Raw genomic sequence first — 72,089 nt, 5'->3', positions numbered from 1 at the left:
ATCCGCCTGCAATGATGTGGGAGACCTGGGTTCGATCCCTGGGTTGGGAAGATCCCCTGGAGAAGGGAATGGCTACCCACTCCAGTATTCTGGCCTAGAGAATTCCATGGGCTGTATAATCCATGGGATTGTAAGGAGCTGGACATGACCAAACAACTTTCACTTCACTACGTGCAGGGATGGGTTAGGCACTGTCCGGGATTACAAAGATGCGCTAGATATGGAGCCTGGCATCAACAGGCTTCTGGTCAAAAGTGGGAAATGACCTGTACACACGCAGTTTGGTGGCAGCATAGAAAAGAAGGGCCATAAAGGAGGTTCAGAGAATGACTAAGGGGTCCTCGCGTCAGATTACTTCCAGTCAGCAGATCAGGGGAAATTCCACGGAGGAGGTGGCTCTGTCTGCCCTGGACCTTAAAGGAAGCCCAAGTTTCACGCACACACTGGTGATGTGCTGGGAGAACCTTCTGTGTGCAGAAACTAGGAAGTTTAGCTCAGCTGGAGTCTCTGGCACGTGAAAGGGATGTAGATTGTGTCATATCTGTGAATCTGTCCTCCTGCTGTTCTTTCTTCTTTCAAGCTGTGCTTTCCCTTCCCTCTCTCACCGACTTTCTCGTTTTGCTCTTGTCCTCCTCTATAAGAGAAGGATTTGGGTGGAAGGGTAAATAGGAGTGAACAGGGGCTCTGTGAGGCAACCGAAAGGGATGCTCAGCCTGGATTTCCCAGCCTCTAACAGCCTGTTCCAGAGATTACATGACAGGGTGGGAACTGACGGGGAAGAACACTGAAACATGTCCATTACCATATGTAAAATAGATGGACCAGTGAGAATTCAAAGCATTAAGCAGGGCACCCAAGCTGATGCTCTGGGACAAACTAGAGGGATAGGGTGGGGAGGAGTTGGGGGTGGGATTCAGGATGGGGGGATACATGTATACCTGTGGCTGATTCATATTGATGTATGGCAAAAACCACCACAATATTGTAAAGTAATTATCGTCTAATTAAAATAAATTAATTGATTTTAAATAAAAGAAACAAAATAACCCCAGAGCAAAGACTGTTTACTTTATTCCTTAAACCCCTTTCTTCTGCTTCTCTCCTCATCTTCCAAGAACCAAAAGCAGAAAACATGGGAAACAGAAGGGAGACAGGTTTTAGAGAACGTTAGCATGGCCTTTGTCCTGCAGTCTGCCACTACCAGTTTCTGTGAAAACCTGTTTCATTTCATACCCTCACCATAGGCATCCCCAGCCTTGTACTTGACTCAGGTCCTTCTCACAGGCTGCAGGGCAACGGTACTCTCCAATGTGTGTACGATTCCTCAGACTGGAGGCTCTTCTGCACAGGAATGCACTGCTTAGGGAAAGATGGATAAACTGTTCTGGACCTTTATGTGTTGGTTTCCTGTTTCTTCATTCACCATGGAAGCCCACTTAAAGTGAGAAATTTAAGCTCAGAGCATCCCCACTGGTTTCTTCAGGTGCTTTCATACTGCTCAGCGGTGGACACTCACTAAACGTCCATTGAACAGATGAATGTTTGCAAAAAGGTACCAGGGTTGGAGAGCTATCATAATTATCACACTGTGGGCACCCTAATTGCCATTTAAAATTTTATTTCTGGCCCCAAGTAAGCCTTGAATCCACTGACAGGTAGTGGGGAAGAGAGGACAATACTTTGTTCATATTTGAATCTCTGGCAACTGGAAGACTATATATGGTCCATAATGATGCTCAGTGAATTCTTGTTTGACTAAATGAATAACTAAATTACTGAATGAACAATGTTGGCTTCTAGGACTTCCCTGACAGTCCAGAGGTTAAGACTCAGTGCTTCCACTGTGGGCGCCACAGATTTGATTGCTGGTCAGGGAAGTTCCCCAGGCTGAGTGGTGTGGCCAAAAAGGAAAAGAGATGGAAAAAAAAATGTCTAAACAATACTGGCATGTAAGCATGACTTAGGGAAATGATTGGAGATAATGAAGACCCATCACTGAAGAAATATTGGGAAGGGCTTTGTATACAACAATAAGAAAGTTAGGCTTTATTACTTATTCTTTTTGTTAAGGTAATGACTGAAGCTTTTTGAGCAATCAGGGAGTAATTTAGCGATCAAAGTTGTTTTAGAAGGATCATACAAATGGTCACATAGAAGACCTGTGCAAAGTCTGATGTGTAACTAAGCTTTTGTTGCTTTCAAAAAGTGAGTCCCACTCTTGGGACTCTATGCCTTGAAATGAGCTAGAATAGCCTCTTCGAGAGAGACAGGGAGAGAGTGAGATCCTGTTTCAACAGAGGTCCACTCATCCCAGACATCCCGGCTGAGGTCCAAGGTAAGTGAAGCCATCAGAGACCAGCCAGCATCACAACCAGCCCCACCAGCTGATGGACTCAGATGCATGAGAAAGTCCAGCCAACATCGTGTGGAGCAGAGGCAAGAAGTTCTGAGTGATTCCTCCCCGAATTGCCAACCTATACAGTTGTGGAACATAATCATTGCTGTCAGCCATTAAATGTGAGATGTTGTGGCAGGCAGAATTTTAAAGACGGTCCCCCCAAGATTTTCATTCTCTTCTTATTCAATCACATATAGTATATAGGTACTGTTGTGAAGGGATTTTGCAAATATAAAGAAAGACCCAAGCCAGGGACTTCCCTGGTGGTCCAATGGTTAGGAATCTGCCTGCCTACATAAGGGACACGAGTTTGATCCCTGGTCTGGGAGGATCCCCCATGCCGAGGAGCAGCTAAGCCCATGTGCCACAGTGAATGAAGCCTGCATACCTAGAGCCTGTGCTTCACAAGAGAAGCCACTATAATGAGAAGCCCACTCACAGAAACGAAGAGTAGGCCCTGCACACTACAACTAGAGAAAGCCTGCACACCGTAATGAAGATCCAGCGCAGCCAAAAGCAATAAATAAATAAAATGTAAATTAAAAAAAGAGAGATTGTATCTTAAAAATTAAAAAAGCCCCAAGTCAGTTGACCCTGTGGTAGGAACCTGATGCAATCATTTGAAGTGCTGAAGTGAGCACTTTAAATGCAGTGAGTTTTCTCTGGGTTTTCTTAAAGATAGAGGCCACATAAAAGAGAATGTCTGTGGCTCCAGCTGACAGCCGGCACGGGAGCTGGGCTCTCTGTTGTACAACCAAAACTGAATTCTGCCAACAGCCTGAAAAAGTAGGAAGTAGGTTCTTTCCCAGAGGCTCCAGGTAAGAGCCTAACTCAGCAGAGACCTTACTTACAGCCTTGTAAGACCCTGAGCAGAGAACCCAGTCCAGCGTGCCCACAACACTAGCCTACAGCATCACATGCTAATAAGCTTCTGCGTGGATGCTCAGTCATGTCTGACTCTTTGCAATTCTATGGATTGTAACCTGCCATGCTCCTCTGTCCATGGGTTTTTCAGATGAGAATACTGGAACAGGTTGCCTTTTCCTCCTCTAGGACATCTTCCCAACCCAGGGGTTGAACGCACATCTCCTGTGTCTCTTGCATTGACAGGCAAATTCTTTTACCACTGAGCCACCTGGGAGGCCATAATAAGCATCTTGTTTGTGCTAATTTGTTATGCAGCAATAGAAGGTTAATACAAGTTTATTTTAGATGATGAATACATATACTAACATTTTCATGACACATAAGAAGCATATACCATAGAGCAGGGAATTTTAGTTCTGGCTGAACATCAGAACCTTGTGGAGCACACTCCAAATATATGCATGCCTGGGTCCACCCCAGAGATGCTGGAACTTAATTGATTTAATTGTTCTGGGATGTGGCCCAGGTATTGGTATTTTTTAAAAGCTCCCCAGGTAATTCTAATATGCAGCCAGAATTGAAAACCACTAATATAAAACAAATTATGTATGGGCAAAGAGATGGATGAGAGAGATGTCCATCCCATCACCCCTCCATTGTGAGACAGTTGCCTTGAGCATGTTGGTGACTCTATCAGGTAGGGTGTTTCAACTGGAAAAAACAACATCCCATCAACAATGGGGCAACAAGAACATTAGTCTCTCCTTTACTGGGAAATCCAGATATGAGGGGTTTCATAGCTGGTGAGTTCAGTGGCTCTGAATAACTGTCTTTGCTCTGCCATCTTCAGCACGTGGCCTTTTCTCTCAGTTACTTCATGGTACCAAGGTGGTAGCTCCTGATTTGTACACCACATGTCACTTGCCACCATCCAAAGGAAGCGAATTCTCCTCATGTATTCCCTTCTAGCAGGGAAAGAAAACTTCCCCAAAGACTTCCCAGACTTTTGCTCAATTCTGTTGGCAAGAAGTGGGTTACATTTCCAGGTACTCACTGTCCAAGAGACTGGAAAAGAAGTACCCAGCGTGTTCAGCCTCTGTAGTGGGGAGTGGACTCTCCTAGCAAAATCTCAGTAGGGGAAGGTGTGTAGAAGGTTACTGGGTAGATGACCAATCACCTTGATTCTTTCATGTGCCTCCTTATGCTCATCTAAAGATACATATTCATGTATGTCTATATGTGCCTCCTTATGCTCATCTAAAGATACATATTCATGTATTTGTATATACAGGTACATTCATAAATAGAATTACATCACAGATGGTCTTTACTGTGGTCATTCTCCCGCTCACATTCTACTATTGTTATTATAATAGTTTTAACTATTTTATTTCAGCCTAACATCAAATGTTGACACCTGATGTTTATCCTTTAGTAATTCCCTCAATGCCTAATATAAATCATCAAAGAATGCGTATACTTATGTGTGGGAAGGGGGTTGTCATTCTTTATACACCAAAAGAGGATCGTATTATGGCAACTCTGTAAGGTATATACAGAGATATTTTTCTTATTAATCTCTAAATATTGCCTGTTACTTCCCAAATTTTCTCAGTTTTCCCTCCATTCTCTCCTTCAACTTCTATCAAAGAGTCCAATTAAAACTGAGTACAGTGACCTTCCTGGCTGTCCAGTGGCTGAGGTTCCATGCTTCCAACACAAGGAGTGACCATTAGACCCCTGATCAGGGAACTAAGACCCCACACGCTCTGTGGCGTGGTCAAATATATAAGAAAAATAATTGTTGACTACTTTAAAAAAAACGTGAGTATAGATCTTTTAGCCTGCCTCATGCTTTGTTGTCTGGGGTGTCAGGGCAACATAGTTATGAAGTAAAGTCTTTTCTTACTGATCCTCTTTCAACTAGTTGCTTGTGCTTAGAAAAGTTGTCTGGGTCTCCTGATACTCCCTTTTAGCTGTTAAGGTCCTTCAGTCTCTTTCTACTTTCCCAATGAAAGCCAGTAATTAATCTTGTCCCTTCTAAGCTGCTGGAAGATGCATTTTCTCCCAGGAGATGCTGTTTTGAATTTCCAAAGATGCCATATTTCCTCATGACTTTTGCTACCCAAATGGCAGAAGTTCCCTGTTGCAGGCGAGAGAGAAATCCATTCTTTCCAGACTCCCTTCCTTCTTTTCCCATGTCTATTCCAACATGATAGGGAGTTTCTTCACAAAGCTCTAAAATACAACCATTTTGCTGCGGAGTTCTGTCCTGTTTTGTTATGTCATTGTTTGTTTTTAGGAGTGATGGCCTCTTCTGTTATCTTTTAATCAGATGTGAATAAAATCAAACAGTTGTCAAACAAATTTATTTATATATATATATATATATATATATATAATAAACCTGAATCCATTCTGTATTTCTTCTAAACAACTCCCTAAATATAATGATGTCTGAGTAAAAGAGAGAAAAAAAAAAAAGCAAAACATCTGATCCCTGGAAAAGGCATAAAACCATTTAAAAAAGATTGCAACAGAATTGACTCCTAGACACCTTCAATTTCTTGCACTGGACAATAACTTTGTCAGACTAGCACCTGATCAGATTCTAATAAATGTGAATAAGGCTTAGAGCAGCCGGAATCTCAAAAAGTTTTAACCAATGTATTTTTAGTGTGCCCAGGCCACCCATTTTAGGTACTGGAGATTTAGAAATTAAAATGATTCATTTGAGGTGATTTCATATGTAAAGATGAAAAAAGTATTCTTCCTCTACAGACAGTTCTTCATTCCCTGGCAGTAGGTGACCAACCTAAAACTAAAAGACCCAAGTCCAGTTATGTGATTTATTTAAATTTTTTCAACAATGGGGGTAATTTTCTCTTCAGCGGTTTCTTTCCCCCTTGTGCATTTTAGGCTTATTTTCAGAGAACAAGAACTTCATACTGAATTGGCTTGGTTACTGACACACTCGATATAAATTAGACCATCAGAAATACCAATGAAAAAACACGATACATACAGCTTAAATGCTGATAAAGAGGTTGACTTCTATTTTAGCTGGCTACATTGGTTAAAATTACCCCCAAAACTTTTTTTAATCCCTTTAAGGTGGTCGATGCTTTAATAGAGAGGAGAGGCAAAGTCAGTTTCTTCAAAGGGAGAACTTGTTAAGTTGAGAAAATTCACTTTTAAAAAGGGAGGGGTTCGGTGGGAGGGGTGAGGGGAGAATCACAGGGAATTTTGGTAAGGGGTATAGCTTTCCTGACAGCCCTAATTGGCATACTGTCTCAGAGGAGAGGGTTTTGCTCTACTAATTATTTTGTATTTTCACAAGTTGTCATCACGGTAACAATCTCATTGTCCTCAGAGCTACCTGTTCGCTGTTCATGTGCTTCCTAGCTTTCTGTTGTTCTGGGACCCAGGGAGGGGAAGACAATAGGCTTTTCCAGGTTCGGGTGTCCATGCCCTTGGAGAAGATGGAGGCTGAGGTAGCTTCTCCTTTCTGAGGTGCTGCTCTGGACTCTCAGCATCTGTTACTGCCCTGGCTCAGCCGCGGCCTGGGCCTCTCTACCTGGGCCCCCAGTGTTCCCTTGGAAGCCTCTGTTCTGCCTTTTGGGATTTTCACAGTTTTCATATTCCATCACGTCATTCTTAGGATCTCCAGCTAAAATTGAAATACACTGTTTAGACACCCTAGAAGTCAAAGCATACCGAGGTCAATCATCATGGTGACATCTCCCTCTCAGCTAAATCAAACCTTCATGGAGTTCGTTTTCAGCCATGGACAGAAGTTCTTTTCATGGACTTTTTTCATGGACAGTTCTTTTCAGCAGTGGACCGAAGTCACCTTTTCTTGAGACCAGATAACTAATCAAAATCAGGGGCTGTCTCCCAGATTTTTTTTTTTTTCTTTTTAAAGCGAAATTGTGTGTGTGCAAACGTGCCCAGTCACATATTCATGTCTCAGTCTTTGCAACCCTATGGACTGCAGCCCACCAGGCTCCTCTGTCCATGGAATATTCCCAGGCAAGAATACTGGAGTGGGTTGCCATTTCCTTTTCTAGGGGATCTTCCCCTCCCAGGGATCTAAACTGCATCTCCTAAATTGGCTGGCAGGTGGATTCTTTGCCACTGAACCATAGGAAAGCCTAAAGTAAATTTAGCAAAATATATGTTTGAATGAAGTACACTTCAAAATATGTTAGTTTTAATGATTACAACCAGTTTTTAGTATTTTGTGTATTTCTTTCCAGACTCCCTTCTATAAGTATATTTAAAATAATTTGAATTCCATTGCTTTCTTCAGTTAAATATTTTACTATTTTCATTAAATAAATGTATGATAAATAGTTATATAAATTAATCCAATATCAAGAGTTCAACAGTTTCTACCTTTCTTGAGATGTGTTGCACAGGTAATTGGAAATAATAGATTAGTAAGTCCTGGTATTCAGATGGGCTTATTCAGGGGACAGCCTTCACTTGGGCAGTCTGACCAGGCTGTCATCAAGTCAGGTTGAATTTTAAGGTTCGGTTTAAACTTCATGAGTTGCCGCAGGTTTGTAACTGACCAGCAAATATCCAGGTTGTCCAGACCAGTGAATGGTTCTGTCTCTCAACCTGAAATGTCCTTGAATTTTGGAACCTATTTCAAACTCCAAACATCTGCTAGCGCCTGAGGTTTTCAAGTTTGCAAAAGTACCCCAAAGGTTCTGTTTCTTTTTTTACACTTTCTAAAACTCTCTCAATCCTTTGGTATGCTCCATTCAGAATATTAAAGAATCCTCTAATTCCCTAGATGGGGAACCTGATTTGAAAATGTGAAGTGGTATATACCTTTCTGCTATGCCTACTATCATTAACATTTGCAAATGTCTGGCCAGACCCTGCCACCTGAATTAGAATAAAACCCCCAAGACAGTCCTCAAATTTGATGCTTTGACAGACATTTTCTAGGGGCTTATTGCAGACCTCACAGAAGGCTAGGTAGTTCATATCATCAGAAAACATTCTCCTTTAAGATGAAGTCTGACTTCTCTAGCTCCCCCAACCATAGGGAAAAGTGAAAAAATTATAACTGTGTTTAACTCCCAATCTACAACCCCAGCTCAATGTAAAAGAAATTCCAAAATAAGAAATAAAGTGAATTCTCTCCAAAGACTCTCTGACAATCCACAGATGTAGGTCTGGCATGATGCCCAGAAACTTAGATGGGTACAATTTGGTCACATCAGGTTAATTTCTTTTAATGTCTCTAAATACATCCTCTCTGGTTGCTTTCAGCCTACAGTACTGCATCAACTCAATTTAGGGATTTTTTTTTCAAAGTAATTGATTTGACATGTTTATTATGACGGCCAAGCATGTGACTGATTGACTAAATGTTTCATTTTTCACTCCATGTTTGGCACATACCCCCGGACACTGTAATTATTCTACCCTTTTTGTCTCTCCTAATTATATGTGAAATGCAGAGAGAGGCCACCCTTTCTGACAGAAAACTGATATTTTCTTTCAGCCCTTTCATGGAGTGTGCTGCTTTGCACACAGGGCCTGAGTGTGAAAATATGTGAGTTAGCCCTGATTTGTAAATTGGCTGTCATCTATGTTTCCATAGTTGTCACAGCCCCGCTGATCTCAATTTCTGTACCTTGAAAATGGGAAGGACAAATCTTATCCTTTTCCAACATAAAGCATTACTGTTGTTGTTTTAGTTGCTAAATCATGTCAGACTCATTTGCGACCCCATGGACTGTAGCCTGTCAGGCTTCTCTGTCCGTGGGATTTCCCAGAAAAGAATACTAGAGTGGGTTGCCATTTCCTTCTCCAGGAGATCTTTCCAACTCAAGGATCAAACCCATGTCTCCTGCTTTGCAGGTGGATTCTTTACCACTGAGCTACCCTATTGGGCAGCACATATACAGTGTCTCCATCAGTAGAGAAAGTTCTGCTGGACTGGGCTGTCTGACACTGACAAATCTTCCCTCTCACAGCTTCTCTAACTGGCCTTAAGTCAGTCTTTATAGTAACATCAGGTGAATCCATCTCACACAAATGAATAGCAATCCAAAGTAACAGTGCATATGTAACAAATGATCTTATCACACTTTTCTTCACCCACACCCAGCACTAGAAGCTAAAACAAGCCAAAGTACATACTGTAGAGAGATTTATCAATCAAAAATCAATACCTAATTTTAAAAAGAATTATATCATGGGACAGAGTCTAGAAATATTCTATTTTCTTTAATATGTGAGTCCCTGTAGATCCATGGTCTGGATATCCAGGATTTGAGTGCCCTCCCCCATCCTCTCATCCCCTGATTCCTCTGTGAATTAAAGATTGGTTTTCTTATCTGCCCAGTTTCTCCTTGTTTATGGTTTCACATCTATTTGATAAAGAATGCAATGTTAGCAGATATTTTAATGTTTTGCATGTTATATATGCAAAAAAGGTAAGCATCAAATATAAACACAAGCTGATTGACTTAAGATGCATTGTTTTCATGCCTTATTTTATTGCCAATCTCATATATCTCACATCTAACATGGAATAGGCCTCTCACAGTCATAAAAGGCCTACAAACCAAGCTACTGAAAGACTAATATTTAAGCACAGCATTCATAAAATAGCTAATGGTATTATAGAGTTGACAGATACCATAGAACTGTCAGAGAAATGGATGTTGAACCATCTCCTTTCAAAAATAAGAAAACAAATCAAGAGAGGGAACCTTCCTACACTGTTGGTGGGAATGTAAATTGGGACAGCCACTGTGGAGAACAGTATGGAGGTTCCCTAAAAAACTAAAAGTAGAGCTACTATAATATTTTGCAATCCCACTTCTGGGTATATATCCAGAGGGAAAAAAAATGGCCCAAAAAGATAAATGCACTTCACTGCTCATTGTGGCACACTTTACAATGGCCAAGATATGGAAGCAACCTAAATGCCCATTGATAAAGGAATGGACAAAGAAGATGTGGTATATGTATACAATGAAATAGTACTCAGTCATTAAAAAGAATGAGATAATGCCATTTGCAGCAAGATGGATGGATCTAGAGATTGTCATACTGAGTGAAGCAAGTCAGACAGAGAAAGAGAAATATTGCATGATATCTCTTATATGTAGAATCTAAAAAAAATGATACAAATGAATTTATTTACAAAGTAGAAACAGACTCACAGACTTATAGAATGAATTTATGGTTGCCAATGGGGAAGGGTGGAGGAAGGGATAGGTAGGGAGTTTGGGATGGACATGTATTCATTGTTAATATTTAAAATAGATAACCAACAAGGCTTACTGTGTAGCACAGGGAACTCTGCTCAGTATTACATAACAATCTAAATGGGAAGATAATTTGAATAAGAATAGATCCAGGTATATGTGTAACTGAATCACTTTGCTATACACTTGAAACTAACATAACATTGTTAATCAACTATACTCTAACAAAAAACAAAAAGTTAAAGAAAAGAGAGGTATAGTGCTGCAGTGACTTGATGAATAGTGGAGTCAGGATTTGAATCCAGCTCCCAGACCTGGACCCTGAGCTATTTTGGACACCTTGTTCTTTGCCCTCCCATGACAAGGAGAATGAAGGAGAAGAGCTGGGTGGGCAGGAAAAGAGACAGCTTCTCTCAGCAGGGAGGCGAGTCCTCCTGGTACCTGGCCAGCACCTAGGTGATCCTTGCATGTGAGACGACATTTCTTCTTAGCTTGAACCAGCATTTCATTTGTCGTATTTCCCAGAGTAACTTAAATGCCAACCAATGGGATTTCTGGCAACACCACCACTCTGGTATGTCTTGGTTAATTCATTTTATATGTTTCTTTACAAAGCCTTCCTTATGAAAAGCTCTAAGTTCTCTAACCCCATTTCTTTCAAATGGCATCTAAGCATTTACCTTGAGGATTCATAGATATGATTTAAGGGGTCTGTAAATCTCCTGGAGAAAAAAAATGAAATTCAGCTCTCAGTCCATACCATTCTTTAAGTTATCAAAGATGTCCACGATTGAAAAAGGCTAAAATCTGCCATAAAGGGAAAAGAGAAAGATGCACGTTTTAGAAAAAAAGGTCGCTGTACCCAGGAAAACTGGTATGATGGCCAGGCAGTACAATAAACACCAACTTAATAGAGATACACAATGGATATGAAAGAGAATACAATGCTCAAAAAGCCAAGGAGAAACAAGGCTGAAGATACATTTCCCTTATTGTCTCTTCCTTCATTCGTTTTTTTAAATCCAATGACAGCAGCTACTAACTCATGCATGCTAAGAGAATCAAATGGAATCATGATTTCACCTCCCATTTTAATACTTGAGGAACATATATCTTACTACAGTCTTATTCAATTGAAATGATGGAACTGAGAAACATTTTATACCAAACAGCAAGAAATATTCATAGGAACCTGATTTACCAGTTATAATTTTAGACTAAAATGATATTACAAATTTCATGTGAGAATACAAATCACGAATTTTAAAAATGCCTGTTGAATTCTTTGACATACATCACAGCTATATCCTCTTTGACCAACCTCCTAGAGCAATGTAAATAAACAGAAATAAACAAGTGGGACCTAATTAAACTTAAAAGCTTTTGCATAGCATAAGAAACTATAAACAAGATGAAAAATCAACCCTCAGAATGAGAGAAAACAATTGCAAATGAAACAACTGACAAAGGATTAATCTCCAAAATATACAAGCAACTCATGCAGCTCAATACCAGAAAAACAAACAACGCAATCAAAAAGTAGGCAGAAGACCTAAACAGACATTTCTCCGAAGACATATGGGATGGCCAGAAAACACATGAAAAGATGCTCAACATTGCTCATTATTAGAGAAATGCAAATCAAAACTACAATGAGATATCACCTCACACTAGTCAGAATGGCCATCATCAAAAAATCTACAAACATAAACGTTGGAGAGGGTGTCGAGAAAAAGGAACCCTCTTGCACTGTTGGTGGGAATGTAAACTGATATAGCCACTACGGAGAACAGGATGGAGACAGACTCCTTAAAAAACTAGGAATAAAACTGTCATATGACCCAGCAATCCCACTACTGTTCTTATACCCTGAGAAAGCCATAACTGAAAAACACATGTACCCCAATGTTCATTGCAGCAATATTTACAATAGCTAGGACATGGGAGAAACTGAGATGAATGAATAAAAAAGATTGAAGTTTGGTACATATATACTATGGAATATTACTTAGCCATAAAAAGGAATGCACTTGAGTCAGTTCTAGTGAGGTGGATGAACCTAGAGCCTGTTATACAAAGTGAAGTTAAGAGAAAAACAAGTAACATATTGACACATACATATGGAAGCTAGAAAAATGGTACTGATGAACCGATCTACAGGGCAGGACACAGAGAACAGATGCAGACACAGAACACAGATGCAGACACAGAGAACAGATTTTGGACACTGCAGGGGAAGGAGAGGGTGGGAAAAACTAAGAGAGTAGCACTGGAACATTTACATTATCATATGTAAAACAGATAGCTTATGGGAAGTTGCTGGGTAATAAAACAGGGAGCTCAACGAGGTACTCTGTGGCAAGTTCTGGAGGGGGGTGGGGGGAGGTTTGAGAGGGAGAGGATATATGTATACTTATGCTGATTCACATTGTTGTATGGCAGAAGCCAACACAATATTGTAAAGCAATTGTCCTCTGATTAAAAATAAATTTTCTAAAGAAGTTTAAAAAAAACCTGTTGAACTAGCAATACGTGGACAAGTTGAGCCACTGGGATGTTGGCCTGAAGAATCTGACTGTTAAATAATACAGTTCACCTGATTTTCTGTAGTGTACATTTTTCAGGGGCTCTGATGATCAGTATTGGCCTCCAAGAAGAGCAATGTGTTATAACCATGACTTGGTGGCAAGTATTCTAGGTAAGAATATTTTGGTATATTTTAAAAGAAGCTCTCACTGGTGTTGACTGACTTAAGGATATTTAAAAATATGACACCTTATAAACCTCTTCCACATCTAGAGGCAGAATATAATGATTTGTATATTTTATTTTGACTTTACATGCGGTGTTAAAAACCCAAAGTACATATTATTTACACATCCACAATACAAGTTTACAAGATATCTATACATGTTAAAGTACTCTATAAAACAGTATAGAGCCACTTCACTTTAGGGTTACTTTTTATGCCGTACCATTAAAAAAGATACAATCTGTGTTTACCTTTGCACAAATGAATAAAGCATTTAAAAATTAAATTAACAGGATAGAGACTAGATTTTATGTTAGAAATCTCAACATAAATACTGATAGAACTCACATTACAAACTACAAGGCAGCACAATGTTACAAAATGTTATCCGGGTTCACATACAGTTACTGTTCCATTTTCCGCACGCCGGGATTAATATTGGCAGGGTGAATTCAAACAGGTTTGTCGGCGGTGGACTGAGTAGTGTTTATCGTTGGTTGGTTTAATTTATTATCAATCTGTAATATTTTAGTTTCAATGCTGACGTGTTGCAAAAACAGAAGTTTTAGCTTTTGAGCTTCCAGAGACCTCAGGGAATCATGTTCTTTATAAAACAATATTCTCAAAGAAAAAGAATAACTGCATCCGTATTCTACATTCTGTATAAAAATTCTCTGGTCTTTTGCAACCCATCCTCCCCCAAGTAATAGATATTATCACAGGAAATCTGTTGAACTTATTTGTCTGACTAAGTCTGGAGCATTCCTCTGCCTTGATACTTTCTAGATGAGGTTCAATAAACCGTGGTGTGCAGCATATTAACTGAAACAGTCGTCAGGGTTGCACATCATCAACTGTAAGTGGCTTCTGCAAAACTACGAATAAATGACTCTATATGGTTTCTGCAGGTGTCACATTACCCGGGAAACCTCATTTGACTTCACATTATCACTGATTCATCCTTAGTGAAAGCAGGAGTGGAATGTTTATCATGGCAAAGGATGTAATGCGGCTATCTGGATGGATTGTTTTACAGTTAATTGTTCTAGGCTGTTGTTACGATTTTTTTGAAAAGTCTTTTCAGGTGCTGGTTGAAAAACATGTACAACTGGCACTCGGTAAATGATGTGCTATACTGAAAACACTTGACATTATTTGAGTACTTCTATCATTTTCATGAATAAGGCACAAAATGCACAGATTCAGGTAAACTCACATGTAATATTTACAGTATACTGTCGTTACCTGCATGACTTAGGAGAAAATTCTCACATCACACAACATAGACAACATGATTGCACCACTGTTAGGTTTTCATAGACTGTTTCTGTTAAGCCAATTAAGACCCTCTCACATTCCCTTCTTTTGTCTTCTGTTTTGTGTGTGTTGTGTGGTTCTTTTTTTTTTTTTTCCCCCATCTTGGGGTTAGAGGGGAGTTAAAACAAGAGGAATTTTACCACAGGGGAGAAACCAAACACAATAAAAATAAAACCTTGTTAGCGTGTCCAAGGTTAACAGAGTCATTGGGGCCTGGATTCACAGTGGACTGGTGAATTTTACTACTGAAACTGGTGGATAAATCAAGGATACCGCTTAACATCTCTATCTCCTTAAGCTGGCAAGACTGTAATAGAAGTTTCAGTGAATAGCAGCACAAAATTACTTAGTACTCTTACATTCTGGCATTGGGTAACATGGAAGTCGAATTAATCATTTTGACTGTCAAAATCAGCCTTGGTTTTCTTTCTCAAAGCTGAACCCAATGGACTGCTGTGGGAAGAAATTATTGTCTCTTGTTCAGTCATGCACGATGTAAACAACTCCATAGCACAAAAAGATGCAATGGGCACCTAAACAAATGCTAGTGTGGACAGAACACACACACACTCACACACACTCACACACACACACATACATGCACACGCAACACAGTTCCTTGGTGGCATGGAAAAAAATGCCACACATGAAAAAGATGCTACAGTTTGGGTCAAAGACTGAATTTTTAGCAAATTGTTTGGTAATCTACAAGTTCATTTCTTTGAGACATTACCATTGTTTTTTTTTTTTTTTTTGACATTTGTGCAAGAGGCAAGGTGAATGCATACATATTAAAATGTTCACATTTAATGGGAAGACCACACAAAATGGCAGTCTAAGTTGAACCCATTTTCAAGTATTTGCTCACAGACAGATTCTTCTGAGCACTGTATCAGCTCTTTATACTGGTTACAGGTAGCCCCTCAGAGCCACATCTCTTTAGCTTCAAACAAAAGAAATGGAATGACCAGCACCTTCCTTTGTTTTCAGGCAAGTACACAGAAGCCTTGCTGCAGTAGCTACATGTGGCAAGTTCTGATGTTGCCAAAGTTAGGAAGAGTTTCTTTGGCCACTTGGTTCTCTTGAAATACAAGCGAGTCTCTTAAGGTACCCTTACCATATCATCCTCTCAACAACACAGACAGGATAAAGCCACATGAGGAAGGGCAGACTTGAGGCCTAGTAAGTGTATTTGTTCAGTGGTCTGACAGAGGTGGTTTGAGGAACAAATGAAGGCTTTGGTGGCACGTCAGGTTTTAAGGACGGTGTCCTCTTTAGTCCCGTCCGGGGAAGGGTGCCATTACTGGTGTAGCTGCTCTGTCTGGAGAGGGAAGGCTGTAGGTGAACACTCACTGGTGCTCCCTGAATATAGTCCACCTTTGCCCCTGCAGGGGTGGGCATGTACCCCCCACGGTTCATACTAGGCTGTCTAGATAACAAAACACCATTTGGTGAACTTAAGTTTTTAGGCATAGCCGATATAGAGTGCCTCTGGGAGGAATTTTTATGATAACCCCTCTGTCTTTCCAAAGAAGTCATCGGAACTCCAGGAGTGGTGGGAACATCCACTCGCTTGGTTGGGCTATTTCTGGGAAGAGTTGAGGGAGGAGAGTAGAGAGATGCTTCGCGGTTAGGGACCTTGGGCGGGACCTCAGACATAGGTCCCACGGGATCCAGCATTAGGGTCTGGTGGGCCATCTGGATGTCTCCCATGATGGCTTTGGGGTTACTATTTGGGTCATTTAGATGCTTCAGGAGATCATTGAGGGTATTTCTGGAATCCACAGAACGCCGGTGATCTCTTTTACTGGATGACTTTGTAAGAGGGTGGTCAATGTTTTGAAGCTTCTTTTCAGCTTTGTGAGCATTGGAGTTTGAGAAAGAAGTGTTATAGTCATGGGTAGCATTAGGAAGAACAATGGCACTGGGGATATGCCCGTGACTTAGTGGGGAATGTGGTGGAGGACTAGAAGGAAAGAACTGAGGGGTTTCTTTCCTCGAAGCTCCATGGCCATGGGCCTTTTCTGAGTGGCTCTTCATGGCCTGCAGGGTCTTCTGGTGAAGCACGGGTGTAGACTCAGGTGTGGGGAGAGCAGCCAGCTCTGGAGGTTGGCCTCGATGGTCCATGACCATGGATTTTGTATCTCCATTGGGTGGCAGCTCTTTCCGACTGGTCAGCAGGTTACTATATAATTTGGGAGAATCGATATTCTGTTGATATTCCTTGACTGGGCTGTCAAAGAGACCATTCAGCTTGGCAAAACTTCCACTGGAGTCTGTGCATGACTGGGCAGATTCTGCATCTTTATGGATCTTTCTGTTTTTCCGAACAAACATGTCACGGTAACAGTAGACTGCCACACCTGCAATGAATGCACCCAAGACAAAAGCTGCAAAGACACAGGTGATGAGGACATTCATGTGGACCATCTGGTTGGACTCTCCAGACTGGACTTCCCATCGTACACCTGCAACAGACACACAGGAAAACAGTCTAAGTGAGGAGCTTCTTTAAAACAGTATTAGCCAGCAAATGGCTGGCCTTGAATCAACACTACCTTCACATGGTCCATATGCTTATCTTGGAGAGTGAGGTGGACTCCCAAATCACATATTTTTTTCTTTAATCATAATAGGGTCCCCAGAGACACTTACAATTGCTACAAATAAAGGATAACTCTTCCATTGATCTGTATTATGTATTAGTCTTTTTCCCTTCCAATCCCTCTTAAATAGTTGTTATATAACATACAAAATTTTAAGCATTTCTATCCAAAAATTAGGGCTAGAAATTATATATGTTCTAACTGGCCCATTTAAAATTCATAAAATGTTTTTCTTTCTCATGATTTTCTCTTAATTCATAAATCAGGATTAAAGGGCAGCTACTGGGATTAGGGAAATGTATGAATCTGTATATATACATATTTTGCTAAAATAATTATGCTAATATAATTATGCTCTTCTTAATTAGCATGAAACTACATAGTTTGTTTACAAACTAAAAGCATCTGCTTAGTCATTGTTAGCTACAAATACAACCTTTCCTGTTTGCTTTTTTTTTTCATTCCATCTTGGAGTGAAGCACTCTTGAATTGTCTGCTATGAAAAAAATCCAGACAGTCTAAGGAAGTATACTACGTGTTAGAGTTAAATGATATTATCCAATTGTTTTGAGATATTTTAGGAAATATTTAAATTAGACTGGAAGAAGAAGAGTGAATTAGTTTGTAATTATTTTTTTTTTAATGCAACCACAGACATCTAGATATGTTAGTGTAAGAGGTATCCAAGTCTGTTACATGCTATAAACACAGCTATCCCAGAATAAGGTAAGTCAGAGTGAATTGAAGATTCTGTTGCTCTAGGTTAGTACTAAGGCCTTCAAACATTTTTAATCAATGTTGAGGGCAATGGAATTCAGTGGTAATGTGAAAGACAAAGAAAAGTAGAAACGGAATCATGAAAGAAAATAAAAGAGGAAGAATGATTATAAAATTGTTTACAATGAAAACATAAAAATCCAAAATCAACAGACGTAAATCATAAATGACAATGCACTGCCATAAAAACTGGTTGGAAACCTGATACCACAGTTTAGTAAGCACTAAAGAATAGATTCCCACCCCCACCCCCCCCAGAGTCTTAGATCTAATAAGGTAATTCAACAGGCAGCTATTTGATAACTGCTTCTATTATGGGCCGAAAATGATAGTTCTGGACAAGGGCTCTGTTATGTTTTATTGCTTGTGGTATTCAAACAACTTGGTGCCTGACATACATCAGTACTTCTCAGATCACATTATAAACAGGAGCTAAACAAAAGACTGGGAAAGGATCCTAAAAAAAACAGCCAGTATCAGGATATTTGCAATTAATGAGTTTTGTTTTGGGATGTTGCCCGGGTGTCCCTCGGCATTTTCTGATATCCAGCAGGGTCCAGCTTCTTCAGACAGAAGCCAACATGGATTAGGTTGTCTGAGTGGCTGTTTCACCAACCCTTTCAGCTTTCCACCTCTGTCGCTGTTAAGGAATGCACTCCACGTAACCACAGAAAACCGGAGTGACCGTGGCCAGTGGAGGCGGTGATAATAGCAGAGGTGGCTCCGTCTGGGTTCACCTCCATCCATTCCTCAGAGATATTAGGAATCAGGTTTCCACTCAGTGAGAGATGAGTTCCCTGGTGAGGCCTTACCCTTTGGGATACCTGAAAAAGGATCAGTAAAATCAGAAGTGTTTGGGTCATCTTGAACTACAAATTTCCGGGAGCTGGTCAGTTTAGGTCTCCAGGTATCAATCACTTTAGGTGTAATTTCTGGGATACTTGCCATTGTGGTAACAGAAGATGAAGATACCTCCATGTCTGTGGTGGCAAACAGATTTTTATTAACATGGGTAGTGTCAGCCCATTGTTTCTGATTGGGTTGTTGTATTTTCAAGTAAAGTTTAAGCAAATTTTATGAGAAAGCCTGTTTGAGGATTTCATCAAAACACACCTAAGGAGATTACACCAAATCCCTTTCTTTCAAGGGAAAAATAAAAACTAAAAATTAATCATAAAGACACATTAAGCAGATTTCAAACTTGAAGACACTCAAAATACTCCTACTGAAACCTCTGGGGTGATTAATGACACTCATGGAAAAGGTAATATGAATCCCAAAGACTGTGATTTCCTCATCTTTCTGTGGGACGGCATCATTTCATTTCTTTTTTGCGCATTTTTAAAAAATAATTTTTATTGATGGTTGGAAGCTATATATCTTTCACTGGGGAACCTAGAGTGTAACTTCATCAGAAAACACCTGGTTGGTTCTGCATAAACACTCGATTTTGGACTTGACAAACAGGCTGTCCTGCTTTCGCACAGACCTCCCCCCCATCTGTGATTACTGACTGCACTGAAGGCCTACTGTCCATGGGGAAGCACTGAAGCTTTCCAGAATGCCCAGGGAGTTTTTTTTTCCCCAAAGAGTAAGAAGCAACTCATGCGCAAGAAATGGCATTTATGAGTTAAGGATGTTCTGATACATAGGATCTACCATCCTTTTCTCCCTTCTGAGGAATGAAACTGCTAGTGAATTTTAGAACCAGCGATAGGATCGGGAGTAACTTAACTCTTAGGGTGTCTATTACTGAGTTCTGCCAAGCAGATTTTCCATCAAAATGGAAGCATATGATTTTAGGTGAAAACTCCAGAGACCCAAATTCAGACTGGTGCAACGGTCACAGATAAAGACTCCAGAACAGATGAAGACAAAGCGGGGCGGGGAGGCACAGGGAACCCAGTGAACATCTTAATACATCAGAAACCAGCTTCATTCGATGGGAACCTTTTTCACACCACTGAGATCACAACATTCAAAGGTTCCAGGGATTACCACAAACCATTCCAAAAAAGATCTCTAAAATTTATAAATACACATTTTGGGGAAATGTGTATTTGCATACTAGGTCTTAGGAAAGGTGAGGAGAGAAGGGGGAAATAATGAAGTTCTGCCATCCATTAAAAATAGATGGCCGCAGGGAACATTCACGATGCACGGGGTGAGAGAAGAAAGCTCAGGTGGACGGGCGTGCAGCTGAAATGCAGCCTACGTTAATCCATTGGGTTTTTCTTAAAGGATGTGCCTTGGTCAATGATGGACTGTTAACATGCTACACAAGGTGAAGTGCTGAGTAAGAAAAAGTCTTTGGGACCATCAGAGGGTTAATGAGTCAAAGCACAAAAATGAGGGGCTGCCAAACTGCGCAAAAGGAGGGGAGAAGGGGCTGAAAATGCTTAACTGAAGGAAAGAAAAGGTTTGTTAATTCAAAAAAATGAAAAAAAACTAACCAGATGTTGGACCGCCAAATATTTTGTAATCTGGTGTAGCTGAAGTAGGCAAAATTTCTAAAAGAATTAAAGGAACAAGTAATCAGTACGAAGTAACCAAAAGAAAGCAAAAATTTAAGAATTCCAGTTAACTCAAGAAGTCAAAAGAAAGGACTATAAATTAAAAAATGAACCTAGTGGTTAGACTACCTTTCTCTAGATTTCCTATAGAATTGTAAATGGTGAAGGAAAAAAAAAAAAGTAAGATTCTTCTCTAACTTATCCCCATGATCAAACAGCTCAGCTTTTGCGAAGTTCAAGTTAAATGCTAGGTGGCATGTGTCCTCAGTCATTATAAAAGGCTGATTGTAAAATAATGTTCACGTGCAAATGTGGTCCAAAAGAAGCGCCAGGAGGGAAAGGAAGATTCGGTCTTACCGTGGCAGTCCCCTAGATGGGCCGTGTTGCCATATTCTGTGTCCTGTTCAAATCCTCCAGTGCTGTGGTTATGGAAAGCAAAGAAGTCTTCAGTTAACAGCCTTCATAGGAACACAAGTGACAACCAGAGCAGAACCAAGAACACAGACAGATTAGTAAGAATGAGCAGAGAAAGAAAAATGGACATTTCAACATAGCTTGCTAAGATGAATATTTGTATTCAACATTTGGTAACTAGAGTGTTTAAGAGAGCAAAAGAGAATAGTTTTCTTTCTCACCATCCATCCCTTTCCCTTAAGTATTATACTGTCTACAATCTCCTTTCCCTGTCATAGCTCCAGATTTTGTTTTTCCTTCTCCCATACAACAACAACAAGAACAAAACAGAAAAAAGGAAAGAAAGAAAGAAAAGAAAAAATCAAAGTAGTGTTATTGGAATTTTTCTAAAATTCCTAGTTTTAGAGTCCCTGGAGAAGACAGAAGCACATCTGGAGAAGATCTCTGTTAATGTGACAAAGTGTACTTACAGCATCGCTGGGCTCACTCGACCACAGGCCCCTTGGCTTAACCAGCCACAGTATGGGTCTCGAGATGCAATACAAGACCTGTATGCAACCAGACAGAGGTAACCTGAATTTTCTCATTATCAAAGGTCATGATCCTGAAAAACCCAGGGTAAGGAAAGAAACATCAGCTTACTTTTTACATGATCCATAACGCTCACAGCGACTGAGGGGGATGCGGATAACGCAGCTAGAGAACGCCACATATAAAGCATGATGGTCTTTATCCAACTGTAATGAGATGACCTTTCTGTCCTCTTCATTTTCAGCATTGCACCTATATTGTGGGAGACATTTTCAAGACAGATGTTTAGTAAGTCAAGAGCTACAGGAACTATATGAGGCAAGTGAGGTTTGGTTTTTGCAACTACTGAGAGCTGGGGAGGTGTTAAGGAATACTCTCAGTAGCAAACGAGGCAATATGCAGTTTAGGATGTAATAATTATGTGATTCATCTTCTACTGCTTTGCATGGTTAGTTAAATTTCAGGCTGGACAAAGGGTTGTTTAAAGATTGGCTTCCTGTTCTGATGATGGAAGGGAACTGCATTTGTGAAGAGCAAGTTAGGCTACAGGGAAGAAAAAGGATAATGTTCTAATGCATTTTAATATTCCTGGGCTAGATATTTCTAGATCTCTTCTTAGTCTTCTTTGCTCCATTACTCTCATCTATCTCACTTGTTTTAATGGTTCACGTAATTTTTTATATCAGTGGTTGCAAGAATTATGGGGTATGTGTGTGTGTGTCTATGTGCAACCAGCTGTAGCATAGTTCCGGATGCAGCATCCTGAAATAGATCCATAAGGTAAGAGGGGTGGGGAAAATATTTTCATTTTCCATAGGTGACAAACAAGGGCTGAATTATTTTTAAATATATCACTGTCCACCCTCCAAACCCTAAGAGACTCAGGAAAACACCAAATCCGGGTTTTCACTTCAGTGAGAAAAACAAACCAACCATAATACTAATAAGCCAAACCACTACTAATTTGAGGCTTCCCTGGTGGCTCAATCAGTAAAGAATCCACCTGCAAAGCAGGAGACCTGGGTTTCATCCCTGAGTTGCAAAGATCCTCTGAGAAGGAAATGGCAACCCACTCCAGTACTCTTGTTAGGGAAATTCCATGGACAGAGGAGGCTGGTGGGCTACAGTCAATAGGGTCACAAGAGTGGGACATGATTTAGCGACTGCTGCTGCTGCTAAGTTGCTTCAGTCATCTCCGACTCTGTGCGACCCCATAGACGGCAGCCCACCAGGCTCCCCTGTCCCTGGGATTCTCCAGGCAAGAACACTGGAGTGGGTTGCCATTTCCTTCTCCAATGCATGGAAGTGAAAAGTGAAAGTGAAGTCGCTCAGTCATCTCCGACTCTTCCTGACCCCATGGACTGCAGCCTACTATGCTCCTCCATCCATGGGATTTTCCAGGCAAGAGTACTGGAGTGGGTTGCCATTGCCTTCTCCGGATTTAGCTTCTAACCACCCCCATTTCTACCACTGCTAACATAGAGGGCTGAAAGGAAATGACTAGATGAAATAGACACTGGAAGTCCCGAAAAGCGTTCCGGTATAATACACCTACTTTGCATGGTTGTACGCTTCAATCTCTTCCAGTAACACGCTGTCATTCAAAGAGAAAGGGCTGGTCTTCGCCAAAACTTTAAGCACCACGCCAGCTTCTGAGCCAACAAAGATGACTGTGTAGTTCTGGTGGGGTCCGGCAGAATGGTCGATGGCGATGGCCGTCAGTCTGTACCTGCCAGAGGAGGTGAATCGGGTTAGAGAGGGGGCCAGCAGGAAGGGGGACTACTGAATGGGGCGGGCCTGCGTGTCTGCCCAATCTTACCTGATCCGAGTCTTTGTGAACCACGGCTCGTCAGCGATGGGTGGGACGGCCGAGTCCATCAGGGGGTGGGATTTGATGAATGACAGGGTTTCATCCGGGAAATCGATGGAGGTTTTATAAGCTTCGGCAAGACCGTGCTTTGCACAACAGCCAGGCCTGAAAGGAAAATAGTGTGTTTTCCCCGCCTCACAATTTGTATCTAGGGAAAAGGTGTCTATTCTGGAAGAAAACATCAAGAGAGGAAGGAGAGTGAGCCAAACCCTCTGGGTAACGTTATTTCCACGAACTCTGTGGGCTTCCCACATTCAGGCTCTCAGTGATAGTCACTGAGCTTCTATCTGCAGGGCCGCAACAGGGACACCCTTCTGGAGAGGGAGGCGGGCCCAGCTGCTCTCTGAGGATGCATGCTTCCAGTGACCAGAGGGCTTTGTTAAGGACAGAAATCCTTTCCGTCTTTGTTGCTTTCCTACCTTGGCTTTGGTACTTTGTCTTCCGGGACCGCTGTCCAAACGGAATCTGGAGTTTTCTGTTCTTTAAACCGTCCTTTGAATACTTTTTCAATGTCATCCATGCTAAACGCGCAGACTGCAGAACCAGGAATGCTGGAAAAGAGGCGCCGCATCAGGGCACAGCAGACCTATTCTGGGTTCCCACAAACAAGCCACAGAGTGCCTTCCGAAGTGCTGGGGGTTGGTTCTCACCTGTTGAGCTGTGTGGTAAACACCCCTACCACCGTGGGAATGCCATTGATTTGTATTATGTCTGTAATAGACTGCAGAACATCAAAGTAGAAAAAGGAATCTCCAGGGACGGAACAGTTAAGCCGAGCCTTCAGAAACGAAGTCCAGTGTTTCTCCAGGACCCGCTGGGAGCCACCCATGTCGTTTTTACATATGCGGGCCACACGGGAATAGACAGCCTGCCCAGGGGACAAAAGCAAGGCAACAGGATCATGAGCATGGAGGGAGAACAGGAACAAAAAGCTGCCAGATAAGGGAGGGAGAAAAAATGATAAAAGATACATGTGGTCCAAAAGACTCCGGCAGCCTTCCCTCTAGGGATCTGTAGAGTAAGAATGTAAACTATATTTACCTGTGAGAAAAACAAAAAAGGAGGGCCATATTCTTGTTCTACCAAACAAGCTCCCTAAGAAGTGAGCCACTGAACTGCCTGGCTGGATGGCAACCATTCCCATACTTCATTCCCCACTTAGCTTCTCATATTGTTAACGAAACGCACCATCCTTAAACCTGGCATAGAAGGGGATGCAATATTTTAGAATCTTACGGTCTTGGACTGAAGTACTCGACAATGAACAGGGGCCCTTACTTTTCATCCTGCCTTTGACACTAAGAAAGAACAGCTATCAACAGATTTCTAAAGAGTTAAAGAAGCATCCACAGCTCAAGGGTGCCTGCAGCACATTCTCTGTAGTAACAGGAAAAAATAAATAAAACCTTCTCAAGGTCCAAGGATGCTGTTCCCACTCTGGCCATTGTTCAGTTATTTCCCAGCAACTATTCTCTTGCTAAGCAACACAACTCTCTGCACTTGGCCCTAAATGCACTAAGTGTTGGAAAGCATGCAAAAACCCTACCAAGGTGGGCTCAATTCCATGCAATACGAGTGCACAATCATATACTTGCCTTGCCTAAGTTATTATGTTCTACAGCAATTTCTCTAAAGAAGAAATAGACGTAGTTTCCATATTCTATGGCATGCAGGAAGTGTGGCTCTGAAAGAAAAAGTGAAAACAAACTGGTTCCTAAAGGGTAATTCAATTAGCATCATATCCCGACTGCTAGGCATGACTGACAGACATCACACTGCTACTTTCAAGCCAAGAACTTTGATATGCCACTGAGTTTCAGGAGTCCCATTAGGTATGTTGAAGCTTTAGGGAACCCAGAGTCTTTAATGTTAGCTAATGGACTAGAAAAAGCCTACAGGGAACTGAACTACCGCAAAGGTCTTTGTTTCACCAGATTTATTCATTAACCTATTTAGCTAGTAAAGGAAATTTCTTATGTTGAAAATTAAAAATCTTGATTTCTAGACCCCAAAGAACAAAATAACTCTGAAGATATGAACTAACTTTCCCAGGGTTAAACTTTCCGGGATATTTAGAAGGAAGTGGGCAAGGAGTAGTGCATGCATTTAGAGTTAGGCAAATGGTACACAGAATGGTGATTTATTTTTTTTTTTTTTGAGGTCACCTGAGATAGAAATCTACTTTCTAGACATAGCTACTGGTCTCCTTATTTCCCACTAATGCAGCCAATCAAGGCAGCTTGTACTGGGCTCTAAATTAACAATATAAAGTCATGCACTGAACTTTCCAATGCCAGGGCTCCTGTTCCCAGGGACCCATCCTGCCACCCTTGGCGATCTCACAATACTGCTCTTCAAAGATACCTTTGATCCATTTGGAATCATATTTAATTGTACGAAGAGCAGATCCATCACCCATGCTTCGATAAATAACAGCATCACTGGCCAGGAAGTCAGCCACCGTGGCAGAATACAGCTTCCCATCTGAAACCAAGGTTATAATTTCAATAAAAACAGCCACAGTTATCAGAAATGTGTTACCTTATGTGTGTGCTAAGTCACTTCAGTTGTGTCCAACTCCTTGCAGCCTTATGAACTACAGCCTGCCAGGCTCCTCTGTCCATAGGATTCTCTAGGCAAGAATACTGGAATGGGTGGCCATGCTCTCCTCAGGGGATCTTCTCAACCCAGGGACCGAATCCACATCTCCTTTGTCTCTTGCATTGGCAGGCTGGTTCTTTACTACCAGCGCCACCTAGGAAGCCCATGTTATCCCATGTAGTGTGTTATATCCTTTGGAGTGTTTTCACTGACATCATTGCTATATATACAAATAAATCTAAAACCTGATGTTCATAATCAGCTTGTGACAGGTTGACCTGTATTATTTAAGTTTATGGATGAGAACTTGGAACACCAAAAGTTAAGCGACTTATTCAAAAAATGCTTCCCTGGTGGCTCAGATGGTTAAAGAATGTGCTTGCAATGCAGGAGATCCAGATTTGATCCCTGGGTTGGGAAGATTCTCCTGGAAAAGGGAATGGCTCCAGTATTCTTGCCTGGAGAAATCCATCGACAGAGGAGCCTGGCAGGCTACAGTCCATGGGGTAGCAAAGAGTCAGACACGACTGAGTGACTAACACTTTCACTTTCAGCTTATTCAGGGTCACTGGCCTAACAACAGAGCCAAGTGTCAGAATACCTATAATATGCTCACTTATAATTCCTCTTTTTTGAAAAATCTGTTCATAGCTTTTAGTCTTTGAAACACCCATTTCAAGGTAGCTATTCTAGTTATGAGCTTTTTCCCTTCCTTTAAATTCCTCTTGCACCTTCAATGTCATTAATCATTTATATTCATTACACTAAAGAATCTTACCAGCAAAAAGGGCAACATTAGTTTGTCTGGCATCAAATGGGCATCTTGCCAGGCCACTAATTTCTTCTCCATCATACTCTAAGGTATTCAACTACAAAAGAAAAATAAATAGCTAGTGTCACATCTGTTCAATGTACATGTTTGAAGGCAATACTGCTTTATTTGTACTGAAATTCTATGGGAAGAATTCTGTCTTTATCCTTTCATAGTGTTAGAGATAAAACAAATTACTGGATTTACAGAAGAAAGGATTCGACGCTAACACCATACCAGTAGAGGAAGAAGAATTGATTAAAAACAGCACATTGTATAAAATATACTTACCTTATAGTATCTACACATGGGATTAAATGCATTGGTGCCACAAACAAAAACCATCTCATCGTTTCTTGGAACAAATACTTTAATAAAGTTGTGGCATTCATCCTAAAGAAAGTAACAATGACACTACCATTAGACATTCCATATGCCTACATCGTGGGCTAAAGCCACCATACAGACTCAATCTAGTGAGCATATATTTGTTTTACTTACTTTATGCTTCCCTTTCATAGCACAGTTTTCTCGATCCTGTTGTCTTGACCGCCATGTCAGTTTCTGTATCAACCAAGCAAAACCAATATTTTAAATATTGAAGGGAGAGGGACATTACCCAAGTTCTGAGGGAATGCAAATAAATTTGCCAACTACAGATGCTCACCTTGTTTGGTATTACTTCTGTTTTGGGGATTTCATTTAAGTTTACTGTATAAACTTGATCCCTGTTGGAAACAAGGCAGTAAGTCATATCATGTGAATACATAAAAATGTTAAGCTGCTTCTTATTTTATTTTTACAGAGCTGCTTTTATTGTGTTTCAGAGATCATTTGGATTTTCTCTGTCTCCAACAAAGTCAACAGAGTACTTTTTCATTAGTGAGATACTTTTATATATCACTGTGGTTAGGGAGCGAAGAAAGTCCTTTTCTTCAGGTATGGGTCAAACCACTACTCAGTATTAGCATAGACATACTTTTAATATTTGCTTGAATAATTCCAAGTTAAAAAAAGACTAAAGAAAAATTTTTTTTTTCTCCTGCTGCTTTAGGAATAAAGAGTGGTGTCTGATTTCTTGACGGTAGTAATAAAATAGGACTGCTGAAGGCTTTTGCTGTATTTTGTTCCTGGTACACAGTGCTGACTCTTCTCAAGTGAATATTTTTGGCTACTTGCAATTTTTGATCACAATCACATATTAGTTTTTCATGAACTAGACACATTAATGCAAGCACCACAAGAGAAAAGACTTTTAATCTAATAAACCAACGAGAGGAAAATTACCTGCCAGCAATATAAAGTGTGTCTCGAATTTTCAACATCAGCTGAAAGTCCAGCCTGTGCTGTGATTCATTGCCTGAAGGGCGTCCTCTAAAAACCGGATATTGCCTTGAATCTGCAAGTAAAAACGGGCTAAACCATCAGTCAGGATTACAGAGCTGAAGAATCGATATACAGCATTGATTAGCTGTATATACTAGTTGTAGAAGGGTTTTAACTAAATTCTTTTCTTAAGGTCTTGAATATGAATGAATAAGAGATGGTGAATATCACCAAATGGTCTTTTTCTTTTTAACTGAAAACATATAATCTATATATGGGTTACTTTAGAAAAGTGCCTAACTGAACTGTCCCATTTTCTTCAGACACTGGGAAATGATTATGGATAAGTGAGGATGTAAAACATTTTAAAGACATAAAATTCTCTTTCTAAAAATGAATATGCTTAGAATATCAAAACCCAAAAAACCCTTCCTTCTTAGAAACGCGTATTCTTTAGATTACTTACAGTGATAGTCCACAGTATTAAGGGGTTCATCATCTTCAGGAAAGCTGACTGCCCTCAACTGGGAAATCAGGAGCAGCAGCATATAGGCACAAGGCAGGAAGAACCTCATGGTTGGGCCAGGTGAAGGCAGAGCAGCCCCTCCTCAGAAATCCCACTCAGCTACCTGGAAAACAGAAATCATTTGGAAAGATCTCTTCTGTGATGAACGAGTTTTGTCATTTGTAATCACTTCGGTTTTCATCATGAGCTCTCTCCAACGTCCCCCTCCCACCAGAAAGGTGGCGGTGGTGGAGGAGATACCTCTGAAAACACAGGCCAAAGGCGACACTCTGCCAAGCCTGATGAAAGCATCTGGTGAGCATATTGAAGTCTTAGGCCCATTTGCAAGAGTTTCTGAGGTAACTACGTATGTCATCACAGCAAAATCACCAGAACCACAGACAGAAATGCTGGCTGCTGACTTGGCAAGAAGATGGGCAAAGTTGGGATTAGAATTTTAATTAAACGCCAATCTGCTTCCCTTCCCCCATCCCTGAAATAAATCCAGTACAGCTTGTCTCTGCCCTCCCCGCCCCCTAAAAATGCCCAAGCTGCCTCGAGAGTATCCAAGGAGCTGATGTGCCTGTAGCCCCTCTCAGCCCCTTAAGGCACTGCCAAATTCCCAGCATTATTCAAGCTACCCCCTAAATTCTTAAGTAGAACAGTTCCCTAAGCTTAGAAAGAACAGCATGAAAGCAATGACATGAATGACCTTAAATCAGGGTGAAAGAGAATGAAAAGAAATGAAATGATTTCACGATCAATCAATCAGGCAAAGCAGGGCAGGGATGACCAGCACAGCTGACACCAGGCCACTGGGGAAGTCTATATTTTTACATGAAAGCATTTGGACACAAACCAATACCCTGAGTATGCCTGTCCTCTTAGCTTTATTAAGCTTTAGGGCCATATGGGGCCTTAGAGACCATCTAGTCCAACCCCCTCATTTTTCAGATAAGAAAACTAAGGCCTGAAAAATTAAGGGACTCACTGAATTTCATGGAACTATTTAGGGCAAGATCGGAGAGTCCAGATTGACATCACCTGAGTCTCTATCCAGACGTTTTTCATCAAATTAGATAATGAAATGAAATGACTGGGTTTTTCTCCTTAGAGAATAGAGCACTACAAAAATAATCTTTGGGGGGTAATGAATATACTCATTATCTTTACTGAAGTGATATTTCACAGGTGTAGGCTTATGCTAAATTTTATCAAGTTGTACAGTTATATATGTGCAGCGTATTGCATGTCAGTATATGAACAAAGTTTATAGCATTAATTGTACATTATTATCTGCAACTTTTTAATAAAATTTTTAAATATTATTAATTAATTAAGAAAATAAACTAAGGCCCTGCTGGGACAATGGATATTTTTGTGAAATGGTAAAAGCTCTGCTTCGCAACAGTATCACCCCTTCCTTGACCAAAACTGTCACTTACTGCTACTATACTGTTAGTCTCAGTCTTATATATCTAAAAACTTTATCAGGGATCATAAGAATCACTTCAAATTCTTGGGGAGTTCAACCACTCAACTAATAGTTACTATATACCTCTTTCATCATGATCTTCTTTTTTTTTTGCTGTGCCACACAGCATGTGGGATCTCAGTTCCCCAACCAGGCATTGAATCCACACCCCGGCTAGAGTCTTAACAACTGGACTACCAGGGAAATCCCTTTAGTTTTTTTTTTGCTTCATCTTCTTAATGTCAAAAACATAGATGCACACACATGCATTCTATGTAACACTTTCAATATTTATCTTTTTAACTGAAGTAGAAGCCATGTATGTATATGCAACATTTGGAATCCTAGCTTTACAAAAGGAGAGAAAAATATTGCAGGACAATTTTTCTCAATGGACAACTAATCCAGTAGTAAGTTAACACATTTAAAATGTCCTGAAAATAGTCTGGTGGAATGGAACCTGCAGCATCATCATCTTGTACTTGAGTTGAAAGACGGTAGAACTTGGTGGTGATGGGATTTGGGCTTGAATGGAACTCCACCACCTACTGGCTTATCAACCTGGGAAAGGTTCTTCCATCTCTCTTAGCAATAGCTTATTTATAAGATGTGGATAATACCACCTTCTCCATTGGGTGAAAAAGAACTAAGTGGCTGACACCTACAGATTCTGAGCAAAGTTAATCCTCCTCTCTCATATCCTATAGGACACCATGCATATGACTAGGTTGACCTTAAGAACATGGGCAGAGTGGAAAAAAGGCATCCTAAAATATTAAAGCTATTTGGTCAATTGTTTTCCCAAAGGTTTAAAATGCTAAAGTTGTTTTTAGAATAAATTTTACAACTTGAGCCTATTTATCAAACATAGAAAAGAAAGTAAAAAGCAATCACTAATAATCCTACCATCCCAACCCAACAACTATGATGATCTGGTTCCAGTTTTCTTGCCACATGCACATATTTTCAATCTTCCCAGAAGAGAACCTCTTTCAATCTACTGCTTCTCCTTAAGTGGCATCTCCTTGTCTTGCTTTTCCACAGTATTCTGTCAATTTTAAAGACTCTAAAGAAGACATGCTCCAAAATCACTGCAGACAATGATTGTAGCCATGAAATTAAAACATACTTGTTCCTTGGAAGGAAACCTATGACAAACCTAGACAGAGTATTAAAAAGAAGAGACATCACTTTGTCAACAAAGGTCCATATAGTCAAAGCTATGGTTTTTCCAGTAGTCATTTAAGGATGTGCGAGTTGGACCATAAAGGCTGAGCACCCAAGAATTGATGCTTGCGAACTGTGGTGCTAGGGAAGATTCTTGAGAGTCCCTTGGGCTGCAAGGAGATCAAACCAGTCAATCCTAAAGGAAATCAACCCTGAATATTCATTTTAAGGACTGATGCTAAAGCTGGAGCTCCAATACTTTGGCCACCTGATGAGAAGAGCTGATTCATTGGAAAAGACCCTGATGCTGGGAAAGATTGAAGGCAAAAGAAGAGGACAGCAGAGGATGAGATAGTTAGATAGTTATCACTGACTCAATGGACAAGAGTTTGAACAAACTATGGGAGATAGTGAAGGACAGGGAAGCCTGGCATGCTGCAGTCCATGGGGTCACAAAGAGTTGGACACGACTGAGCGACTGAACATCAATAACAATATACATTTATATATACATACGTGCGTGTGAGCTCAGTCATGTCTGATTCTTTGTGACCCCTTGGACTGTAGCCTGCCAGGGTCCTCTATCCATGGAATTTTCCAGGCAAGAATACTACAGTGGGTTGCCATTTCTGCCTCTAGGAGATCTTTCCAACCCAGGGATCAAACGCACATCTCCTACATCTTCTGCTGCACTGGCAAGCAGATTCTTTACCACTGTGCCACCTGGGACATTGTGTGTGAACATACACAATGGACTATTACTCAGCTATAAAACTGAAACAATGCCATTTGCAGCCAAATAAATAGACCTAGAGATTACATACCAAGTGAAGTAAGCCATAGAGAAAAACAAATATGATATTGCTTATATGTGGAATACATACAAATGATACAAATGAACTTATTTAGAAAACAAAATAGACCCACAGACAGAGAAAACAAACTTATGGTTACCAAAAGGGAACGGAGGGTAGGGATAAGTTAAGAGTTTGGGATTAACATATACACACTAATATATATGAAATAGATAAAATACATAAGCAATAAGAACTTACTATATAGCACAGGGAATTATACTCAACATTTTGTAATAACCTATAAGGGAAAACAATCTGAAAAGGAATATATATATGTGTGTGTGTATATAACTGAATCACTTTGCTGTATATCTGAAACTAATGCAACACTATAAATCAACTATACTCCAAAAAAAAAAAAAAAAAGAGAGAGACTCTGGACATAAAAATATCAAATGTTGCCCTAGGAATTAAGTTCTGCTAGGACATCAATACCACACTGGATGTTTCTGCTGGGTATCAGATGGAAAAATGAGAAACACCAATGAATCCTAAAGAAACATAGAAACATTTGCCTGAATACAAGCTAATTCTGTGAATCTTCGTCCTCTGGGACAGGTAACTGAACAGTTCCCATCATGTGGGCAGAACCCCCATGCCCCAGACAGCAAGGCAGGGAGGGGCACTCACCAGGAAGAGTGTCTTTTACAGCCGTGATTCCAGCACTGAGATAAGGATGGAATCACTGCTGACTCACTGGCAAGCACCAAGCTGCTGGCTGAGCCATCATTTCCTATAACTCATTCAACTGACACTGCAGAAAGCAATTTCTCGCTATACCCCGCTCCCCACCAATCTCATCTTCCAAAAATAAAACCCCACTGCTAATTACTTCCTGTCCCTGCATAAAGCTGTATTTAAAACACTACTTTCAGATTTGCCATAGAAATTATAAATGGAAATATTTAATGTGAAATACATATCAAAGCAAAGCTGAGTAGGGAAGGGAAGAATTTGGAAATACCTGAGAAAAATGGACCAAGAAGGAGATTTATTTGTATGTAAACTATTTAGACTACTTTGTTCTCATCTTATTTAAGGAAGTATTTAATCTCAGGGTTCCAGGGCTAGTAAGAGCATCAAACCAAATATGTGGAATGAAGGCAAGACATGAGGCAGGACGAGATGTTGGTAAAGAACATAGACTTTGAGGTTAGAAAGATCTGAGTTTTATTTTATTTTTTTAGAGTTTATTGACTTGGCTGCGCAGGGTCTTAGTTTCACCATGTGGGATCTTCAGTCTTTGCTGAAGTGTGCAGGATCTTCCAGCTACAGCACATGAACAATTAGTTGTGGCGTGTAGGATTTAGTTCCCTGACCAGGGATCAAACACTGGGCCCCCTGCGTTGGAAATGCAGAGTCTTAGCCACTGAACCACCAAAGAAGTCCCAGAAAGATCTGAGTTTAAACTTGCTTGTGCCATTTACTTCCTGGCTCTGAGACCTTGTTTAAGGTGTCTTAACCTCTTTAAGCCTCAGTTTCTTCAAGGGTAAACTAGGAATAATTACCTTTACTACCTCACAGGTTCTTCTGAGATAATCTATACAAAACAACTAACACAGAATCTGGCCCATAGTAAATCTCTAGTACATTTTAGTGAATATTATTGTTACATCTTATGGGGCAAAAGGAAAAAGTGTTTACTCTTTCATTTTGTATAACTACCTACAACTGTCTATATACATCATCATCATCATAATAGAGGTATTCTTAGAGGATAAGGTACAGCTTCATAGACACAGATGCCTCTAAGGAGGATGAGGGAACCACATTTCTAATGTATAAGTTTATAGTAAAGTACATACCTATATGAGGTGATTCCTTCAGTGAGAGAGCAGGGGTACTTGAGTAAGTATAGTTTGGATTTTCTTATATGGGCTTCCCCTTACATTCCTGATTTTAAGCTTAAATATAAAGACAAAAGCTCTTTAAAGGAGTTCAGAGTTGCCAAGATAGCCAGGGTTTGAATGATAGGATTTAGGAGAAAAGGAAAGTACATGGAAATGAGCCCCACACTCAGCAGTTGAGTTCACATTATGGGGTTTGCCAGTTCTTAAATTATATAAAGGTGAGACTGTAGTTATAATGAAACGCCAAATTTTTGGCAGTCTCAATTTAGGACCCACCAACAAGGGAGGGTGGTCCTAGAAATATCCAAAGCCTTTCATTTGGACCTCTGAAAATTACAGTATAGATCTTTAGAGACTGATCAAGCTTTATAAAAACTCCAATTTGATCTCTAATAAACTAAGTCTGGACTGGATGAATGTAAACTCCTCTCCCTCTAGCTACTTACAGAAAAGATAATCACCCAGAGACTATAATTTTTTACACAAAGTGCTCAACATTCCAAAAGCAATGACAAGACATTCCAAGAATTAAGAGAGAAAAAAGACAACAGAAAATAGGGCTCAGGTACTAGAATTCTCAAATGTAGTTTTAAAAACAATGTTTATCTTGTCCAAAAAAAAAAAAAAAAAAAGATGACAAGATGAAGAATTTCACCAGCTACCTAGAATCTACTGACAAAGAATTGTTAAACAGAAATTCTCCATCTAAAAAGCACAGAATTACAGCTTTTGGATAGAGGCCTTTAGCAACATATTTCTTACAGCTGAAGAAAAGATTAGTGAACTGGAGATGCATTAACAGAAATTATCAGACAGAAACACGGACAGCAAAAAAGTTGGAAAAAACAGACCAGTGAGTAAGAGATACATAAGATCTTGTGAAAAGATGTTACATACGGGAATACCTGAGAGTGAGGAGCGAAAAATGAATAGAATCAATATGTGACAAGATAATGGCTGCAAAGTTGATGAAAGACAATACGACACCTATTAAAAGAGTTCTAAGAACTTATAAACACAAAGAAAAAACACACGCATATCCATCATGGTCAAGATGTTAAAAATAAACATTTAAAAATGTTAAAAGCTAAGATATTTTACTGTCAAGAAGCAAGAATACTGACAGCTGACTTATCAATAGAAATGATGGAATCCAGCAGACCACAGAATGACATTTTTAAAGTGCTGATGGAAAATACTTTTCCAGCCTAAAATCTTATAATCAGTGAAAATATGCTTCAAAAATGAAGCGAGACGTTTATGACAAGCAAAAATGAGAGATCTATTGTGTAACAGACACAAAATAAAAGAAATATTGAAAGGAAGTTCTTTAAGCACGAAAATTTATAGGGTTGGTTAATACAGGTTCTTTTTATGGTTAAAGCATAGTGGCCACATTTGGAATTAATGAATCCCAGACAGAGAAACTGATCTATAGTCTATCTCCCTTAAAACTATATTAATTCAAAGGAAATGAGAATTCAGAAATAGAGCAGGCCTACTTAATTTTCTCCCCAGTCCAAAGAACTCAGAAGAAAAAATACCACGCTGATTTTAGATTCCTGGCTCTCTTCTGGAAATGCTCCTTCTCAAATAGGAGCTGCTAGACTCATACTCCCCCAACCTCAGGATCTGAAAGGGGAGTTTCTTCTTCCCAGTTTCTCAGTGCCTTTGGGAAACCTTGGGAAGACCCACACAAATAAATCTGGAGACCTTGAGCTTCCAGCCTTTTACAAAAAAATCTTGTGCTTACTTGAGGTTCTTTCCCTCCTCTGTTCTTTTAGCTAATAATTTTCCAGTCACTTTCTAAGAAAAACATTTCAAAGACTTTAGCAGTCCTGGTCCATGGTTCCACTCTCAGACTTGGTATTAGGTATAGATTCTTCATCCCCCAAATCATGAAGTCAAGCATTACATGCTTTGATCCCAAACTTTTGTCCTTCTAGCTTGCTTATCTGACTGCTTTCACCATGACAACACTTTCTTCTCATCAGGGCCTTCAGGCTACTTTCTTCTCATCCATTATCCATCCCCAGTCTTGACACTTTATCCATCTTACATGTGAAATTCAGTAGACAATCACTTCAACAATACTTCTGTCTGTATTCCAAACTCCCTCATCCCTTGTTTCTGTGTCGGAGCTTCTCACAAAGCTTCTACTGTGGATTAACTCAGCCTTCTGCACCTGTTTCAGAGGAGCTGAGCAACTGAGTCGACCACAGTTTATGGCAACTGGGTACGAACTAACGTCACAGAGTTATCCTGCAAGTTACCACCAACTGTAACTCACAGTATAAAACTGTGCGGTCCACTATTTTTCTACTAGATCAGTAGATTTCATCCCAAATCAGTAAGTTTAAACTTTCCCCTTTCTCCTCAAGGCCCTTATCTCTTCTCCCTCCTCACTCTATAAATTCTTTCCCCCTACCTCACAGCTACTTCACCTAGAAAATAAAGCCTTAAGATAAGAACTTCCATATTCCTTCCCCCTTCCCATTATCAAGAACATCAACCTATATGCTTCTTCCTCTAGTTTTTCCTCCTTTTCTCTTGCTTTAAGAGGATTTCATCCCCCATCTCCTCTCCGTGTGCCTTAAATCCAATCCCTGCTGTTTTCCCTGGAACAGGAAAGAAAAAAAAAAAAAAAAACAAAACATGGATTATGTTTTTCTCTACGGGCATATTCTCTAATTTTTTATTGCATAAAAACTATCTACCAGCACTTAAATTTGCTCAAACCACTCTCATCTCCAAAAAAAAGGTGAAAAATCTCCATGACTGCAGATCCTTCTCCAGCCACAACTTACCCCTTTCCTTCCATTCAGACACTGACAAAAGATTCTTCATTCTCACTGTCATCATCTCTGCACCCTCCACTGTTTTCTACTTCCTCTTTTCTAGCTCCTCTCTCCATAATTCCTTTCTAAAAACACTGATGACCTCCAGGTAGCTCAACACAATGGATGCTTTCCAGTTCTATGTCATGGGATCCCTCAGTAACCTAAGACACAGATGATGGTCCACAGCTTTTTCAAGCACTGGGGATCCTTCCCTTCCCTTCTACCACATTCTTATGACCTTTTACTTACTTTCTGGCTGCCCCTTGTCTGTTTCCCATTCATTCTGTAGATGAAGTGAGAATGAGCTTTTCAGAATATAAACCCCATCACAGAATTTCATAATCCTCCCGGAACGTCTTAGTACTTCTAGGACAGAGTCCAGATCTCTGCCATGAGGCTTTTCCTGTTCTGAGTCCTGGCTCCTTCTCCAATCTCGAGCCTCTCTCCCTCTTTATTTGTATTTCTACCACCTGACCCTGGAATGTGTCAGATGCTACCTCAATGCCACCAACTCTTTGCTCCTCTCTCCCTCTGGATGGCCTTTCCTGCCTCTCATCCTTGACCTAATTAAGTCCTCCTAATTTTTCCAGAGCTTGGAGAAGAGTTTTCCCAGTTCCCTGGGACAAGCATGTCTCACAGTTGTCAACATCCCCACAACTGTGAATAGAGTGTACAGGCAGGAAGGAAGGTACAAAAGAACTAATCGTGTGCCCTGAATACCACAGGCTCTAGTAAACCTCTCAGGGCAAGGTCAGCATGTTGGATTTCTGTCTGATTTAGATTTACTTAATACTGTTAAACAAAACAGCAGCAACCAGAGACAGCAGCAAACCCAGGGAGGACAGGCACCCCGGGTTCTGCTCCCAAACAGCGTTTATTCTCTTATTGAGAGTGCTGTGAACAGCAGGAGAGAACAGGGGTGGACCTGAGGCTGCAGCATAAGGGGCACCATTCATTCCACAGCCTATGAAATTCCAGGGGGCACTGTCCGCCTGGCAGTCGATGAGAAAGACAGCCCGCGGAGTTACAGGAGTTATGTCTGTGGCTTGACAGCCTCACAGGACAAAACGGAAAAGGAGCAATGGGTTTCAGCAGACTGAAAAAGAGCAAAGAGAAGAAAGTTAATTGCTATTCCTCGGAGTCTACCAACACACAGAGGGTTGTAATTGAAGGTCAATTACAAAAGAGAAGTTTATGTTTATAGAGTGCTCACATTTCTAGATTCTAGGCAGTTCATTCTCTGTAGGGCTATGGATTTTAACTGGTGCTCAACATCAGTATTTAATGAGAATGGTCTGAGAGCCAGGCTGACAGCACAACCTCTGGAGTATAAGAAGATGAGAAGAAGGGATGATGACACGGATTCCAGAAGACCTCTAAGCAGAGGTCCTTCTCTGGGTTCTCTGGGTCCTTCTGAGCAGCGTAGGTAGCTTCTTATATCCAGGCTCACGTAGTGATTCTTGACTGATGGAGTCTCTCGGGAGAGCATTTGCTCTCTCACTGAAGAAATTCTCAATTGACATTCCACCCCATACCCACCCAGTTCTCTTCTGCACAAGGGCTGGGGGACCATGCACCAGGTATGAATAAATGTCTTCCCTGACCCTGGGGCGAGAAGAGACATCTGAAAGCCCCCTGACTTTGAGAGATGGTTCCTCCCTGCACTGTTCTGTTAATGACACTTTAACAACTTAAAACACTACCCTCTGGCATGCTGAGGAAATGGCAAAGCAGCTCTCTGACTCACCCCTCGCCCCCATACAGATGAAGCCCTGCCGACATGTCAGAATCTAGAAGGAAGTGCCTTCTGATAGAGCAGGGAAGAGTTGGTCTGGAGGACTGGGAGCTGGGGACCAGAAGGCACACCAGGGCTGCTTCTCCCACTGACACCAGCAGCGGGGGAGGAAAGGGACCAGGCACCAAGTCACTTCACTTTTGGGGCTTGAGTTTCTTCATGTAATAAAAGGTAGGTACATTCAAAGTGTAGGAGCACTTTTTCTCAGAGTCTGTGAGCTCCTTCTGGGGATTGGAGGGCAGATTCTAACTTTCCTACCTGCTCAGATAAACATCCTGGTATATAACACCCGCCACTCCACATGGCCTTTCCCTGCCACATACCAGCATCTCAAGTGACTCCCTTGCACACTGGGACCCCCTGATCCTAAGGCTGCCTCTGTTACCTCCCCGTCTCTCACCCCCTCTCCAGCCAAACTTCTTTAATAGGAAGTCTGAGTTCACTGTCTCCCTTTACTCACTTTTTACTAAAATTTTAATCCTCCCCCCGCCCCAGTCTAACTTCAACTCCTGCCCATCAGCTACCATATGGTCAAATCCAACTCAATTCTCATTTTAAATCTTCTTTCATCTCCCTGAAGCATTCAGTCATGTTAGTCCCCCCATCAGATCTTGAAACTGGACCTTTGGATTTCCTAGTGAACTCCCCACCTCTCTAGCTACTCCATTTCAGCAACCTTCCCAAACTTGTCCAAACGTGCCCACCCTTAGATGTGGTTCTTCCTGACTCCAACTGGCTCTTTGGAGATTCACCCACATTACACCCACCTTCTTCACCACCACCAGTTAACTGATGAATCCTCAGCTCCATGTGCTCAGCAGAGACCATACTCAGCTCCAGATCCAGTTGTACAACTCTCTTGCTAGATATTTTGGCTCATAAAATATAGGCAACTTAAATTTGGAAGGTGCAAGCCTGAAATTCAGATACTGTGCCTTGACTTGTAATCTTGTTAAATTCCCTACAGAGGGCAGAATCTGAGCTTCAAATGCTTGGGTTCAGATTCATGCATTATCACTTATCAGCAATGTGACCCTGGGTGTGCTACTTCACCTCTCCAAGTCTCAAGTTTTCATGCATAAAATGAAGATAATTTAGCACTAATATTACAATGATTCAGTGAAATAATCTACTCAAAGCACAGATCTAAATCTTTTGTAGCTGGTATAGATCCAACAATTACAACAATTATTGCTGCAATTACTGTTACAACAATATTGTTGTTGTTACGTGTATTTCAACATCCTACTCAGTCACTGAAGCCTTAAACCTGGGAGTCACCCTAGATCTCCCCTGCCCCATCATCCCATTTTCAACCTGTTAGTACATCCTGTTGATTCTCTCTTTTCAACATTCTAGAATCTACTCTGGACTGGTTTCTGCCCTTACAGATTTCTAGGTGATTCTCCACAAAGCCACCAGAATAATCTTCTCAAAGTACAAATAGCATCATGTTAATTCCTTGTCTAAAAACTATTTTATGGCTACTGAAGGCCTATATAATAAAGTCCAAATTCATTTCCAAGACGTACAAGGTCCTCCACAATCTGATTCTTGCTAGCTTCTCTGTTTCAGCTTTAGATGCTTCCCAACCTTGATCCTAAAGTGGTGTGTTCTACACACTATTCTCCCTCAAAAGCTCTTCCTGGAAATTGTCTACTTACCAGCTCGAAATGTCCCTGGCCTTTGCTACTTTCCCATCCTTCCCATACTCCAAATCCCTCTCTCCCCAGGCAACTCTGTTTCCCTCAGGATGACTAATCATATTACGATACTGTGTAAATACAGAACTTACCACTTGTCATAATGTTACTTATTTCCACATTTTCCCTACCAAACTGGACTGCTTGAGAAAGAGTACACTGTATTCACCTTCTTTATCCTTTGCATCAGGCACAGAGCCTGGCATGTAAGGAAGTCCTCAATGAGTATGTAAAGGATAGAGGAAAAAATAGACAGACAAAGGCTGCACATGTGAGTGACTTAGCTGTGATGGCACAGGTGCCTTGGCTTGAATTCTTTGCCAACATTGCCACAAGCACCAAATCTCGGGTCTATTACTTTCCTCTGGCAGCACCAGTACATAAGCCTCATCAGCCCCGGGCACTTCGAGGTGCTCCAAAACCAAAAGGTTCTTACAAATGGCAACAGATGCCTCCTTTCACACCTTCGCCTTATTAACAAACTGCTCTTTAATTCGGGAGGGATGGGCAACACAGGCCAAGAGAGTAGGTGATTTCTGTCACCCAACCCGCCCCGAAATTCCTCCTCATTTTACAGTCTTCCCAATACAAGAAAAGGAAAGCAGAGCTATTCCTGAGATTAAAGAGCAGGGTATGTGGAACTGGCAGAAAAGGAAGTCTATCTGACTCCCCACTACCCAACAAGCAAAAATAAAATAAAAACCAGCCTGCCTAATGGCTGCCCGATGCTGGAGACTCTACAATGGGAAATTATTTTCTTTGGCTGACAGCCTTTTTTCCAGGTATAAAGTACGTGGTGCTAGAGTATAACATAAGCCAGAAATCAGTATGAATACATTTATAAGATCTTTCCTTGGGGCTAGATTCTGATAGAAGAGAAAGGTGGCAGCAGACACCGCAGAAGGCAGAAAAGGGCACACCACAGGGTATGGAAGCCTCTTGTGTTCTTTATTAATGCCTTGCTTTTGCAATCAATGTCTTCCTAAAAGCTGGGTCAGTTTTGTTTATATTAATTATATTTTACATGCATGAGGAAAGCTGGCTATTTAAAGAAGTTTTCTGAAAATTAAAGCAGCTCTTATGTAAGATTTTCCCTTTAAGCCTAGATTTTCTTAAAGCAAAGCATAACAATATCCCCATCAGTAAAGCTTCTGGTCAAATATTAATAATTCAAAAAGGAATAGCACTTAAAAGGAATCGAGCAGGAAGGGACAGAAAACAGGATCTAACCTGTCTCTGCCAAATTCGAGGCAAATCTGGCCAGGAATCCCAGAATTCAACCTCTGATCAGAACCATGGCTCTGGGGAGCATAATTCCAGTGACAACTTGCCTGCAAGATCTTGCCTGTCCGTCCTAACTCAAATTGGGTAACATTTTTAAAGCTAAACCACTCTAGAAACAATCTTCATTTAAAGTGAAAATAACACAAGAAACTAATGAGAGGATGAACCCCAATATAAGCAGAGAATATCTGCTAACCAGGCAGATGACAAAACACATCAACTTCTTAAGAGATCAAGATGAGAACTAGCTTTGTGAAAACATAAAACATAGGAATCATCTACAATTGAAAAGAGAGAGAGAGAGAGAGAGAGAGAGAGAGAGAAAGCAGAAGGTTGCTGTGGCAGAAATGAACACAAAGGTGTGTTCTTTCTTCAGGGAGGGCCGCAAGGCTTTTAAGGCTGACTAGTGACAAGAAACATGAAAAGCTTTTCCTCTATTATCTCCTCCAAATGTGTGGTCCCAGTCCAACTTGGTTGTTCCCCTTTGGCCTCCACGAAAGGAACCATTCTAGACAAAGGAAGGGCTCAGGGTTCCAAGGGATGACTGAGATGCCAAGGGACTCAGCCTGTCTTTGGAACACTGGCTTCTTCTAGCAGCTGACCTGCTGAGGCTGCCGCATGGCCTGCGCCATGACATTCAGTTCAGTATAACAGGGCCTGGGTCCGTGCCTGCTTCTTCCCTCCAGGCTGGGATGACAGAAGTAGAGCATGTTTGCTCTGATCCTACTGGCATGTCTGATGACGCCTCTATGGAGACATAGCGTTCAGTATCCTCCACAGTGCCTTTTCTTTTTGTTTTTAGGATTTTCAAAGGACGTGAAAAATACCCAGGCAAGGAAGGACTGAGGATGGGTTGCTGCTTTTATTCCTAGGAAAGAATGAGGAGATAAATAAAGGGACTTAAGGTCCAGGAGTCATGAAACTAGTGTAGAATCCAGATGTCAATAGAGTCTAGTGATCTATATTTCTCAGCCCTGCCCACGCAGGGATTCACTCTAACATGAAGAAGCTCATGGCTTCCAGAAAAAGTTTCATCTTCGGCAAGCCCCCTCACCAGAGGTTCCTAGGTGATGTCATGATTTAAAACAGTTGGTGAAGGTTTACAGAAGGGTTAAACTTAACAACCCAGAGAAAGAAAAGTGCACTTTAAACTTATTTGTAAAGCCCCAAATTCCTGATCCAAGCACTATGGCTTCCAGTTGCCTTTGTATCTGCCCCCCTATTTGAAAACACAGTTAACAGTTGCTTGCCTATGGGAAATGTAGAGAATGATTTACTAACTGTTCAGAAGGATCTAAAGCATAGCACTACAATTATCTGTATTCCATTCAAGAACTGTGACTTGTTTTTAAAAACCCACTTCCTGGGTGAAAAGTACATGGTTCTCTGCTACTGTTGCAATTTCCTGTTAGTTTATAATCCGTTCAAAACAACTTCTAAAAAATGTTCTTTTGTTCTACTGATGCAAATGAAGTCTTCAGTGAGGGTTCAGCCAGCAGTCCTGGGCTAATAAATGGCCCAAGTGAATTTTATGGCCAGAGAAAGCTCTGTGAGGGCTCAGTCGGGGCCAGAGTCAGTTTACCTGGGAGTCACCTGGATCCCTTTGTCTGGGCTCCAAATCTATGAGCTTTAGAAACCTCTGTGTTCACAGAAGCAAAATGGGAGTCTAGGTACACTGATGCCAATTTTTGATTTTTACCAAATCGATTCAACACCCAGAGGGTCCGAGCAGTCAGGTCCTTCCTCCTCTGGGCTGGAGCCTGAGTGAGTGCTGAGCAGTGCAGTACCACCTTGAGGACATGACTCTGGAGCCAAGATGCCTAGGGAGGAGATCCAGCTTTGCCACTTAATTAGCCTCGGGCAAGCTGCTTAACTGCTCTCTGCTTGTCTTCCCGTAAAGTGGGGAGACCTAGCAGCTGCTCTCAGGGAAAGACGCTGTGAGGACTGGGTGAGGTGCCTAATGAGGTGAGGTGCCCTGAGCTCCTTTGATCCTGTTCTGTGATCAGGTGAATATCAGGAAGGTGCAAGGCTAACCGCACAACCTTGAGGAAGGGCTTGTGGTTCAAGCTATTGCTGGAGAAAATTATGCCTCAAGTAGTTATATGACCCTTATTTACATTTATTCTCGCCTCTCCTTATGACTCACCTGAGGGGATGTTAATCTCACCCCAAACATCAAACATATCAAACACACCTGGAGATAACAGGGGCTTGAGAAATCTAGATTCTACTCTAGGAGCCCAGAGGCCCCACCTCCTCTGGCTTCAGTTTCCTCATCTATAAACAAGGGGTTGGGCTAGAACATCAATGATCCCTAAGGTCCTTCTAAGTCATTACATTTTATTGATTCTGACTTAGGTGCCTGAGTTGAAAAGGGCTCTTCACCAAAAGGAACAGAATTCCCAATTCACACTTGTAAATTTTTCCTATAGCATTGGTGTTGCCTAGGATACAAAACGCACATGCTCCCTCTGAACCCCGAGACAGGAGAGCTGTGATCGCTGCCTCTGATCTGTAACACCAAACCACAAACGGGCTCTGCAGTACAAACCGACAGATGCGTTCAACACAGAACGCGTCTCCACACATGCTGATGTGTGTGTGGATCTGGCATTCTGACTCTAAGCCAGATGGAAAGGCAGAGGGTGCATTTTTTCCCCCTCACACTCACGTGGATTTGGAAATATTGCTTTTAGAAGCTGATCTCTAGCTTCTGGACCCAGGGAGGAGGTGGTGTGGGCCCTCCCTCTGGTCAAAAAGATCATTTTCAATTTCTTCTTTAAATTGAAGGGACATGCTCGTGGGAAGTTCAGGTCACATACACCAGGAACCACTAAGTTTCTTAGCCCTTCTCTGAGTTCCCAGAGGTACTTGGCAGCTGGTCTGCTGGAGGTATTTCACTAACTTCTGTGTGTGTAGCCGGGGATCAGGAACTCTCCCCCACCTCAGTGACAGTCATCCCAAACCAGAGACCACGGGCAATGGGCTGTTCACTTTTATAGTGTCCTGCACTTTTTAAAGCAGACATACCTTATCTATGTTGGTCCTTAAAGGTTTAAGACAGAAATTATTATCTCCACTGAACAACATGTCAGCTTCATGAGGACAGAAGTCACATCTGTTCTGTTCTCTGCTTTATCTTTACAACCACAACCACGATGTTGTCTGGTACACAGTACCTACTTAGAGAATGTTTGCTGAGTGAGTGAATGAATCTTTATTGTAGAGACGAGGAGCTCAAGAACTGCTCCAGGTCAGGCTTCTAGATCATCTGTCTCCAGGTTCATTGCTCTATCACCTCAGTGATGTCAGAAAATGTCAGAAAAGCTCAAAGTGGATTTGCATAGAAAAAGAAAAACTAGGTTCCACAGTGACATTCAGTGGTGAATTTACAAGGTGTTGTTCAGTCACTGAACAGAGTTCTCCTGACTCTGCAATGCCACGGACTGTGGCATGCCAGGCTTCCCTGTCCTTCACTATCTCCCGGGGTTTGCTCAAATTCATGTCCCCTGAATAGGTGATGCCATCCCACCATCTCATCCTCTGCCACCTCCTTCTCCTTTTGCCTTCAGTGTTTCCCAGCATCAGGGTCTTTCCCAATGAATTGGCTCTTTGTATCATGCGGTTAACGTATTGGAGTTTCAGCTTCAGCATCAGTCCTTCTCATGAATATTCAGGGTTGATTTCTTTTAGGACTGACTGGCTTGATCTCCTTGCAGTCCAAGGAGCTTAAAACTATGAGGACCCACAAGGTCCAGAGGTCAGCATTTGGATCTCATTTCTCAGATGACACTTCTTTTAGTACCCCAATTCTGGGTGTACGAATTCACTGAATTCTGAAAACAACACTGTTTCTTCTGTCTCTTGGCCTTGCACACGCGGTGCCTACCACCTCGGGCGCCCTTCTTGTCCTCCTTCTTGCTTCATGTGGTCAGTTTCTGATCAGAAATCACTTCCCACCAGGCTCTCCCCTCTTTTCCTCCACCTGTTGCCAAAACCTGGGCTCACCTTTTATCAGAGCACATAGCATACAATATGCTATGTACATGATAATATAGATAAATATATCTATATAAATATAGAAAATAAAAATAGAATAAATAAAATTCCTTATTTTCTCAACATTCTCTCCCCCTGCCCAGCCCTACACTGTGAATTCCTTGAGTGCGAAGACTATGTCCTTTACATCCATAAACATATTCCTTAAAAAGTGGTGGGTACAGAGTCGCTTTGTTTTTATTTGGAGGATGATTGCTGTACAATGCTGTCAGTTTCTGCCGTACAACAGTGAATCAGCCGCCTGTACACGTGTCCCCTCCCTCTTGGACCTCCCCCCACTCCCCCTCCCCACCCCTCTAGGTCATCACAGAGCGCTGCGCTGAGCTCCCTGGGCTAGACAGCAGCTTTCCACTAGCATCTGTTTCACGCACGGTAGTGTATACATGTCAATATCACTCTCCCAATTTCTCTCATCCTCCCCTTTCCTCACTATGTCCAAGTCTGCATCTCTAATCCTGCCCTGCAAATAGGCTCATCAGTACCATATAGGTTTTTTTTTTTTTTTTTAATGGCTATTGGTTGGATGAGTTGAGAGATGCAACTCTGTATCTTTTTTTTTTTTTTTTCATTTATTTTTATTAGTTGGAAGCTAATTACTTTACAATATTGTAGTGGTTTTTGCCATACATTGACATGAATCAGCCATGGATTTACATGTGTTCCCCATCCTCAACACCCCTCCCACCACCCTCCCCATCTCATCCCTCTGGGTCATCCCAGTGCACCAGCCCTGAGCACTTGTCTCATGCATCCAACCTGAACTGGCGATCTGTTTCACACTTGATAATATATATGTTTCAGTGCTATTCTCTCAGATCATCCCACCCTTGCCTTCTCCCATAGAGTCCAGAAGTCTGTTCTATACATCTGTGTCTCTTTTTCTGTCTAGCATATTGGAACGATACAGAGAAGATTAGCATGGCCCCTGTGCCACTCTGTATCTTTTGAAGAAAAAAACAAAACTTAAAAAATCTTTGAAGAGCACCTTTCCCACTCATGGTGAATTGCTAGCAATAGGTTACCCCCAGTCACCAAGGAACAGACGCAGCAACACTGAATGATATTAGAGTACGTGGGGAAGGTGGTCTCTTACAACTGCTGATCTAACCACAGTAAGACTTGGACGTCCACTGATCTTACTATTGCTGGGATAGATATACAGGAGTTTCAATAATGTTCTAGCAATATTCTCTGACCTATTTCCTTTAATGATCAACGCCTTGGACCTGGGGCCCACAATTCTACCGTTGTCCCAGGCAGCATCCTGGGGAGGTATAGAAAAATAATTGGTGCTTTATTCATGCAAACAAGCTGAACACTGTTGAAATTAGCCTGCTTACCTTTGGAGGGAAAAGTGTGGCTGGCTTTCCTTTCTACCATCCACCCTTATCACAAACTCACAGCTCCTTGATAAAAAGGAAATATTAAGAATTCAGGGGAGATGGAGGGTTGGAGGTCTTTTGTATAAAGGATACAGGGACAAAAGTGGGCTTACAAGGAGATTCAGCAGAGAACTGGTAAGCGGTACTTGGAGAAGAAAGACAGGAGGGACCTCTGAATTTCCTCCAAAGTGTGTCTACACCAAGCTGGGGGAAGGAGAGCTGCCTCTTTCATGCTTTACATGCTAAGGTCCCAGTCAGCCCTCAGGGTGGCAGGAAATCAAGGAGTAGCAGCCACCAATAGGCACGACCCTCAATCCAAGGGAGGTGGGGGCATTCCTTTCAGAGGTGCCCTAATCCAAAGTTCCCAGGCCCCAAGCTCTGTCTCGAGTGATCTTTTATGCCTTCTCTGCTTACTGTGTCCTTTGCAGCAGCCAGCCTGCCCAAGGGAGAAGAGATGGAGGCCAGAGGAGCAGAGGGATCCCAGGACAAGGGTACCACTCACACGTGTGGGATTCTTCAGCCTCCCACGCTCTTAGACCAGCCCAGTGCTTCTATGGAAGTGAGATAAGGAAGCATCACTGCTGACTAACTCACCATGGTTTTTTAAAGGAACAAGTGAGAAAATGAGAGTAAAAATACTCTGTAGATTGTAAAGGTGCTATACGTGTGAAGTAGTAGTATTATTATCAGTGCTTTATTTAGTCCCAGTCTGCAACAGCACGGTACACTGACCTTGCTTCTGCTTCGGTTGAGATGAATATTAACCTTCCGATTTCCCTGGATGCATCTACTCTGCAAGTTGAGGGCCCTGCTGGGCTGCCAGCTCTTGGTTCCCGCTGTTCTCTGGACCAGGGACCATTTCCATGGCTTCTCTGATGGCAAGTTCCTACTCACCCCTTAGGACCTTTCACCAATTCGAGCCCTTTTCCGTTTCTCTCCTTTTGCAACGTTCCATCCATTTGACTGTGGGTAGACCATGGTAGGTTGCACTGACCATCTACATGCTAGTCTTTCTGATGAGACTGAGTTTCTGGAAGGTGGGATCTGAGACTTCTTAGTGGAAATAAGTTCACAGGCCACTACATGAAATATTTCCCATGCCCACTTCTCTAAGAGAGCAGGGTTTGCCTAGTAACATACTTCTCTTTTATTTTCACGGGACACGCCTGGAGTTCCGAGTAACATGCACATGTTAGAAACTAGAAAAGTGGAGATGATTCTGAGCACAACAAGCCATGGTTGAATGCTAAGGAAACACTAGGCACTGTGCTAATAAACACTCCTTAGGAGACCAATGCTATTTTCCCAAATTTTCAGATATGAAAATAAAAAGGTAATCTGCCTCAGGTCACAAAACTAAATAGGGCTTAAGTCAGTTGGACTCCAATGTCTATAGTCTTAATCACATCAGAAAAAGATAATGCAGAAGAAACAGAAAGGAGAAGAGAAAGGGGCCTTTTTAATTTATTAAGAAAAGCATAGTCATATTTTGAGCTTGCTTTAATTATTGTTGTTTGAAATATAAACAGCACTCATGTCCTCTTCTAGCCTAATGACCTAGCAGGTAACTGCAGCAGACAAATAAATAAATAAAAGATTTTATGAAACAACAAAATAATAAGAGGACCTTTATGCAGGAAGTGAGCAAAAATGCTGTCTCGCTAAGTCTTGGGAGTTGGTTTCCACCTCTTCTTCCTACCTCCACCTTTGAAGTGGTCAGGGACTCTTCCCTACCATCTCGGACCCAGCATCAAAGTCTTCAAGTCGTTTCTGGTGTGTGTGTGGCGGGGGGGGGGGGGGGGGGGTGAGGTGACAGGGCAGGGGTGAAATGGGGACCCAGCTCCAAAATCAGGGAGCCTTCTTGTTCAGGTGCTCCTCCTGTGTGGACACAAATTGAGGGTGGAAAGCCCACCCGGTCCCTCTGCTCCTGGGTCTCTCAGAGTTAAAGGAAGGTTTCCTTGAGAGTCCCTTCCTGTAAATGTCCAGCAGGCCAGGCAGCGTGGATGTGGCAGGGAGCACGTAAGAAGGAAAGTCTGCACCTCTGAAGGCTCATCTACTTCTTTTATTTTCTATCATTAATGACCAGTAACAGAACAGTAAAAAAGGAAACTCTTATCCATACTCCATCTCAACCCTGAGAAATGACTGGAAAAAGGGGGTCAATATGGAAACCCACAGAAGAAGCTGTGAGATGACAGCCCATCTTCTCACTGTGCCTGAGAATAAACACCCTCATACAATTCATTGAGGAAATGGGGTTTAAGGATATTCTGGTTCTACTACCCATTAGCTGTGTGACCTTGGAAAACCAACTTTGCCTTGTACCTGTAAAAAATAGAAAACAAGTAGACTATCTTAAAGGACTGTTTAAAGGTTACAGGCTTAATATTCAGAAAACCTTGAAAAGTGTGCAGGCAAATAAATGAAGTCTTAGCTATTATGGTTATTGCTGTTAGTATCAGTATTGACATAACTCTGTTTCTGTATTCCCTGCCCTGTGATAATCTAATCTTTCCTGAAGACCACCTCTGGTGATTTCAGGGTCTTCTATGTTCTAAATTCTCTCTTGGAATCTTCCAGCACATCAGATGATAAACATCTTACTGGTGTAAATGCACCAAGTATACTTAAAGTTGTTACTTTTTCTTGAGATGCATCACATATTCAGGCCCACTTCTAATATCTGTCTTAGAAGAAAACAGCCATGACATAGATGATTAAAAGCCCTGAGACCTGGCTTCCTAGGGAAGGCTGGGGAGTGGAAGGAATGCTGCTAGCTTTCCCTAGTGGAAAAGTCAGTGAAGAGACACAACTCGATGACTGAATTCCCTGCTGTGGGAAAGGTGAGTTAAATAATTGGAGAACTCATTCCTGGAATATTCTAGAATGCAAGGGTAGATACCAATGCTATAATAATTCCCAGACTATGATGCTTCAAATATCTAGATTCTTAGCCTCTCAAAAACATGGTCCCCAAATATTTTCTACCATTCCCATTTAGAAGTGGGTATACAGATCCCTCCTTTGAGTCAAGGATATGACTTGCCTGAATAGAACAGAATATTGTGGAAGTGATGTTTTGTCACCTGTAGGTCCAGAAGGTAATGAATGGACAGCTTCCAATTTCTGTTTCTTCAGATACTTTTTGAACCCAGCCACCATAGTATGGGGCTTCCCAGGTGGCACGAGTGGTAAAAAAAAATCTGCCCGCCAAGGCAGGAGACACAAAAGACTCAGGTTCCATCCCTGGGTTGGGACGATCCCCTGGAGTAGGAAATGGTACCCCACTTCAGTATTCTTGCCTGGAAAATTCCATGGACAGAGGAATTTGGTGGACTGCAGTCCATGGGGCCACAGAGCCGGACATGGCTGAACATACACACACACACCATGGTATGAGGAAGCCCACGCTGTTTATCAGGCCTTCATGAAGAGGCCCATGTAGAGAGAGACAAGACTGGGGTTTAGTCTCTGAGACGAAGGCTCAGCCCTGGTTGATCCCCCAGCTTATAGGCAACACACATGGGCTTCCCACATGAATGGGCCAATTTTGAAATGGATCCTCCAGCCCATAATTGAATCACCCTACTTGATTTAAAGTGGAGCTGTGCTGAGCTCTGCTCAAATTGTAGATTTTTGAGTCAGATGAATGATTGCTATTATTTTAAACACTCAGTTTTGCAATGGTCTGTAATGAAGCTAGATAATTGATATACTGCATGTTTTGGGGAGAATCCTTTCCTAGATCCTTTAAGATACTCTTTGCCTGAAATACTGCTTTGTTTTGCTTTCTCCTCTTGGTCCAGCTGAAGACTGAAATTAGCTGTCAGAGCTGGGTATATGGCAGAGACACAGGAAGCTGCTGGTCAGAATGTAGATGCTAACACAATTCCCAGCCTTCAGATTGTCTATGTGTCAGCAGGACTAAACTTGTTCCTAAACGGTCTTGTCTCAGTTTCTAAAAAAACAGCAGGCTTCTTGTTAATAATCAGGAATGCAAATTATATCAATACGGTACATTTTACAAAAGGCAAATACATGTCTTTTTTCTCAAGGATAAAATATAATGTTAATTGGAATTAATTGATATATTAGACATAGCAGGGTAAAAAAGTTACAACCATTTAGAAAACAATAAGTCAGTGTGTACACACTTGCTCCCATCCATGTATGCTAACAATACTAACCCTGACTCAGTGATTTTTACTTCTTATACTTTATCCTAAGCAAAAGATCTAAAGAAGAACAAAGAAGATGCTTATTTAACATGGAGAAGTAGTAAAAATAAAGGTATATTATACCAGTCTCATGGAATATCATGCAACCATTAAGATGATAATAATGAAGACCAGTAATCCTTAGTTTATGATGTAATACCAAATGGGGAAATCATAGTATAAAAATATATGTTCATTAATTACAACTCTATAAAAACAGAGATACATATTGACAAATGTTAAAAGGGAATAAAGGCAAAATAAGCTATTTTAGGATTTTTTCCCCTTTAAGAATAATACTTTTAACATTATACAAGGAGAGATGGAGTTATGATCCATTAAAAATATAAAATCACTTTCCAACCCAAATAAGCTAAACATTTTCCTGATGAAGGCAATTATTGACCTGTTGACCAAAGCCAAGAACTAATACTTGGATCCTATGGAATCTGTCTCTTAAAACATTATTTTAGATGATAATGTCTTAGAAAATAAGTCTTCTATAATTTTATATATCATATGTACACTCTGGGCATTTAATAAAAGAAGATGGAGGTAATTCAGAGATTTCAGTTAAGTTAGCATATCATAATTTTGGCTTTGCTTCCCACCCCATGCTCCCCTCCACCACTTTTAACCTTCAATTTTTCTTTCCTAGGCTTCCAAAATATAAAGTGCTAAAATAAAACCAGCAACAACAGTTTCTATTTTTAAAGTGAACTTTAATCTGATTTTCACAAAGATCCATCCCAATTCAAAATCACTGCTGCACTCCTGGTGCTGGTAAGATGGTGTTTGTCTTTTGCATTAAAAATCAAGAATTCCAGTCACACAGGAGAAAGAAAACCTGGTTAGACTTCTCAGTAATCAAGTGCATACCAGTAAAAGCAAAAGGATAACTGATTGCAATTGTGTCCTTAGATATTTAAAGCCAAACCCATTTTTACCCTGGTTGTTTAAACACTGGCTGTAAGGTCTCCTTTCTCTATCCTAAAAACATGCAAAGGAAAATGGAGAAGAAAGACCTGGCCCACTCAAATTCCAAACTTCCTCTTACAGCCCGGTGAGTGGAGTGGCAAGAAGTAAGGGTGACTTCTCTGTCAGTCTTCTTGCTGGAGTCATCAGCCTACTCCACCATGAGCCACATAAGTGCCATTCTAAGCATTAAACATACTTTTATTTGTGTGTGTAGACAAACATTAAATACACATTTTCCTAAGCTAATGTCCAAGCAGAGCTGTTTACAATTTACTTTAAAAGATAAATGGCTGCTAGAACACTGAATCCATTTCAGAATTTGGTCGCATTGAGCCATTTTTCTTAGTCATAAAATAGATTCCATAGTAGAGAAAGATAATTCCATAATTCTGCCTCTAGGTATTAAAGCAACAAGAAGTCAGACACCAGCTCTATCTGTAACCCTTTTTGAATCAGCCTACTCAACACTAATATAAATGTAAACACATCAGTCAGCCAGTCATTAGGGGCTCAAGAAAAGTCTTGGGAGCTAAAGTATAAACCCCCATTTGGTTCCAAGGCTCCTAAGTTAAGCATCTTATTGCACACACACAATAAAACAGGCAGAAGTCAAGATGTTCTCTACTAAGATAAACTAAAATTAAATGAGGTTAAATTAAATTAAAATAAATGAATGAACAACCCTTAAACTGAGTAACTTTTAGGAGGCCCACAGCGATGATACTTCCAGCTCTCAAAAGTCAAAAAGATTACTATTCTTTCTCTCATATACACACCTTAAATCAAGTTGTTTAAAAGAATCTACATTAACACCTCTTGATCAGTGTCAAAGTAAAAATTGCTTAATATTTAAGCGATGAAGTCTGTAGCATCAAGCATCAAGACTTTGATTTTAATTGGCTCATGGTACCGTGGCTTACACTGGAGATGTTTGTGGGCTTTAACATTACAGAACAGCCTCCCATCTCTGTACTTAAACAGCCAACAACATGTTTGTAAAGTGGAAAAGGTCCACTTAAATGATGTAAACGTTTAGGTGGGTGATGAGAGACACTTGGAGCACCAAATTCTCTTGCGATCTAAAATCTGCTCAAGTGGAAGGTGGCTCCAGGCAGAAATGAAGATCTATCTAAAAATGATAATTGTTACATCTCAATTAAAGTTGTTTTTCTTTGATAGTCTTTATTTGATACATATTTACTTATCAAGTTGGTACCTCAACTTGATAAAAAAAAAAAACCTGAGTAGACCTGAAATCTGTGCTTCCCATTAAACAGCTATACGTTTTAATATGGAATTTGCAAGTGTTCTGAAGTGTCATAATGACTGAACCAGAAAAATCATGGTTCTCACACAGAGTAAGTGCAGATTCATTGGTGGTGCCTCTTTCTTGAATCTTGGAGAGACTGGGTCTCCACAGAACTAGATACTTGGGCCACCATGAGTAGAGTGGCACCTTTTCTAAAAGTTATAACTAAGTTTAAGACTACCCCGAAATTGGGTCATTTGTAGAGACATGGATGGACCTGGCCTTCCCAGGTGGCACTAGTGGTAAAGAACCTGCCTGATAATGCACGAGGTGCACTAGAGACATGGTTTGATCCCTGGGTTGGGAAGATCCCTTGGAGGAGAGCAAAGCAACCCACTTCAGTATTCTTGCCTGGAGAATCCCATCAATAGAGGAGCCTGGCGGGCTATAGTTCATGAGGTCACAAAGAGTCGGACACGACTGAAGTGACTTACCACGCACACATGGATTAACTTAGAGACTCTCATCAGAGTGAAGTGAGCGAAAGAGAAAAACAAACACTGTATATTAATGCATATATGTGGAATCTGAAAAAAACTGGCAGAGAAGATCTTATGTACAAAGTAGAAATAGAGACAGGGGCTTAGAGAACAAATGTGTGGATACCAAGGGGGAAGGGGGAGGGTGGGATGAATTGGGAGGTTGGGATTGACATACATACACTATTGATACTATGTATACAATAGGTAACTAATGAGGACCTACTGTGCAGCTCAGGGAACCCTACTCAGTGCTCTGTGGTGACCTAAATGGGGAGGAAATAAAAAAAGAGGGGCTATATGTATGCATATAGCTGATTCACTTTACTGTACAGTAGAAACAAATACAACATTGTAAAGCAACTAAGCTCCAACAAAAATGCTAAAGAAAAGACTGCACAGAATAGACCCCGAACCAGCATTCACTTGGCGCCACATTGTGGGGTGTGTTTTAACTGGTCAGTGGCCCATGCCAGTGGGTTGGCTAAATAGTTTATCACCTTGTAATATACAAAACTGGGGCAGTAAATTAGAGAACTCTCAAGGATGCCAATATTTGTATATTAGAGTTTTAAAGTCTCAGATATAGATTTTTTTTCTAAGCGTGGCAAAAGTCCTGGAGTGAGTTACATCTCCTCTGGGATATCAGCATAAAATCTACAGAGGGGAAAGGACAGATCCAAATGAAATGAGCAGAATAATTCCAGTGGTGAATCAATTTGACTCTATGTTATAAAATCACCATACAGCATGTAGGCCTAGTCTAGAGGTCAAAAGTTTCAGCTATACAGCTCAACTTCGCAAGAAGAGCCCTGACTTCTACTTTTTCTGTTGATCTCATATAATCCCCATACCGTAATTTTAAATTCTGAGAGTCTAGTCACGCCAGTTATAACCCAAACCCAGGCCTGACGTCATTTAACACTGATGTCTTATACTCTCTTGAAGTGTGCAGATTACTAGCAGTGGCCCTGAACACCACGTCTATTCTGCCTCAATTTACAACGGAGAGAACCAAGGCCCAGGGAAATTATGTGCCTTGCCTGAGTGTGCAGTGCAGAGGGAACTCAGACCCAGAAAACGTGCCTCTTTCCAGCTCATGTCTGTCTACTCAGATGCTACAGAAGAAATGGCATTGGGAAAAAGGAGCAATCAGGCAAGGCTACATGATAAGCAGGGACCAGTGCAAAATGAAAACAGGGGCTCCTTATTCCAAAATTATTAAGAATTTCAATATGGCTAGAGCAGCACATTCTCGGCATGGGGCCAAGTGTGACTGTACAAGAAACACATCCATGAAGCTGATCCTGGCTCCAGTCACGCCAGCACTTACTACACTGTGACTCTTTGAAGGCCAAGGGGAAGAACATCTCTTTGAACACTGAATATGCTCAAAAAATGGTCTATCATGTGGATAAGTGAGTGAATGTGTAGGTGAATGAGTGAAAGAATGCAGCTAGAAAATTACATCTCAGACCCAGGGTCAGGTTGAGTTAATACAGTAAGTCACCCTGAAAACTCGGTCCATTATTTAAGTGACACAATTCATAATCTGAAGATACTTGACAACACAAAAAATTTCCTAGCCCCAGCATAAGTAAGTTGCCAGTACCATGTCCAAAATGTGAGCAGCGAGGTTTACACGTGGCAGTGTTACAGTGCTTTTATGTGCTCAAGAAATGCCAGCTTCTTAGCAGAACTGGTCTTGTGTTCTTTTTCTGTCTCTTTCTGTTTAGAAGTAGCTATCCAGATATATTTTACAGAACCTATCCATGTGCAAAACTACAAAATACTTCAGATACTACAATATATGAAATACATTGCCAAGCATCCCTGATTTGAAAACAGTAGTAATAATAACAACACAACAATTTGTTGAGTTTTATTATGTCAGATACCATGCTCAGTGCTTACATGTATTTCTCCTGAAGAAAGACCTCGTAACATCAAACTGTGAATGAAGTAGATATATTATCCTGATTTTCCAATGCGGAAAACAAGGCTACCAGAGGTCGAGTGGCACATCAGACAGAATTTGCCTTTAGGACCATTTGGACTCCTGAAGACTAATAGTTCTTTGGAAGGTTGGCTATACGCAAAACAGCAGAGCAAAGGCTACGGCCTGCCTTTAAGGAATGAGACTTTTATCTGATAAGGACTGAGTGAAGTTTCACTCTGGTGAGCAAAAATGCAGTCATAAAACCCTGAAAGTAGAAATTTCTGATATTGAAAATCTAGGTGGTTAATTTTATAGCTTATTGCAAATTTGGATAAAGACAAGTAAAGGAGGAGCCTCCTCACCTGTCTTTTACGGGGCTTTAGGATCTGATTCACTGCATTACTCTAACAAAGGCTGAACTCTGTACTCAGAGTGAAGGAAGACTTCGCCAGGCTGAGATTTCCACTCAGGTAGTCTGCAATATATTTCATTAAGGGACAGAAAGGCAAAAATGTGGGTAACATTCATGATGACAGACTCACATCTGTCTCAGAATTGAAGAGAAGAGAGAGAATGTTTCTGTTTCTACCTCTCTAGATAGAAATGGCTTCATAATTATGGCTTGTATTTATTATGATGTTTCAAAGTGTAAATCTGGCAGGGGTATCTTTTAAAACAAGCCACAGGGAGGAAAAATAAAAGAAAAAAAATATGACAGCAAATTCATTTGATATATCCTGTCCACTTTTTTGTAGCATTGCCCGCCAATGTCATAGTTTTTACATTTTTAAACTGCCTAATTAAATGAAAGTGCTGTTCCAGGGATGCAAAATTTTTTCATAATGGCAGAAAAATATTTCTGGCCAAACACCAAAGTTTTCTAGCTTGTAAGCCCTCATGAACATGTTTATGTAATGTTACGTGGGGTGCATATAACATGCATATATAACAATGTATAAATACAAATTTTGTTGTTCAGTTGTGAATAGTTTGCAACAAAATGCTGATTTTGTACATGTATTCAATAATAAACTAGTCTCCTCCATGTAAGTTGGTCGTAGTGGTCCCACTCTCTGCCCAAGACTGACGACTCCTTGGAAAATACCCTGGTGCTGGGAAAGATTTAGGGCAGGAGGAGAAGGAGACGACAGAGGATGAGATGGTGGATGGCATCACCAACTCAATGGACATGAGTTTGAGCAAACTCCAGAAGATGGTGAAGAACAGGGAAGCCTGGCGTGCCATAGCCCATGGGGTCGCAAAGAGTCAGACACAACTTAGTCACTGTACAACAGCAGCAACAAAGAAAATGGAAAGAACTGGCAAAAGTAATCATTACCAAGTTTGCTTATCCATTGAGTTACTTATTTGCCTTCTCACAGGTCAGATAGTTCAAGCTCTGTTCTGAGACATCGTGTCAGATGGCATCTGCACTAAATACTCATCAACCTATACAGAGATCATTAATGAGGATGGCTTCCAGGTGGCGCTAGTGATAAAGAACACGCCTGCCAGTGCAGGAGATGTAAGAGACTTAGGTTCGATCGCTGGGTAGAGAAGATCCCCTGAAGGAGTGCATGGTAACCCACTCCAGTGTTCTTGCCTAGAGAATCCCAAGGACAGAGGAGCCTGATGGATTTCCAGTCCATGGGGTCGCAAAGAGTCGGACATGACTGACGCGACTTAGCATGCATGCATGAGTGTTTTAAGGGAAATGAATGTCTCAAAAAAATTAAATCAAAGATGGCAAATGTGCTGTATTGGGACTACCAAGCACTCTATTTCGCATAGAAGACTCTGCAAATCAATCAAGGTGTCCTTTTTCTCCCTGACCTTCGATGTAGCCCCACACATTTCTACAACACAAGATGCAACGCCTACTACCAATCAGGTTTGGCCTCTCTACTTTGAAACTCATTTTCCCTGTCTGTCCTATGTGTTCCATGGGGAATGGCTCTTCAGGGATGTAACTGAAAATTAGAGGGAAATTGTGCCATGGTAGCGTATCAACTCCTGAGAGGTGAATGAGGTGCAATTACTGCTAACTGAAAATATTATCTATATATTTCTGAAAATTGAGTATAAAAACTCTATTAGCAGCAATGAAGTTTTAAGTGATCTTGAAAGAAAAGGGCAAAGTGTTATAAAATGTAAATGGCAATAATAAATTTGAGAAGTGGGGCTATTTGTGTGTGTGTGTCTTTGTACAGATAAGTATATACACGTTCATGAGGTGGGTTCATATTTTTTGAAATCACCAATAGATTTGATACTATATGGCAATTAAAATATGAAGATAAATATAACGTTAAGGAATGCTACTACTAGAAAGAAACTTGGAAATCATTTAGATTCTCTTTGATGCCCATCCCAACCTCACTTTGTTCTAATGAGAGCACTAGGACCACAGAAGGCCAGGGCTTTTTCCAGAGATAGCTGGTTGGCTAATCAGGTTGCCTGGTTGCCAGGCCAGGTTTCCGGACTCCCAGTTCTGTCCTCTCACTCCTTTTTAAACTGCTCTGATGGCCTTTTCAGTGATGGGACCATGTTTTGAACTTTAAAATGACATTAAGCCTCACAAATTAGCTATTAAGTGTGTGGCAGAGAAGGAGAGATGACAAGGAAAGAGTGAGGGAGAGATCTCTGATAACTTCCCACACTTCCTATCAAGCACAGCATCTGATTTCCTGATTGACCTCTGAGGACATTAAAGCCTCATAAATTGGAGATGGTCTTGGCTGTGAGTGGGCAGGGTGACTGTCTCCTGAAGAACCATATCTGACTGGCCAAGAGACAGTGTTAGAGCCAGCAAAGGAGAGCCTGGTTATCTCCATCACCTGTGATCAACCATCCTTTGCTGAACCAGTAGTTTCATTAAAACATCTTTTTATAGTCCTCCAAAATGGTCCCCTGGCCCCCTACTCCTTCTTTGTTTAGTCACCCCATGAAAGACAGATGGATTTAGGAACTGTTCAATTCAGTTATTCAGGTAAATAACATTCACCCTCCCAAGAAAAAAGTGAATGACTGCATATAGAATGCTTAGGACAAAGTAGGACATGAAGACCAGTAAGGTTAACTCTTTTTTATTGCTACTATTATAATGATTTAAATGCTCCCGATTGATATTATAAAAGTAACATGACCCTCCTCACTACTTCCGTTCTATGATTTTATTTCTTTCACTGAATGAATCAAGGAGATTTTATAGTGAGTGGTTTGGAGTCAGACAGGTTTGGGCATGAATTCTGACTCTGCCACTGTGCGCTCCTAGCAGGTACATAATTGTAGTGGACAGAATAATGTTCCCATTCATCTCCAAAGATTTCCATGCCCAATCCTGAGAATCTGTGAATATACCATAACATATGGAAAGAGGAACTTTCATATGTGATTAAGTAAGGGATCTTAAAATAGGTGGATTTATCCTGGATTACATGGGTGGAACCAATGTAATCACAAGGGTCCTTAAAAGGTGGAAGAGGAAGGCAGAAGAATCCAAGAAGACAAGACTATGGAAGCAGAAGTCAGAGTTATAGAATGGCTAACTTTGAGTTTGGAGAAAGGGGCCACAGCAAAGAAATCCAGGTAGTCTCCTAAAAGCTGGAAAAGGGAAGGAAATGGATTTTTCCCTTGAGCCTCTGGAAAGAACACAGCCCTGCTGACACTTCGACTTTAGCTCAATGAAGCCCATTTGGGACTTCAAACCTCCAGAATTGTCAGGTAATAAATCCCTGTTGTTTAGATATCTAAGTTTGTAGTAATTTGTTACGACGGCAACAGGAAACTAACTGATGCTCCTGGAGCATCCGTGCCTTTACCTAAAAAATGGAGTAAAAAAATATGTGCCCCAAAGGGCTGACATGAGGATTAAATAAGAGAATGTAAATAAAACTCTTTAGTGCTTGGCAGAAATGAAGAACTCAATAAATGTTCACTGTCATTATGTATGATATCATTACATAGAGATGAGATAGCTATGTTATGATTGTGATAAATGGTGATTCCATAAAGTATAATTCATTGTATCATAATGATCCCTTACATTTGAGTGGCACTTTGGTTTTTATGAAGCCCTTTTATCAACACTGTCTTATTTGATGCTCATTTTAACTGCAAGTCCACAGATGAGGAACCAGAGCCTCCGAGGGGGACAGCACTTTCCTTAGGTCACTCAGAGAGCCCAGTATTGGCCAAAGTTGGGAGTCTTATGTCATTCCAGACACAGCAAGCTGCCGATTTCATCATGTGGTTTATAGAAATATACACATAGGGTATGGAGAATCTTAAAATGAAACAAAAATGATAAGGCCAAATGATGATGGGGTTGTTCATCCCACACAAGACCATTTCCCACGTGGTCTCATCCAGCGGCGTTTTTTGCCCGCACCTCCTGCCCCAGCTCTTGCAAGCACAGCCTGCAGCCTGTCTCAAATGCATCTAGTCAATTGTGCAAAGCACAAGGGAAAAGATTTCATCCTGACCACAGCAGGCAATCACCTGATGCCCTGAAGCATGAAGTTTGATTACCCTTATCTCAGTTTATCATTAAATCAAAGACTGTTGCTACGAATACTGGACCAGGACTCCATTTATGAAATGATATACGCCAGTCAGCAGGAGTGAGTGAGGGCCTTTTTTCTCTCTTAATTTCTGCTCTCCGGGAGGATCCTTTGCAAACTACGGGAAAAAAAGTCTCTTCAGCTTTGAGCAGATTTTATGACTCTCTTCACTCTTTCATGAGCTGGCCGGGTTGCCTTTGGCTCATATGGATTCTCCCTGAGTTGTGGGCAAGAGGTTTGCAACCTCCTACCCAGGGGCCTGCCAACACTAGTCTTGACGTCTAGCACCTTGCTTGGATGGGAATCTGAATGTTACAAGATGCTGGGCAAACCGCAGGTGCTCTGAGGTTTGAGAAACTCTGGCTACACCAGAGCATCATTTCTCCATTTGTGGTCAAGGTACTGTAGAATGTGAGTCACTTGAGGAGTGTATTGAAAATACTAACACTGGGGCCTCATGCCAGACCCAACAACACAGACCCACTGGTGCTGGGGCCCTGGGAATCTGCGTGTAGCCCCAGGTGATTCTGATCAATTTTAAAGTTTGAGGACCACTGGCAGAGATCAAAGATGTGGGTGATGACAGCAATGGGCCTGATTTTCCATGATGTTCTTCAGGCTTTAATTGCCTAGGGGGCAAACAGCATAGAACACATGCCAATCACCTACATTTTGTCCTTCAGCCCAACCATCCGTGGAGCCAGATTTCTGACATCATGAATCTGAAATGGCTGCTATCTGGGTCAGGGCTAGGCAACTAGGCATCAAGGTCTGGGTACATCTCTAGGGCCTTGGAGCTCTCCTGCCAAATTCCCCTCTCCAGTCTGGCTGAATGTGTGGCAAGTGTAGTGTGTGGGGGTGGAGGAGAGCTGGTTGTAAAACTGGCTTCAAGGTCTATATATCAGTCAAAGAGATATGACAGAACCACATGTGAAAAGACTGCATAGTATAAGGGCTAAAAGGATGGACCTTGGAGCCAGACTGCATTTACTTTTACTTAACAGACACTGAGATAAATATAGTACTCACTACAGGCCAAGCACTATTCTAAGTGCCGTTCAAATATTAATTCATTTCTGTCTCACAAACATCCTACCAGGTGGCTACCACTCATCATCGTCCCCCTTTCATGTCATGAAACTAAGGCTCAGAGAGATTAAGTAATTTGCTCAAAATCACACAGTTTACTGATCACATAGCCAGGACTCACACCCCAACAGGCTGGTGCCAGAGTTCACATCCTTAACCACCTTCCTAAGTTGCTTCTCACGGGCCCAAGTCCCCTGGTTCTAGTACTCATTAGTTGTTTGACCCTGGTAAAATTACTTAATCTCCCATCCCTGTTTTCCCCTGTGCAATAAGAAGTAATAACAATAGCACTCACCTTAAAGAATTCTGACCAGAAGATTTAATATATTCACTTAAAAGAGTATCAAGCACACAGCAAGTACTTAATAAGTGCTAATTCTGAGTTAGCTATTCATCCATCCTCCACTCTCAGGGGTAGCATGAGGATTAAATTAGATAACATACGTAAAGTACTAGGCACATTGCCACAGCACCCGGTAAGCACCCGGTGAGGGCTAGCTGTTATTATTAGGCAAGTTGAGCCAGGATGGTTTATTTTAGGTTTTGTCTGGAAGGCAACTGTGTTCTATGCAAGGGGAGGCAGCATGCCTTTCACTTCAGAAAGTAATTGGGTAGGAGCCAGACTAATTATTAAATCCAACAGGTTCTCTGCTTTATGTCACTGGAATATTCCTGAAAAGTTCCTAATACTGAATTGGTATATGCTTAACCCTTCTTCCCCATTGACCTATCTTATCTTCTCTGATTGATCTTTCATTGGCAGTGATTCTTCAGACTAAGAATCTGCTCTCAGACTGTCATGTAACCGTTAACTTATAAAAGACTTAAATATACCAAGGAAAATTGAACCACTGGAGCATTTCTTGGCCAAGCAATTGGCTTAATCATCCCCTAATGCAATTGTTTTCATTTTACTTTTCCTTTAGTATGTGTTCCTGTGTTATACTACTGAGAACTTCTGGTATTTCCTCTCAGAAAGCTTATGTTGTTGTTTAGACGCTCAGTCGTGTCCAACTTTTTGCGGCCCTGTGGACTACAGCCCGCCAGATTCCTCTATCCATGCAATTTCCCAGACAAAATACTGGAATGGGTGTCCATTCCCTTCTCCAAGCGATCTTCCCAACCCAGGGGTCGACTGAACCTGTGTCTCCTGCACTGGCAGGTGAGTTCTTTACCACTGAGCCACCAGGGAAGCCCAGAAAGCTTATCACCTCCACAATTAAATGTAACTGTGGATTGATTACAATTTACGTTAACTCAAGGGGTTAATAACGGCTTGGAAATCCTCATGCCCAAACAGCCCAACATAGAAGAGGCATGGGCATGGGGGGAAGCAGGGAGAAGGTAAGGGAGTTGGGAAGGCAGGATGGTGAAGAGCCACTAATGGGGGGTGAGTTTACCCTGAAAGCTCAGACTCAGGAAGGCATGCTAGGTCCCCAGGGTCACTCAAGGATGGGGTCTTCCAAAGGGAAGTATTACATTAGTGACTCCAAGTTGTTTGCTGCTGCTTTTTCTTTTGTTCTATCAGGAGAAGGTTGCCAGAGTTCCAACCCCATTGCTTGCACACTTCACCAGGCATGATAGATTATAACTACAATCGAATAAGAAGTTAAGACTCAATTAACACGTTTACTACAATATTTGCAACATGTCTACTATGTGTCACACACCGCTAAGTTACAGGGATGAATAAAGCAGTCTAAGCTCCTGGGGCCTGCAGTCGAAGGAGCACCTGGAGTCCAACTCATGCCTTTCTCACAATTTCAACAAGTTGCTGCTCTCTCTTTCACTTCCTTTCTCCACATCCTCCCCAAATCCCTATCTACATATGCAACGTGTTCTTTGTTAAGAGTCTACACCTAGTCTTTTCAAGTTAAAGCAAAAAGATGAAGCCCATGATGCAGCAACATTCTAGTCTGATTCTTCTAAACCCCTCTGTGGGGGAAACCAGCTTGCAGGGTAATATGAGGCAAACCACGTGATTCTTTGCCATGTTCCTGTGTAACACTGAACCAGTTGGCAGTTGATGTGGGGGGTTTAGCTCTGATCACGAAGCAAACTCCTGAATCATCACAAGATTGATCCCATCCATTCTGATGGCTTAAGCTGCAGGGCCATCTGCTGATCGACTCCGTACCGTAGACCACAGACACTCAATAAATATTTGTGGATTTGCATGACAAACTGCTTCTTCACACCTGAAACCCAAGTCTAGGTCAGGCCTCAGAAGAGGACAAGTGACCTAGACCCCCCGCCCCCGTCCCAGGGCCTTTGCCTAAGCTGTTCTCTATGCTTGGAATGCCCTCCCTCTCAGCACCTCCCCTACTGCCCCTGTGTCCACCTGTCCAAATCCTACCTAGTTCAAGGACCAGCTCAAATATCAGCGCTCCACAAAGCCTTCCCTGACCACCCCAGCCAGAAATAACTTCTCACTGCTCTCAATTTCCATAGGTCCGTGTGTGTTCTGGCACTTAAGACACTGGCCATTTTATTTTGGCTATGTGTTTACCTCGTCTTCAATACACCACTCAGTAACAGCCTTGAGCTCTGGATCCATGTCAGTTCCTCTTTGAACTGTTTCCCCACCCTGGCACCTCCTTGTAAGGAGTAGACACTTGGTAAAAATTAGCTGTATGAACAAATGGTTACCCCAGCAATGACAAAAACAGAAGCAACTGCAACATTCTTTATCCCTCCTTTTTCTATCTCTCTTCCTTCTTCTTCAATAGCTTTTAAAAATATATTTACTTGATCTAGCAATTACCCAGGGGAGGTTTGGGGAATTACTGATATATGTAGACAACTCTGCAGACCAAAAAGTGTTTCCAGAGACCCTTCTAATGCCAAAGGAGCCCTCGATCAATGTAGGTGCTGGGGGAGTCTGAGTCCCTGGTCTACTGACGGCCGGCTCCTGGGAATTGAAGTGTTATTTTCTCAAAGAGCTTCATCTGCTCTGGTTCATATGTGCCAGTTCCTCGCCTGAGTAGAAACTCCTGACTTTATTTTTAAATACAGACTCCAATAATAGGCTAAGTAATTGCAGATCTTCCCAAGGACTTTTTATACATGTACGAACATATTGGACTTTTTAAAACCCGTATTTCCTTTCCATAAATAAATGTTGAAAACCTTAAATTTCAGCACTATAGGTAGTGGTAATGTGTATTTGTTTTTTTCCCTCCCATAGGAATCCTGAATCAGAAAGATCAACCAAAAATGCTGATGCATGGGTGATGATTTCTCAAACAACACATCTGATTACTCACAAAGGTAAAAGGATTCTCCCTCAGCCATAAATAAGAAAAGTATATATTATAGTATAATATGCAGTCAAACTTCAGTAATACACTTTTCATCCTCTTGCCACTAAAGCCTGAACAGCTGCAGCTCTCACTGTCTTTGCTGATGGGGCCCATAAATACTCCTGGGAAATGGGACAAAGATACATAATGGATCTTCACCTGCCAAGATCAGGGAAATGAATGTCAATTGCACCCTGATGCAAAAGCACTTTTTGGTAGAGTGATGAATATTGCCATTTGTCCTGTGCCATGCAATTTTGGACAGGAAAACCTAACAGGGAAAAAATGGTGGGAGAAGATGCTACCTTAGGACACTTGAAAAGAAGGGTATGTCATAATTATTTGCCTAACAGGAATTAAAATGAAGAAGAGTGTGTCAATACAGTTTCATTCAGAGAAAGGTCAAAGTTAAGAGCATACATATTCTGCACATATCATTTCAATCAATGCAAAGATTTCCCTCAAAATAGAACTCTTTTATTGAAAAAGAATGTCAGAAGTATCAAAGAGTCAGAAAATTGCCTGGGGGTCCGGATTCCTGAAAACAACTCAGTGCAGTGATGGGACGGTGGGCTGAGACGTCAGGCAGACCTGAGTTCAAATCCTGACTTCACTACTTCCCTGCTCAATGATCTCAGGACAATGACTTGACTTCTCAGGTGCTTGAGTTTCTTTTTCTGCTTTTTTGATAAAGCAGTGATAATACCAGAACCCGCCTCAATCATCCCAGCTGTCTGAGTGTTACAGGACATAATTAAGATAAAGATCTTAGCGTAGTACCTAGAAATTAGTAAGCAGACTAATGATAAGTGATAGTTGTCAAGGTTGCTGCTTTCTCCTCTTCCTCCTCCATCATCATCATCAGCTATCTTACAGCTGATTTCATTAGTAAACATTAGAAAAAGAGGTGAGAAGACTAGCTCCCACCAAATTATGATACCCTCTCCCCTTCCTATCAGTTCAGTTCAGTTCAGTCGCTCAGTTGTGTCCGACTCTGCGACCCCATGGACTGCAGCACGCCAGGCCTCCCTGTCCATCGCCAGCTCCCGGAGTTTACTCAAACCCATGCCCATTGAGTCAGTCATGTCATCCAACCATTTCATCCTCTGTCATCCCCTTCTCCTGCCTGCAATCTTTCCCAGCATCAGGGTCTTTTTCGCTTCCTATATCAAACTCCAAAAGTGGTACTTATAAAATCTTTTTCTTGGCAACATAATCTTGCAAACATGTCCACCTAATTCATGCCATTCTCACTTTAATAAGCAATGACTACTGTAACAGGTATCTTAACCGAGTAAAAGGAAGAGGGAAAAAAAAGTTATAGAATGCACTGGGTTCCATTAGGCTTGGGTCCCAGATTTTAGGTCCATCACACATTCTTTGTGATAAGAGATAAAACAGTGATACCTTCACTTCTTCAAACAACCAGACAGGGTCTTTTTCTGTTTCAGTCATTTGGGATCACCAGCTAAAGGCACTTCATTCTTTTCTTCCCCTTTTCGATAGTCTGAGTTTTAAAGGTCTAGGATGAGTGACGACTGAATGACTCCTTCTAATTCTGTAATTCTGGTGATTTAATTGTATCAAGTCTGAAGAGGCTTTCCTGTGAGTCCTGTAAGGTTGAAGCAAGCCTCCTCTTAAGTGGAACAGGCCACGGCAAGCCAGCAGGGTCTTTCTGCAGGTGCGCCCCCCCCCCCCAAAGTGGGTGAGGGGCCCAGCACAGGTTGGCAAACAATGGAAACTTCCTGTTCTGGGTGTTAACTTTAGTTACCACAGCCAGACAATGCTGCCAGTGGTGTGGAAGAAAAAATTGCTGTAGCCAGCTGTGTTGTTCACAGCCGGATGGATTCTGTGTAGCTCCAAATGGTGATGGAGCCAGCAGCCTGTTGTAGCCAAGGACAGAATGATGGATGATCTACAGACTGTGTCCAAGTAGAGAGAATGGCAGAAGTTCACTTCAGGGTTGTTAAAATGCTAATCTGGGTGAGTTAACAAAGGCTTAATAGAAAAGTTTGAGAAGTAAGCATACCTCATGTGGTACCTATGTGGAGCACTGATTCGATTGCTCTTGGTTACATAAACAGTTGCTTTTCAAAGTAAGAACGTTTCCCAGTTTTCCTGTTGGGATGAATGGAAGCAGATTCACTTATCAGAGGCACTAACCACTGCTGTCAGGTCTGAGGGGAAAAAGTCAGCCTGACAATAGCCACCGTAACTGAAAAGGTTATGATATGCTTAATATAGTTATATGATTTTCATTCTCACCACGTGTCATGGGAATAAATCAAAACACACTTTTTTCCCCCAACTGGAAGTTGGCAGCTGTTCACAAAATAAGCTGCAACCTAAGACACTGGCTTTGGTAGATTTTAACACTAAGTCTCCATTCACAGGAGCTGCTGACAGCGAGGTCTCCAGCTCCATTGACAGTTCCAACATGTGAATTACACTACTAGTACACTGCATTATTACTGTTGAAGGCAGGAAGATTGGCCCCTTGTATATATCTGGTATGGACAATCTTGCCTTAAAATCTTCAGGATGAAATAACATGCTTCAGAAAAAGATGCAGATTTACATCTCTCACCAAATGATCCAGTTTTGCCATCCTCTGTTTCTTTAGATTCTTACTAAGTTTAACGTAGAGAAACATGTCTGCCTCACATGATGTTGGAACATTGGCTAGCATAGCTCCTTGCAAACGACAGGGACTCAATAAATGCTGACTGCCTGGCATACCCCAAGTGCCTCTTGCTTCCTCTAGGAATGAATCTAGAATGGGCAGGCTTAAAGTCTATTAATTGAAATAAAAGGTAATATTTTATCTTGCAATATGCTAAGGAAGGCGTTCACCTCCTACTCTTATATCAATAATGGTTAGGCATTCAGTCAGGCTCTTAACTCTGCATAAAATGCATCAGTAAGGGTGAAAAATGACCCTATTTCAGATGTATTTTTCACTCTTTGTAACTTAGTGAAACTCAAATGCAAGAACAATGACTAAGCTAATTACCAAGGTTTATTATGATGGAGCAGCAAGAAGTGAAGAACTTCTCCAGTTTCATTAAGTCCTTAACAATTATGGGTATCTTTGCAAATCCAAGCTCTGATTCCTGCTTACTTTGCTTGTGTGGTTTAAAGAGATAGAAATCACCACACAGGATTCAGGGGCCTACTTACCCCAGCAAGGTACTGGACAGATCCTTCCTGTTTAGCAGGCAGAGAGTGAACTGATGTCCACTGGGTTTCTAAGTAAGTTACCCCCACTCTACAGTTTACGTCACAACCATCTTTCAAATCCATCAAATGAGGGGAGACAAGGCCAGATGGTGCTATTAGAGGACTTCAAAATAAATAAGTAACTAATAAATAAATAGAAGAGGACAAGGGCAGAATGCCCACAAATCTAAATCAAATTCAAGTTAACTAGCTGTTTGCTGAAGAAGAAGCCACAATAATCCTAGCACACTGTCCTGAAACACAGAAATGTTTCTCAAAAAAAAGTTCACCTATGTAGCATCCCTCATAGAAACAAAGACAGGTAACAACCAGTGTCTAGTTCGAACTAGGTGCTGGCTGTTAAAATCTCACCAAATATACCACTGGAAAAAAACAGTCTGCTAAACAACACATTTGGAAATCTCAGGGTTTTTTTTACCTCACTGTCTTTCTAAGAGAACAGTCCAGGGACCTAAATCAAAGCATAGACACTAACTATAAAATATAAAACTCAGTTATGGCTGGGCTACAGTTTATTTACTCAAAGATGTTCAAGTTCGGGGCGGGGGATGGGGTTCAAAAAAAAAAAAAAAAAAGATGTTCAAGTTCATGGTAACATACGCTTACATCTCAGAACTTATTTAGCAATTTCTATTTATCTGAGCGAGGGTAAATGTCTGTATAGTACTCACCAGCCTGACAGAATATGCCTGTCACTTACTACATTAAACATGACTACACACAACTTAATTAATTCTCGAGTTAGATACCAAAGAGAGGGAGGGGATTTTTCAACTACATGAATATAAGCCAGCATCAAAACCTATTGTTAAACCACCAAAAGAACAGTAAAATCCTCACCTTGAGCTGTCTGGGATAAGATTTCGCAATTCTATAAGAAAGAAACCTTGAAAATTTTCTCCAAACAAGTATTTGTCCAATTCTGGGCAGGGAGGGGAGACCAAAGCAGATTAGAAAAATGTTAAACCTTTCCCTCGGATTTCAGCCTTGAATAAAAGAATCCACTTTACTGGCCCAAATATCAAGTAGAGGGAAGGATAATTCTTAAAAAGCAACTCAACATTTTACTGCAGATATAAACTCTTAGGAGCCAGCAGTTCTTGGGAAAACTGTCCCAGTCATTTCTTCTCCAAGTAACTGGAAACACTACGGTTATTTTTAAGGGAAAGCAGTCGCCCGTAGCAATGGACATAAGGGGCAATGACTGTTTACAAAGTCTGTGTATCTATAATAATCCTTCTGTGTGAATCTCCCAGCTGAACGCGGTGAGAGGTTGGGATGCTGGAACTTCGGTTACTGACTGGTCACCTCGGAACGGGGAGTTTCTCTAACACTGCTGCCTCCCTCATCTCTAGCTCCTTGGCATTTAGCTCTTCACACGTTCGCGATTTAAAGAATCACCTGACAGCAGAGGTCCCAAGAGTCTAGACGGCAAAACATTTTCAAACCCAGTTCTCATCCACACCTTCAAGTCCTTATGACCTTTTATTTCAATCCAAGAGTTATACACGATGGAGGAAGCTTTAAGCCCTTCCAAATTACCCAAGGCAGCTGCAGTATCAGTTTCTGCAGACCGGGAACAAACACCACCGCTGTCAAAACGGGAAATAAAGTTTCCCTACCTTGTCCTCACCATCCCCCTGCCAGCGGCTGCCGACGCGCGCGGCGGCTCCCTCCCGGCTGCGGACGCCTCTGGCCGCCGGAGAAGGGGCTCATGCAAAATTGACTCTTCCTTATTTGTTTCCATCCATAATTGATGGGTAGATGAGAACGTAACACATCTCAGCGCTGGGCTCTTGCCGCCTGGCGGAGACCCTGTCCAAGACGCTTCCGTGAATCATTTCCAGCGGGAGAACAAAGCTCGGAAAGTTGCGGGGGAGAGTGGCTGGGAAGAGAAACCGGGGCGCCGGGTGGGAGGCGGGGGTGGGCGGTGGGCAGCTCCGGGCCCCGGAGCCCGCCCGCGGCGCGCTCGGCCAGCAGGGGGAGAGGGAGGGTGGGAAGTGGCCGCCCTCGGGGCCGAAGCCTGGGGGCTGGGGAGGGGCCGAGTCCCCCGAGCCCCCGCCCCTCGGCACTACCGGCGGGCCGTCCAAGCCCGAGGCGCACCGACAGGTAGCCGGCGTCGGCCGAGAGCTGCCCGGGTGTCGGCGGCTGCGCTGCGCCCCTTCTCCTGGCGCGGGCGAGTGGTCGCCCGTCCACTGCTTGCCTGGCCCGGCGACGCCGGGGCAGCTCAGGGGCTGCCGGGCGGGCGGAAGGGGGCGGCGGAGCCCGCACCCGGCTCCTTTAGCTTCGGCTCGGCGGTGGCGAGAGCTGGAGACGTGGTGCCCGACACCTAAGCAGCCCGGGTTCCCCCTGATAAGGTGTGGGGGAGGGCGGAGCTGGCGCTCCCTGGCAAGAAACTTTTGCTAGCCCCTTCCTTCTCCTCCTTTTTTTGGGGGGGAGGGGGGTGCACAATGTTGAAGGGCCCCTCCCCCCAAGCCTCCAGCAATGCCAGTTTTGACGCGTCCACCAAACCTCCAGCCTTTTGCGCGTCTCTTGCACGGCAGGCGGAAAGCTGCTTGGAAAAGAAATCAACTCTCCAGTGCCAACACACACACACCCGCACACGTACACACATACACACACACTAGAAGCGATTCAGGCTTTAAGGATCTGGGTCCGATCCCCACCAGGCGCCTTAGAGCATTAGCAAATTTTTATAGGGCTGTCTTACCTCATGGGGGAGGCTTGGTTTAAAAAAATAATAATAAAAGCTTGTTACGCTCAAGGAGAAATGAAAATAAAAAATCGAAATACATATATATCCCTGTGTCTCTTTAGGTTTTGGTTTCTTCGGTATAATCCTGAAACTCGCCGCCACCAGTCCTTGCAGCAGCGGCAGCGACAGCAGCAGCCGGACCAAGCGGGAGCAAAACAAATCGAGGCACGGCAAATGGTGTAATTCGATCCATCTCCAAGTCAATCCATCAGGCGAGCCGGAGTCTCGTTCCCTCCCCGCAATCGGCAGCTCGCGGCGCGGGGCCCACCCCCGGGCGCGGACGGCAGGCGGCGCGGGCGGCCCGGCGCGCTCGCTCGCCCGAGCGCCGCGGCCAGCGCCGCCTGGAGGCCCCCAGCCCGGCGCCGCGGCCAGGCTGACCCCTCGGTGGCCTCCGCGTCCCTCCTCCCCGGCGCTCGGCTGCGCGCCCTCCCTCTCGCCACCTCTCAAGAGCTGCTCCTTCCAGCAACTCCCAGCGCCTCAGTCATCAGGCTCGCGGCGGCTGCTGCAGCCTGCGAAGCAGCCTTTTCGCTTTCCCGCCTCTTTCCCTCTTTTTTTCTCTCTCTGAAATATTTTTCAGAGCTTTCCTCCAGACATCTAGAGGACAAATCATTGCAGCCCAGAGGAGCTGCAGGCACAGTTGCTCCATAAAGTTGTGCCTTACTTTCCTGATCTAAGATTTATTTTTTTAAGCACATCCTTACAAGCCCGCCCCCATATGACCTTTGTCGTCCCCCCCCCCCCAACTTCTCTTTATAACCACTAAGCAAAACAGCTGGGGAGAAGCAATCAAACATTGTTTTATCTTTATAAAATACAGAAATTGCCTACTAAAAATCCCATTTCTACTTTGAATGAAAGCCATTCAGTACAGTATAATTTTGCAGGCTAATGAGCCGGTTTTACAGGCAAGTGTTTCGTGTAATATGTTGTGGGAGAAATGAAAATGTCCTTGAAGTGACATCATTTAAAATTGACTGTCACAAAGGAAAGGGAAAAACTCACACATTTAAAAACGAGAGGATTTTAATTCAAACTTCATATCCAAGAACAGGTTTGTTTTATTAAAATTTCCAGTTGAATTATGAATCACTGAGGGCTCTAAATGGCTGGAATGAACCATGATGCTCTCATTTAAAGAAAAAGACGAAAGCTTTTCTGCCAAACTTGTAATTTTCATTTGAGTATGGTTAATTACCGTGAAAGAGAGAAGGGGGCAAAGTATTTTCCTTTCCTCAATGGTTCCTGCTTCTCCCAAGCACAGTTACTGTTTACAGTTAGA

General features: G+C 41.8%; 1 protein-coding gene and 1 pseudogene across 9 annotated transcripts; one reads left to right on the top strand and one right to left on the bottom strand.

Moving 5' to 3' along the window:
• Nucleotides 1-13,315: 13,315 nt before the first annotated feature.
• On the bottom strand, nucleotides 13,316-71,075 carry SEMA6D (semaphorin 6D). Of its 9 annotated transcripts, none has more exons than XM_061157069.1 (20): nucleotides 70,766-71,074; nucleotides 69,678-69,870; nucleotides 28,491-28,653; nucleotides 27,986-28,097; nucleotides 27,366-27,426; nucleotides 27,200-27,262; nucleotides 26,990-27,091; nucleotides 26,666-26,756; nucleotides 25,651-25,770; nucleotides 24,882-24,970; nucleotides 23,937-24,154; nucleotides 23,706-23,837; nucleotides 23,236-23,391; nucleotides 22,972-23,145; nucleotides 21,528-21,668; nucleotides 21,356-21,433; nucleotides 20,829-20,890; nucleotides 20,412-20,468; nucleotides 18,771-18,938; nucleotides 13,316-17,043 (listed from the first exon to the last, which is right to left on the bottom strand). In XM_061157069.1, exons 3-20 carry the CDS (start codon nucleotides 28,597-28,599, stop codon nucleotides 15,755-15,757), a joined length of 3,222 nt encoding a protein of 1,073 aa, XP_061013052.1. In that variant the 5' UTR covers nucleotides 28,600-28,653; nucleotides 69,678-69,870; nucleotides 70,766-71,074; the 3' UTR covers nucleotides 13,316-15,754. The 9 variants fall into 9 exon arrangements, with proteins under 9 accessions (XP_061013052.1, XP_061013054.1, XP_061013053.1 ...); XM_061157071.1 differs by lacking the exon at nucleotides 69,678-69,870 and adding an exon at nucleotides 66,845-66,933; XM_061157070.1 differs by lacking the exon at nucleotides 70,766-71,074 and adding an exon at nucleotides 66,845-66,933 and having other exon boundaries at nucleotides 69,678-69,947.
• Nucleotides 46,420-46,534, top strand: LOC133067529 (U6 spliceosomal RNA; annotated as a pseudogene).
• Nucleotides 71,076-72,089: the final 1,014 nt, after the last annotated feature.

This window comes from Dama dama, chromosome 12 (genome assembly GCF_033118175.1).
Source record: "Dama dama isolate Ldn47 chromosome 12, ASM3311817v1, whole genome shotgun sequence".
Classification (NCBI taxonomy): domain Eukaryota; kingdom Metazoa; phylum Chordata; class Mammalia; order Artiodactyla; family Cervidae; genus Dama; species Dama dama.
This window is presented reverse-complemented; position numbering and strand designations above follow the sequence as displayed.

Coding starts and splice junctions, on each gene's coding strand:
- SEMA6D (XM_061157069.1), bottom strand. CDS start 28,599: ATGAGGTTCTTCCTGCCTTGTGCCTATATGCTGCTGCTCCTGATTTCC. Junction 27,427..27,985: donor ACACTTTATATTGCTGGCAG/GTAATTTTCCTC, acceptor TGTTTCCAACAG/GGATCAAGTTTATACAGTAA. Junction 23,392..23,705: donor GACAAAGTACCAAAGCCAAG/GTAGGAAAGCAA, acceptor TTTTCCTTTCAG/GCCTGGCTGTTGTGCAAAGC.